General features: G+C 37.9%; 2 protein-coding genes across 3 annotated transcripts; both read left to right on the top strand.

Annotated features, from left to right (window-relative positions):
- Positions 1-20,902: 20,902 nt before the first annotated feature.
- LOC127650971 (transmembrane protein 196-like) lies at positions 20,903-38,776 on the top strand. 2 transcript variants are annotated; one of them, XM_052136655.1, is made up of 4 exons: positions 20,903-21,331; positions 21,890-21,946; positions 31,816-32,070; positions 38,134-38,776. In XM_052136655.1, exons 1-4 carry the CDS (start codon positions 21,167-21,169, stop codon positions 38,200-38,202), a joined length of 546 nt encoding a protein of 181 aa, XP_051992615.1. In that variant the 5' UTR covers positions 20,903-21,166; the 3' UTR covers positions 38,203-38,776. The 2 variants fall into 2 exon arrangements, with proteins under 2 accessions (XP_051992615.1, XP_051992614.1); XM_052136654.1 differs by having other exon boundaries at positions 31,816-32,085.
- A 989-nt stretch (positions 38,777-39,765) lies between these two features.
- On the top strand, positions 39,766-49,280 carry LOC127650746 (DNA-directed RNA polymerase I subunit RPA43-like). The gene is made up of 4 exons (XM_052136360.1): positions 39,766-40,074; positions 44,482-44,623; positions 44,746-44,954; positions 46,848-49,280. The coding sequence occupies exons 1-4, from the start codon at positions 39,776-39,778 to the stop codon at positions 47,281-47,283; spliced, it is 1,086 nt and encodes a 361-aa protein (XP_051992320.1). The 5' UTR covers positions 39,766-39,775; the 3' UTR covers positions 47,284-49,280.
- The last annotated feature ends 22,809 nt before the right edge of the window (positions 49,281-72,089 follow it).

The raw sequence follows: 72,089 nt of genomic DNA, 5'->3' as shown, positions 1-72,089 counted from the left end.
AGTAGAAACCAGAGTGCGAATTTAGCCATTGTTTGACTGGTTTGCCCCTGCTGGTCGATGCCATAACTGTGGTGCATTCGTTTGAAATAAAAGATAAATCTGATTTTATGTCACAATTGTGACCATTTCTCGATATTATAAAAAATAAACTTGAAATTGCGAGTTTTATCTCGTAATTGCAAATGTATTTCTTGAAATTGTGACTTTATATCACAGTTGTGACTATTTCTATCTACGGTAGATTCGCAATTGCCACTGTTTATTCATAATTGCAAGAGAATTATTTAAAAAAAATACAATAATAATAATAATTATATTACACACCGATCAGCCACAACATTAAAACCACCTGCCTAATATTGTGTAGGTCCCCCTCGTGTCGCCAGAATAGCTCCAACCCGCATCTCAGAGTACCGTTCTGAGATGATCTGGCACCAACAATCATGCCACGCTCCATCACAGAGATCACATTTTTCCCCATTCTGATGATTAATGTGAACACAAACTGAAGCTCCTGACCCGTATCTGCTTGTTTTTATACACTGCTGCCACACGATTGGCTGATTAGATAACCGCATGGATGATTGTTGGGGCTGTTTGAGTATTTCTGGGATTTTCACACACAACAGTCTCAATTAACTCCAAATGTTGCCAAAAACAAAAAATATCCAGTGAGTGTGTAAAGGGATTAATGGAAAGGAGGAGACGAGAACCGGCTTGAGAATATAAATAATATTTGAATTAGAAACTTAAACAAATAGACAAACACACAAAGGTGTCTCTCTGTCCCACTGCAGCTTCCAGTCAGCCTTTATCCCCCTATGAGGCTTGATTAGCCTGATTAGGGGCCGGGTGCGTAATCACGACCAGACCCTGCCCTCCACCCTCTGCCCTGCCACAGAGCAGCAGTTCTGTTGATGGAAATGTCTTGTTGATGAGAGAGATCAACAGTGACTGGCCAGACTGGTTTGACCTGACAAAGTCTACGGTAACTCAGATAACCACTCTGTACAATTGCAGTGAGAATTATATTCTGAGATCCGGGTTGGGGCTGTTTTGGCGGCACGAAAGGGGACCTACACAATATTAGGCAGGTGGTTTTAATGTTGTGGCTGATCGGTGTATATACAGAATATGCATGTGCAGTACTGAATTTGCCATGGAATTGCAACAATTTCTCAAATACCGCTTTACAGTGGTGGATTTAGGCATGGGCGGCATGGGCAGTCGCCCAGGGCGGCACATTACGGGGGGGCGGGACTTTACACCAGTGCCCAATTATTTTTGGAGGGTTCTCAAGTGTAAAATAGCCTAGCTCTGTTCCACTTTTCACAAACAATTCCAGATAGAAAATTATAGATGCTTTAAGACATTTTTATTTAACAGATTATTAAAATGTCAGCACTGTATTTTATGGTTTCTAGCACAAGCACAAGCAATTGGATTGCAATGCTTAGCAAGCAGAAACAAATGAGAAGTGAAGCTCAAAGCAGATGGATAATAGTGTCTGTGCTATTGATGAACAAATTGTGAAGGCAATGAAAGTGACTTAAAGTGTGTTGTGGCACAGAGCTCTCCCTAGAGAGGCATATCGATTGTACAATAATTAGCATGTTTGTTCATCTGCAGCATGTTGGTGTCAATGCCTAAAGTTTATGACTGCAATGTGGATTTGCTTTAATGGATCCCTTACACATCTTTAAAAGTGTTATATCCCTGCCTAGTTTAGCAGGCATTTTTGAATACTCTTCTGTTTTGGGACACACTTTTTCTCTCTGTTCTGAGACTGTTTGCTACGAACAACCAAGAAGCAATCAGTTAGCACTCCCGTTTCAATAGCTATATATTCCGATATGTTATTTTTACATCGTTTGCAAAAAATAAAAAATATCGTGTCACACGTGGCCTTTTTAGATGCTTTTTGATGACAGAATGTTAAAGTTATGGCATCTACCAGAAGCAGCTAATTGCTCATGCTAACCCGTCATGCTAATCACCCAGTCCCCTTTATGTGTACATCTCAGAAATGAGCTAATTAAGGCAGGTTGGACTATAGTAGAGGCGGGTATTTTACATTAATGTAATAATACAAATGTGAGTAAGAAGTCTTAAATGAATTTAAAGACAAGGCAGGCTGGGAGTTGTATGTTTTGACCAACTTCCTTGGCTTTGTCCTATAGACTCATCTTAAGGGTCTTCCATTTGGGACCTTTATAAATTCTGCTAGTCCTTGAAATAATATTTTGACTCCACCACTGTATGTATTTAAGGAAAATAATGCCTGTTTAGACTCTCTAAAGACTCATTTATGTTTATTGTGAGAGATCTCACAAGATTCAAGGGTAAAGTGTGGACGCTCCATGCTTGTAGATTTATTTTAAAGGACAAATACAAAATGGCACACTGCTCATATGGAATGCTGTGCACAGCCGGTGCCAAAATGTACAGAATAAGCCAGTATTCCAGCACTGCGTGGAATACTGTATCCCACAGTGTAATGTGCTCAACTTGACCTTCCATTTCCAGTGAATGAATGAAGTGTGTTACAATAGATTAAAAATGCAACATCCACGTTTAATTTCAAGATAATTGGACTCCGCTTGTTGAACCACACATGCTACGTAATGAGGTCATGTGACATCAATGCGCTTTCTTGCAGCCGATTTAAAATCGGAAAATGTAAACCCTATCAGCACTCTTACTGGCTTATCCAATGTGCACAAGTGTTGTGCGACTGTTTACGTTTTGACGTCAAAGAAGAGAATAATCCGATGATTTAAAATCAAAATTGTTCTTTATTTTTAAGATGATTTGTGGTAATTATCATATTGCTGTAAATGTAAAAAACTCATTGTTACATGCTACTGTTCTAAATGTTTATGGTTTTGTAATGGTCTGTTTCACAATAGTTTTTTGTAGTATGCAGTATATAGTGTGTACACTGTGCAGTATGCAGTATACAGTATGTAGTGTGGAGTAATCACTACACTAGTAGTATTCCATTACGTCCATACTGTTTGAAGTGTTGATCGTTGCACACAGCACAAAGTTTCACATGCTATTTTTTTGTAGTATGCAGTATACAGTGTGTACACTGTGCAGTATGCAGTTAGCAGAATGCTAGTGTTCCATTACAAACATACTGTTGCAATGTTCATTATTGCACATTGCACAACGTTTCTAACACACTGTTAGAAAAGTTTATGGTTGCATACTGCGCAATGTTTCACATATTTAAAAAAGTATGCAGTCTACAGTATATGCTGTGCAGTAAGTATGCCATTCCGAACATAGCCTATGGTATGGACCTCAGGCCAACATAAGGAAACCCTTTAGTCATTACCCATAAATATCTAGAAGATTGCCTTTAATCCATGCATTTAACTACATGTTTGCTAATTAAGTATCTCTATATATGGATCATTTTGAAGTTCTGCAGACAGCTTTAGGTCTATTAGTGAGTCACAGTGGGGCAAAAGCAGTCCTGTTGAGCCACTCAGCAGGGATACGAGCTGAATGGGCCAGTTTGAGCACTGCAATTAGTTCATTATCTGCTGCTGAGAGCTCATACAGAGGTATGCCACGCCACCTTTATGCACACGGTATGAGTGGATCACACTGTGAGAGTGGCAGAGCTGACGTTAGCTTATTCGTGGTATGAACATGGATCTAAATTGTGTGAAAAATGTGAGGCTTGCATAAAATACCCAGCGTATGAGAAGAACAAGTGTGCTGAGAGAAGTAACTGTTGCATTTATAGATGATCTGTCAGACGTCCCATCATGCCTGAGAAATTAACTTGCGGCATGCATATCACTTTTATTCATTAGTGGCTTTACACTTTCACAGAGATTGTATTATGTACAGTCAGAGAAGACAAGTATCACTTTTACTATGGCTCATTCTTGGGGATTAGGGACTTTTAGAAACCAAAGTCCAACAATGTCATAAGCAGGAGTTCAGTTGTTCGTTTAGTCTCAGCTCTTCTACACTGTAGAGTCAGAATGTCCTTGGAAGAGTTTTTTTGTGATTTACTTATAGGAGTTTTGGAGAGAGAGAGAGAGAGAGAGAGAGAGAGAGAGAGAGAGAGAGAGAGAGAGAGAGAGAGAGAGAGAGAGAGAGAGAGAGAGAGAGAGAGAGAGAGAGAGAGAGAGAGAGAGAGAGAGAGAGAGAGAGAGAGAGAGAGAGAGAGAGAGAGAGAGAGAGAGAGAGAGAGAGAGAGAGAGAGAGAGAGAGAGAGAGAGAGAGAGAGATATATATATATCATGGTCACTCGCCCCTATGTGTATATAACAAGGCTCTTCAGTTATTCACTCGTTCACATGGAATCACCCTCACTGCAGTGCCGAATATTAAATCTCAGTCCTGCTGAGAAGATATGACGGGTTTTCACATCTGTTGACCAGGTGTCCTGACTCTTTCTGCTGCCATCACATTATGAAACAGTAAAAAATGAGCTCTGAAGAATTTATTTCTACTGGCCATAATAAGGCAATAAATTCTGTTCTGTTTTCTATATTTGTTCCAGTCCATTATGATTCGTTTTATTCTAAGTATTTTCTACTGTGTTCCAATCTGTTATTTTCTGATATTGATGGTTCGGTTTTTATTCTTTTCTGTTATGTTTTACTTTAATGTATTTCATTTCTATTCCAATCGAATCTGTTTAATTCTATTCTTATATATTTTGTTTAATTCTTTCTAATTATCATCTTGTCCGTTCTGTTCTAGATAACTCTATTATATCTACAGTTCTTATCTATTCTGATCTGTACTATTGTAATCTGTTCTATTCTATTTCAGTCTCCTTCACCAATCTGTTTTTTATGAATTTTCACCCTTTTAATTCTGTTTTATTCTATTCTTGTCCATTTCACTCAATTTTGTTCTATTCTATTCTGAAATGCTCTAATCTATTCTAATCAGTTGTTTACTACTTTTAAATTCTATTCTTTTCTATTTTAGTTTAATTCTTTCTAATTATCATCTTGTCTGTTCTGTTCTAGATAACTCTATTATATCTACAGTTCTTATCTATTCTGATCTGCACTATTGCAATCTGTTCTATTCTATTTTGGTCTCTTCTATTCTGATCCGTTTATTTTTATTCTCTCCTGTTCTATTTTATTCTATTCTAGTCCACTTAATTCTATTTTATTCTATTGCATTCCAATATGCTCTATAATATTCAGATATATTCTGTTTGATTTGTTCTGATCTGATGTATTTAATTCTATTCAATTCAGTTCTAATCGAACCCATTTTCTTCTGTTGCAAGAAATTCTATTCTATTTAATTATTTCAAAACTCTCTTCCAGTCTGTTCTGTTCTACTTGATTCTGTTCGGTTGTAGGTATATCTATTATTTCTACAATTCTTATCTGTTCCTAAGTATTCTATTCTGATCTGTACGATTGCAATCTGTTCTATTCTATTTCTGTCTCCTCTATTTTGATCTGTTGTATTTCATTATATTTTGTTCTAATCTATTCCGATATGCTCTATTCAGATCTATTCTATTTGGAACTGTTGTTTAATTCTATTCCAGCCTATCGCAATATATTGCTATTTCTGATCTATTCTGATCTGATGATCTGCTGTCTTTCTATTCCTAAATAATCTGTTGAATTGATTTCTATTACATTCAATTTTAACATAACACATACATATTCTGTTCTATTTAATTCTTTAATTCTCTTCTAGTCCATTTCAAACTGTCCCGTTCTAGCCCATTTTATTCTATTAGAGATTTCAGTTCTGATCTGTTCTAATCTGAACTGTTGTATTTAATTCTATTCCAGTCAATTCCATTCTATTCTGATTTGCTCTTTTCTAGTCTGATCTGTTCTATTATGATCTGTTGTCATTAATTCTACCTTATCCTTTTTTATATGTTCTATTCTATTCTGTTGAGTTGTGTTCTATTCTTATCCATACTCTGATGTGAATCTCGGCAAATCTTTTCTTTTCTGTGTCATCTAGTGCTACCCCATATAGCCGAATGATTCCCTTCAACTGATCTTCTTTTAAGATCTTCTCTTGATTTCCTGCAGTAATGCAGTGACATGCTAATCGACCCTGGGATAGTAGATTTGTGTCTTTTATATCCACAATTGACCCATTTAGAGGGTGTGTTTAATGTGAGTTGGAGGTTATGGGTGTTACTCTGCCATTGATTTTCAGGCTGTGTGTCTGACCCTCCAGAGGATCTGACCCATTGATCTCCGTCTCTGATGCCTTCATCTCAGCAGCTGGGGCTTCTGTCCTCCACTCGCTGCCTTCTCAGGTTAAGTGAGTTTCTCCAAGTCATCAAACACACAGGCAGGGTAACAGGACACACCTCTTCCTCATCATCTTTTCTTTTAGTCCTCGGTTTGGCTCGCTGAAGTCAGACCTTCAGGGATTTTGTGTTTGGGCAGGACGACGCCAATCAATGGCATTACATCAGATGGAGACGCCATGAGTCTCTCCAGAACTTTACTTTGAAGTCAATGAGAAAAAAGGAGTCAAATCCTCTTGACTTACTGTAAACAATTCAAAAGTGCACATTATATAGAATAAGATTTTAGCTTAATTTGCCTTTGTGACAGAAGCTTCCAGTGCACAGAGAATACAACAATGAGACACCGATAAAACTTTGAGCTTCTCTGTACTGTTCTCTAATCAGCTCTTGTACTTCTGCACAATATTTGAGCTCTTTCATTTCATTTATTCTGATTTAAGAACTCTTGTCTGCAAACGCAGTTGACTTTAATAGTCAAGCTGAATTACATCCAGTCTATAATGGATGGTGAACTTCACATTTTTATAAAGACGAGATTTGCTTTGACGTTGATGACGGCAATATGGGGTCCTTGTGAGGGCAACTAAGAGAGAAGGAAGCAGATGTTTTTGTGCCGGAACATTTAAACTTAAGAGTCTTGATGTTTCTTGGAGTGTTGATTTTGCCTTCACGTTCATTAAAGGGATAGTTCACCAAAAATGTCAATTCTCTCATCATTTGCTCATCCTCATACCATCCCATAAACATATCAGAAGACATTCACTGATCGACTGGAGTCATGTGGATTACTTTTATGCTGCCTAAATATGACTTTTGGACCTTCAAAGTGTTGGCACCCATTAACTTGCATTATAAGGACCTGACAGAGCTCATCTCTTCTAATAATCTTCATTTGTGAGTCATACACATCTGGGATGGCATCAGGGTAAGTGAATCATGAGCGGTTCTTTTGGGGGGTGGACTATTCTTCTAATTTAGCAGACAGTTTTATCCAAAGCAACTTCCCAAAAGCGAATTACCCAAACCCAAATTTGAAATCTGTTAACGTGTGCATGTGTGCATTTCCACTGCTGCAGTGCTGCCTCTATGCATTCATTTCCTTCTAGAAACCTCCAGCATCAGCGTATACTGTATAATACCAGATGTTCAGCCACTGTGAGGAAAAATGGTGCTCAAAGACAATGAGCATACAATGCACATCAAACACTGTCCTCACTGCAGTTCTGTCCATGCAGGAGTCGCCACTGTCTGTTTCTGTCTTTATCATCCTCAGGGGTGTCAAAACGACCCAAGCGTCCTCGCTTTCTGACCATTGCTGTACTTTGCTTTAAAACGTCCTTAGGCATTATAACCATGAAGACGTCTGACAACTAATATCAGTATCTCAGTTTAAGGTTACCAGTGTGATTTTGATTGGATTCATTTGTATTTTCATATAAGAGTATGTTTGATCAAATCAAATATGCAAAATATCCAATCAAATATGTTATACATTTGGTTAAGTTGAAAAATAACCTATAAAGTCAGAATAAAAACCACTCCTCTGGATTAATGAATGTCTTCTGAAGCGGTACGCTACATGTATTTAAGATGTGTTTAAGGAATAGATCACTATTTAAAACTGTTTAACTGTATAATTTCACTTATACTCAGCTCGCTCATGAGGGTCAAATACACAAAGACTCTCAAGTGGCGTAAGTGAGTTGGAAAGTTCAAGAACTGACACATGAAATATGTCAAATACGGAAGTGCTGTGTTATTTACAACAGAGGAGGAGGAATGTTATACACAAGCTGAACTGGTTTTGCTGTAGATTTGTTTTGTATGTGTTTCTTCTTTTAAATGGTGTTTGTGTGTGCTGATCCTTACGGGGCCCGGGAAGTCACCTGTTGGGGAAAAAAAACAATCCGTGGCGACGGTTTTGCAATCCATCCGCTCAGTTTATAAACTGTACTCACGAATTCTCAAACTGTTCCCTCGGTTTAACAAATCGTGCTCACGGATTAATAAACCGTACCCACGAGTTCCTAATCCGCGCTCTCAGATTTGTAAACCGTGCATTCAGTTTTTGCAATCTGTACCCACAAATTCATAAACCGTGCCCACGCTTTCGCAATCCGTTCCCACGGGTTTGTAAACTGTACTCTCGGATTTGTGGCTCCTCCCCAGTCTGTGCCGGCAGATTCAACCAGGCCATCTGTTACGGTGCGGGATATATAGTACGGTGTTTATAAACTATATTTTCTAAAAAGATTTCTCAAATCTCAATTAGCGCGTATGGGGTGGAATATACGATTTAATATGAATGACGTGTATCAAAATCTTTTGTTTATTTGTGATAATCTTAGCACTTTATTATTATTGTCTAACCTGTATTATGACTGATATGACTAATTGCTTTGTTCCTTTTTTGTAAGTTTTTGGACAAAAGCGTCTTCTAAATAGCCTATGTAGCCTAAAATTTAATAATGATTATTATTATTAGAGTTTATAACTATAAATGAGCTCACTTAGTAATACAGTAATATGTTTGTCATAAAATAATTTATCAATGCTTTATTTTTATAGGCTATAACCTAACCTTTACGGGTTTGGATAAAATAGGCCTACATTTATTTTTGCTTAAAAATAAAGCATTCATAAATTATTTTATGATAAACATATTACTGTGTTAAGTGAACTCATTTATAGTTATAAACTAATAATAATAATAATTATTATTATTATTAGCCTACATTTTAGGCTACATATTTAGAAGACGCTTTTGTCCAAAACGCATAAAAAGGAACAAAGCAATTCGTCAAATATCAGTCATAATACAGATGAGACAATAATAATAAAGTGCTAAGATTATCACAAATAAACAAAAGATTTTATGCACGTCATTCATATTAAATCGTATATTCCACTCCATACCCGCTACAATTGAGAATCACTTGAAGCATGCAGACGCAGTTAAGACAATTTTATGTAGGCCTATTACACTTAATACACATATAAAACAATATACAATAAGATTCGTTAACAACGAACGTTAAAAGCTTGTTCTTCGAAAATGAGGGCGAGCCACAAATATGAGAGTACAGTTTACAAACCCGTGGGAACGGATTGCGAAAGCGTGGGCACGGTTTATGAATTTGTGGGTACAGATTGCAAAAACTGAAGGCACGGTTTACAAATCTGAGAGCGCGGATTAGGAACTCGTGGGTACGGTTTATTAATCCGTGAGCACGATTTGTTAAACCGAGGGAACAGTTTGAGAATTCGTGAGTACAGTTTATAAACTGAGCGGACGGATTGCAAAACCGTCGCCACGGATTGTTTTTTTTTTCCCAACAGGTGACTTCCCGGGCTCCGTAGATCCTCAACATGCTGAAAAACATTCGATTACATCTGCGGGTATCATCTCAAGAGGAAAGACTAACTATTCACTATCAATGATCCTGAGCTGCTCGCTGACTCAAAATACACATTGAGTCACACAAAATATTGAGGGAATTTTTTACCCTGCCAAATTCAGACCAGCCGAGAGATCCGACGATATCGACATGCCAATGTGCTTACATCATGTGAGAGGCAGCTTTAACTCGATCCTCTCATGAACCTGCAGCTGGCCGGAAGTGAAGATTTTAAGTAAAACAATTTTTAAATGATCTATTTCTTACACACACACAACATAGACGCACACAGTCAACACACACACACACAGAGAGAGAGAGAGAGAGAGAGAGAGAGACACACCACACACACACAGAGAAACATAACACACACACACAGAGAGAGACACACCACACACACAGAGAAACATAACACACAACACACACACACAGAGAGAGAGACACACCACACACACAGAGACACACACACACACACACACACACACACACACAGAGAGAGAGACACACCACACACACACACAGAGAAACATAACACACAACACACACACACACACACACAGAGAGAAAGAGAGAGACAGACACACCACACACACACACACACACAGAGAGAGAGAGACACACCACACACACAGAGAAACATAACACACACACACACACAGAGAGAGAGAGAGAGACACACCACACACACAGAGAAACATAACACACAACACACACACACACACACACACAGAGAGAGAGAGAGAGAGACACACCACACACAGAGAGACATGCATACATACACACTCAGTCAACATACACATACATACATACACACTCAGTCAACACACAATACACACACACACGCAGAGACAGATGCATAACACAACACACAATACACACACACACGCAGAGACAGATGCACAACACACAATACACACACACACGCAGAGACAGATGCATAACACAACACACACACACACACACACACAGACACATAACACACACACACACACACACACACACACAGACAGACACACACACAGAAGACATTAATTAATCCACTAGAGTCGTTTGAATTACTTTTGTGCTGCCTTTATGTGCATTTTGGAGCTTCAATTCTGGTCACCATTCACTTGCATTGAATGGACCAACAGAGCTGAAATATTCTTCTAAAAATCTGCATTTGTGTTCTGCAGAAGAAAGTAAGTGATACACATCTGGGATGGCATGAGGGTGAGTAAATGATGGGAGAATTTTCATTTTTTGGAGAACTATCCCTTTATGAATCAAAATGATACAATATTAAGTTTATTTTAGAAACATCGAACACATTTTGGTGAGGTTTATGCTCAAACAGTCTCAAAAACAAAAAGGTTTATACTTAAAATAAGAGCTACTGTATTTGTCAACAGGGTAGAAAAAATGTTTTTTTTTTTATTTTAAATATTTGTCTCACCCCATTTGAATGGATTTTCATACCCCAACGGCAAAAGTTTGTTATAAGTATAATATTTACAAAATTATTTTAGATTTCACTGAAAACGAGCCTTTATATATTTTCATTCTCAGTGATTTATTTATTTATATTTTACAGTGTACCCTGTTAACCTCTTAAAAATAAAGATTCTTTAATGGTTTATTTTGGCACTTCAGGTTCAATGAAAAACATTATTAAAGAACAATTCGTGCCTGTATTTGGTTCTTTGTCAATTTAAAGTTCTTGATGTTTCATTTGAAGGGTTCTTGAGATCAGTGAATTGTTTTGGGTTCTTTAAAGCACCAGTACACAGATTTTTTTCTAAACTAATAGGGAAATAAAAAGTACTTTGTGGAACTTAAAGGTTCTCTAATGGAATGTGTTATAATTAAATAAAATATAAATATATATATATATTCTGAGAAAAACCTTAATTCAAAGGGAAAACAGGTTTCTTTTTCTTAACCCATTGGCAAATACCTCATTTCTATCAGGAAGACTTGCAGACTTGAGTGAGGTTTAAGATGACATTTATTTGAATATAAAACAGAAAAGTTATGTCTCTCTTTGGTGTAGTCCCTGTCTGGCGGTCTGAAGAAGTTGTAGTCTGAACCGTCATAACCTGCCAGAGATAGGAGGCAGGGGCGAGGAGCCTACCCCCGTGCGGGACAGGACTCAACTGGTGGTGGTGGTGGTGTGGAGGAGGGTGCCGTGTTAGCACACTAAAACAGCAATGTGATAGATTGTGAGCAGACGTATAAAGCAACGGCTTACATGTGATTGGCTGGGAATTACCCAGCTAATGGTGCGATGATGTACAGCTGCTAGTCTTCCCACTAGAACTACACAGCACTTACATTTCTTGTTTTAAGCATAAACCTCACAAAAAAAAAAAAAATATATATATATATTTGACACAAGAATACATGACACAAGATATATATATATATATATATATTCTACTCCTCAAACTTATATTTTTTTCTTATTTTAAAGGAATATTTTGTAAGCTCTATAACAATACAAGCTTCACATTTCTGCTTTTAAACCCTCCAAAAATTGGCCCCCATTCACTTCCATTGTAAGTGCTTCCCTGTAACCTCAACTTTAGATTTTTGTAAAGAAATGAAGGGATGAGTTGAAATAATTTGTGTTACATTATGCCACAAATGCTGTCGACTGAGCTTAACTTGTATAGAACCCCGAGTGGTGGTGGCGTAGTGGGCTAAAGCACATAACTGGTAATCAGGAGGTTGCTGGTTCGAGCCCCACAGCCACCACCATTGTGTTCTTGAGCAAGGCACTTAACTCCAGGTTGCTCCGGTGGGGGATTGTCCCTGTAATAAGTGCACTGTAAGTCACTTTGGGTGAAAGCATCTGCCAAATGCATAAATGTAATGTAAATCTAATATTCCTTTAAGAATTACGGATTGTAAGATGAACACACAACAACAAGGATACCGATCCATTTTTCACAAAAAATATATTATTATAAGTCTAAAATACACGAGACATGGTTGTTCGTGGTGACTATCATTATAACTGAGTTCCCACGTGTTCACACGTGGCGATGTTCTCCGTATGTGCCAATAAAATGGCACATTGGTAGAACCCCTTTGGATTCAAGCGCTCTCTCGTGGACCATTAAACAAGGCTCCAGGGCGATCCGTGACGTGGGCACATTTCTAGTGTGACAAAACTGACAGAGTTATTGCTGGGGAAATGAGCACTGGTATAAAGCCCAAAAATCATGGGGTCAAATAATGCAACAGATATGTCCTGTACTGTGGCCCCAAAAGGTATTTGGACACTTAAGACATGCTTACAAATGTCTGAATGTCATTAAAAGTCATCTCAATGACTTTTAATCAACTGTTGTCATGGTGATTGTGAGTGGACATATGAAGTCAGTTTCATTTAAACACACACAAGTGTCCTAGCAGAGTAACCACAGGTGAAGTTCAGCACATAGCTACACATGTTCCACTAACGTTATATTATGATGTCATAATGACATTCATACACTTTAAATATGACCTGTGTGATTTGTGCATTCATGCTTGATGAATGTAACACTGCTGTATATTTACAGTATCCCAGTGTTGTTTTGTGCCTGTCTGAGCTGAGTTACAGTTATCTGGTGGACAGGAACACAATGAATCACTTCTGTATGAGATCCTCAACCTTACAAGAGGAGAAAGGAGGATGAACAGACACAAACAGACTGCAGTGGTTATAAATAGATGGGGAGGATATGTGTGTGTATGAGGAAGCAGCTCTTCTATCCCGCTGTAGTGATGTTAATAGAATTTAATATGGTGCAAAGGAGCATTCTGACACACAGGAGGAAGAACAACAGGACAGATTTTGCCAGAGGAGACAAAATTACACTCACACACACACACACACACACACATTTCAAAAGCATTCGTGCTGCATTCTGGTCATGTTGGAATGATCATATTTTCAGATGCTGTCATTACCAGTGGTCATTACTGGGTTGCTGGCGTGCCAATTACAGCAACATGGTGGAATCTAATTGGTTTGGGTCATAATTACATGTTAAGAGTGAATGTTTCTTGTACAGTGTTGTTTGTATGCGTTCTGTGTAAAGTTGATGAATGGTATTGTTAATGGAAAGCTCTCTCCAGGTAGGGAAATCAGAGTGGGTCGGATCACTTTTCATTCTTTGAATATCTTCATTTACATTTACATTTATGCATTTGGCAGAGGCTTTTATCCAAAGTGACTTACAGAGCACATATTACAGGGACAATCCCCCCGGAGCAACCTGGAGTTAAGTGCCTTGCTCAAGGACACAATGGTGGTGGCTGTGGGGATCAAACCAGCAACCTTCTGATTACCAGATTACCAGTTATGTGCATTAGACCACTACACCACCACCACTCCTTCGTGTAGGTCCAAATGAAAGCTTCATTTCTTGGGTAAAATAAATAAATAAATAAATTGTTGTCTCAAAATATTCTACTTTTTGTTATTAATGACTATGAAATGACGCTGTGTATTTGGTGTTTGTTACTGTGTTGAGCGAGTGTAGTTTGATGAGGGAGGGAACACACAGACATTATGAAAATGTTCATTTTACGCCAAAGTATCTGTTTTTTTATGCTAAATTTTAGGGTCATTGACAAATAAGGTTCCCGAAGTGATACAAATGAGATCTTTTAAAATCTAGTTTAAAACACGTGTAATAATTATTTTTTTTTTTTATCCATTTGGTTTTAGAATTTTTTGAAAAACATTTACAGCTTTAATTTTTTTTTAATTTTTCATTTTTTTGTGAAGACTTTAAAAATGTCAAGGAGTGTAACCATCAAAATGTATTACAATACTTTCCTTGCACCTTGAATAACTTAAAGATTCATTTCAAAAAGTTTTCAAAGATATGTTTTAAGGTAAAAAATGTTTTGTGTGTGAGTGAGTGTGTGTGTGTGTGTGCGCGCGCAGACACAGAGTGACTCAGAGTGACTTAATTAATATGGCCTGTAGAAAATGATCCTTTTATGTGTCACAATATGTTCTATTGTTTAAATACCACATTGGTTTGGTTTGGTGGACACATTTGTTCAATTATGAAGTTTTGAACAAACATATTTCACTGGTTATCTTTTCAAAGAAAAAATAAGATATTTTTCTGCACTACTCATTCCAAACCATTTCAATTTTTTTTAAGAATGTAGCTTTTAATGAAAAGTTTTTGAATTTCTTATTTGCTTTTTTTAATGGTCACACCACATGACATGTTTTACTTTAAACTCCAGATGAAAACAAAAACATGAACATGGCTTTAACATGTTCTTTATAGAAGAGGCGTATTCAAGTAATTGTTTTGTGTGAATTCCACTTTTTTTTATGGCCCATATTTAAATACTAACATCACTGCAATGTGTTTATTGTGTTTATTTGAGTCCCACAGACACACTACATTAACCCCAACCCATAAACCTAACCTCAACCTTCCCTTAGAAAACATAACCTTGGTTTTACATCAGTAACCGTGGTTTCACCATTCTATGTTTTTTTTTTTTATTTACAGTAACCACAAAAGTAACCATGGTTACTCTATATTCAAAAACATATTACATGTTACCGTAAATGCTAGAGTGGTGAATTTTGTTTTGATATAGAAAAATTGGAAAGTTGTCCTCACCTCGACATGATTTCATCTTATTAATGCCTTTCAAGTTTCAACAGATGTGGCTTACATTCAGATGTCAAAGTGTTTTTGAGACAGTACCCAAATTTGACCCAGAAATGAACCCTGATTCAATCAACCCCAGCCTCCCCTAGTCTAGACCTTCTTGGTAGTAAGTAATCCTTTGCAAACATTGCCATTCACTAAACACTGAACAGTCTTTTAGAGTTGTTTTCAATCCCAGCTTAAATAGCAGTATACATGCTGTCTTTCTCTACACATCTACAGCTTCTAAAAATATCTCCCACCCGTCCACCCTATGTCTAGAGTGCCGGTCACAACTGGGTCTCAAATCTGACAATCAATCACACAAACCCTGTAGAGAGAGAGAGAGAGAGAGATGTGGCCACACTTTGTGTAGAATGAATTCCGGATGGGAACGCACAAGATTTTGATGACTCAGCAGACGGGGGGGATCTCGTTAACCAATCAATGCTGAGATTACAAATATCTCACATTCCCAGGCAGATCAGCAGACAGTGGAGGCAGTGACGAATGGTGAATTACTACCAAACAAGACATACATGCTGAAATGCTCTGCTGTTCTGAGTACTTACACATACATTGACAGCATATCTTTGGAATCAGCACCGGCCAATAGAAATCATTATCCTATATATTAGTTGTGTTTGCTATTACTAGTCATACTGAGCCTAAATATGAACTTTGGGTGTGTATCAACTTTACGTGCTTGATGAATAAAGTGTGTGTCTAATGCATCTTTTTTTTCTTCTTTTTTTAAACAAAGCAACTTCAATATTCTCATTTGAGGTTATCACATTAAAAAGAGCTGTGCTATTACCTTTCTAGTGATCAGACAATTTATGTGGCAGACAATAATATGGGCAAAAAAATTCCACCACACAACGGCAATCCCAGAATACCCTACTAGCAACCATATATTAATGAGCTAAAAACACTCCACTTACAACTTAACCGCATAGCAACGTCGCAGCCACCAAAACTATTTAAAAATGTATTTGTCACTTGAATTGTTGATCAAATTGATTAGTCTTCAAAGGAAACCCTTATTATCAACCATTCACAAAAAAAGTGATTAATGCTTTAAATTCATTCAAATGTGATTGATTATTGAAAATCAGAGTGAGATGACAGACCTTTCCATTGTTTGCACTAATTGGTATCACTTTTCTCTTGTCGAAATGCCAAATAATAAATAAATAAAATATTCTATATTTATTTAAATTCCCAGATCTACCTTTGGTAAATTATTGTGCAGAACTTCAAATGTAAATACAATATAAACTGATACAAATAGTGTATAACTATAGATAATAATGTTTTCTCCACTGCAGTGGAATTGCAATAGAACCAGCTCTACTGTTTGTTCAGTGTAGGACTGCTGTTGTTATGGTAACTCAAACATCCGAAAGTTCCTGTATTAGGTTTTGGAATGAAGTGTCTGTGATGTGCTGCAGATGCACTGAAAACACTGAAGTTCTCACCCACCTTCACTCATACTGCAGTAGATAAGGAAAGGACAGTTTGCCTGAGGCTATTTTCCCCCATAAAAAAAGACCTGTGGTTTTGTTTTTGTAATGTTTTGCCGTTTTTTATCCTATAATGAGAGGCTGATGTGTTGATACACAATACAGGCATGTTTCACAGATGTTTCTAGAATAATAGTACTGCTCAATTCTAAAATAACACTATAATGTCAGATCAAAAATGATTCTCTAGTTTACACTGTGCAAGGCACAACTCTGAAATGATGCTCTAGATAATGCTCAATAATACTCAGCCCTCTGTTCTAGAAAACACTCTTGCACAGGTCTAGAATAATGGTCCAATTTATATTCAATAATGCTCCATTTTAGAATAACTGTCTTACTCAGCTCTAGAATAACACTCAAAATTATATTAAATAATTCTCAGCTCTAGAAAAACACTCAAAATTATATTCAATAATTCTCAGCTCTAGAAAAACCCTCAAAATTATATTCAATAATTCTCAGCACTACAATAACACTCAAAATGATATTCAGTAATGCTCAGCTCTAGAATAACACTCAAAATTATATTCAATAATGCTCAGCTCTAGAAAAACACTCAAAATTATATTCAATAATGCTCAGCTCTAGAAAAAACCCTCACAATTATATTCAATAATGCTCAGCTCTAGAATAACACTCACAATTATATTCAGTAATGCTCAGCTCTAGAAAAACACTCCAAATGATATTCAATAATGCTCAGCTCTAGAATAACACTCAAAATTATATTCAATAATGCTCAGCTCTAGAATAACACTCAAAATTATATTCAATAATGCTCAGCTCTAGAATAACACTCACAATTATATTCAATAATGCTCAGCTCTAGAATAACACTCAAAATTATATTCAATAATGCTCAGCTCTAGAATAACACTCACAATTATATTCAATAATGCTCAGCTCTAGAATAACAATCAAAATTATATTCAATAATGCTCAGCTCTAGAATAACACTCACAATTATATTCAATAATGCTCAGCTCTAGAATAACACTCAAAATTATATTCAATAATGCTCAGCTCTAGAATAACACTCACAATTATATTCAATAATGCTCAGCTCTAGAATAACACTCACAATTATATTCAATAATGCTCAGCTCTAGAATAACACTCAAAATTATATTCAATAATGCTCAGCTCTAGAATAACACTCAAAATTATATTCAGTAATGCTCAGCTCTAGAATAACACTCAAAATTATATTCAATAATGCTCAGCTCTAGAATAACACTCACAATTATATTCAATAATGCTCAGCTCTAGAATAACAATCAAAATTATATTCAATAATGCTCAGCTCTAGAATAACACTCACAATTATATTCAATAATGCTCAGCTCTAGAATAACACTCACAATTATATTCAATAATGCTCAGCTCTAGAATAACACTCAAAATTATATTCAATAATGCTCAGCTCTAGAATAACACTCAAAATTATATTCAATAATGCTCAGCTCTAGAATAACACTCAAAATTATATTCAATAATGCTCAGCTCTAGAATAACACTCAAAATTATATTCAATAATGCTCAGCTCTAGAATAACACAAAATTATATTCAATAATGCTCTAAATAACACTCAAAATTACATTCAGTAATGCTCAGCTCTAGAATAACAATCAAAATTATATTCAATAATGCTCAGCTCTAGAATAACACTCAAAATTATATTCAATAATGCTCAGCTCTAGAATAACACTCACAATTATATTCAATAATGCTCAGCTCTAGAATAACACTCAAAATTATATTCAATAATTCTCAGCTCTAGAATAACAATCAAAATTATATTCAATAATGCTCAGCTCTAGAATAACACTCAAAATTATATTCAGTAATGCTCAGCTCTAGAATAACACTCAAAATTATATTCAATAATGCTCAGCTCTAGAATAACACTCACAATGATATTCAATAATGCTCAGCTCTAGAATAACACTCACAATGATATTCAATAATGCTCAGCTCTAGAATAACACTCACAATTATATTCAATAATGCTCAGCTCTAGAATAACACTCACAATTATATTCAATAATGCTCAGCTCTAGAATAACAATCAAAATTATATTCAATAATGCTCAGCTCTAGAATAACACTCACAATTATATTCAATAATGCTCAGCTCTAGAATAACACTCACAATTATATTCAATAATGCTCAGCTCTAGAATAACACTCAAAATTACATTCAATAATGCTCAGCTCTAGAATAACACTCACAATTATATTCAGTAATGCTCAGCTCTAGAATAACACTCAAAATTATATTCAATAATGCTCAGCTCTAGAATAACACTCACAATTATATTCAATAATGCTCAGCTCTAGAAAAACACTCAAAATTATATTCAATAATGCTCAGCTCTAGAATAACACTCAAAATTATATTCAATAATGCTCAGCTCTAGAATAACACTCAAAATTATATTCAATAATGCTCAGCTCTAGAATAACAATCAAAATTATATTCAATAATTCTCAGCTCTTGAATAACACTCAAAATGATATTCAATAATGCTCAGCTCTTGAATAACACTCAAAATGATATTCAATAATGCTCAGCTCTAGAATAACACCCAAAATGATATTCAATAATGCTCAGCTCTTGAATAACACTCAAAATTATATTCAATAATGCTCAGCTCTAGAATAACACTCACAATTATATTCAATAATGCTCAGCTCTAGAATAACACTCAACATTATTTTCAATAATGCTCAGCTCTTGAATAACACTCAAAATGATATTCAATAATGCTCAGCTCTTGAATAACAATCAAAATGATATTCAATAATGCTCAGCTCTAGAATAACACCCAAAATGATATTCAATAATGCTCAGCTCTTGAATAACACTCAAAATTATATTCAATAATGCTCAGCTCTAGAATAACACTCAAAATTATATTCAATAATGCTCAGCTCTAGAATAACACTCAACATTATTTTCAATAATGCTCAGCTCTTGAATAACACTCACAATTATATTCAATAATGCTCAGCTCTAGAATAACACTCAAAATTATATTCAATAATGCACAGCTCAAGAATAACACTCACAATTATATTCAATAATGCTCAGCTCTAGAATAACACTTCAAATTAAACTGAATTATGCTCCATACTACAATAACACTCTATAATGCTCAGCTCTAGATCAATGTTCTTTATCATGTTCTAAGTCACAGCTAATAGAATAATGTTCTTATACGCTGTAATATATTTATTATCAGAACTCTGCTCAGCTCTTCATAGTTTGCTTGACATCTTTATCGCTTAGCCATTAAGCAAGATCCTGATAGTAATTTCCAGGCAGCAAAATGTCATAGCTTTTGAAACAAATCACTGCCAGATCTAAAGAATGTTTCCTCTCTTTTAATTGTCTCTGGAAACGTATTAGTCCATATTCAGGGATCCTACTGCACACTGATGGTGTGTGGAGACTTTTTCAAACCATTCCCCAGAATCAAATGTTCCAGGGTAACTAGTGGTTTTAAAACTAGCGAATTGCTTTTTGTTTCATTATAGCCTATATGAAGCTCTCCAAGAGGACTTATTTGAAAGACTATTGATTTAGTCTAGTCAAAACATATCTAATATAAATGCAATGGCAGGCCGTCATGTGCTGTGATGACATGCGCTGTTAAGTGTTAAACTCATTACTTTTATGCAATAAACTGCCCGGGACAGATTTACTATGATCAGCGTTTTCACGCACCGTTGCGCATAAACGCGTCGGATGCTTGTGCGCGCACACGTCAGGACATCTGCCCCGCCGTTTGACTGTGTTTTACACTTCACAACATCTCCTGCGCGATCGAACAGCAAGATCAGATCTAGAACATTTAGAATATCACTGTTCCAAAGCTTCGCGTCAAATACGTCCCGTCAAATTATACAGCGATTATATTATTTGTATAACTTATTGCAGTAGAAGCTGATATAGGAGAAGTGCCGACTGGCTGAGGGAGGTGCTTTAACTCCAAACTTAGGGTAAATCACATGGGGCAGGATGACAAACATGGTAAACGGAGTGAGGAGGAGGGTAAAGTTTAACTGGTGGCGTTTACGCACCATGGAGAGCGTCTTTGAGCACTGATACATGTCCATCTAAAAGGCCCATATCCTCACGTCTGAAGATCTGTTCTGGAAGAACTAGTTTGTTATGCTCATCTGCACACTTCGGGATCTAAATCTGTTGAGTTCATCTCTGAAGATGGAATGAAGCGTTGAAAAGAGCTCCCGTGTCTTTTTGCGCACCGCTCAGGAAGGATGACCGAGCGACGATGTGCAGCAACCGGAAGATCATCTGGAGTTTGTTGGTTCTGTCGGTGCTGGAGATAGGGCTCGGGGTGTCCAGCATTGTCCTGGGCGCGGTGGGAATCATCCGGGCGAAAGCGGAGCGCAAAACCCAACAGGGCGACGCATCGCCGGTATGGAGCGGTGTGTGTGTAAGTCTTCTTACTGCGTAAATAATTGATCAAAACAGCAGTCATTGACATTAAGGGAAAACATTGCCTAAATATTCGTGCATTTGCAATAATACATACATATAAAACACCTCGAAGGATGTACAGTAACCTATAATCAACCAAATCTATTAATCTGAGATAAATGCCATCTTTGTCATCTGTCGTGACTTTACAAGTCTTTAAATGTGAGCTGATATGACTTTGTTGTATTGAAGTTAGGCTATCTACTCTGTCTCGTCACTGACAAAACTCATAATGTCTCATGAGATTCATTGCCCTGTGTTTTCACAGTGATTCTGGCATGTTGTGACATTTTCATAGTGTTATGTGACATAATTCCATCATTATCTCATATGTTCATATCTAGTTCTACTTTTATCTCTGAATCAAGTCCACTGATTCCACTGTAATCTAATCCCAGTATGCTTATTTATGTCCCACACCCTTCTGTATTATTTTCTATTGGTTTATATTCAGTGTGCTTACGAGATAGTTCTGATCAAATGTGACTGATCACTCTGTTGCTTTCTCTCCTAGTTTCTCATCTGTGGAATGTGTGGCATCCTGTGTGCACGGAAAAGAACGGGACTGATCGTGAGTACACACACTCTACGCACTCTGTAATATTCAATCTAAAACAGTACTGTACTAGTGAACACACTTTACTCTACTAGTGAACACACTCAACTGTACTAGTGAACACACTCAACTGTACTAGTGAAGACCCTTGACTGTACTAGTGAATACACTTTACTCTACTAGTGAACACACTCAACTGTACTAGTGAACACACTCAACTGTACTAGTGAAGACCCTTGACTGTACTAGTGAAGACCCTTGACTGTACTAGTGAATACACTTTACTCTACTAGTGAACACACTCAACTGTACTAGTGAACACACTTTACTGTACTAGTGAAGACCCTTGACTGTACTAGTGAATACACTTTACTCTACTAGTGAACACACTCGACTGTACTAGTGAACACACTTTACTGTACTAGTGAAAACACTCGACTGTACTAGTGAATGTATTTTACTGTACTAGTGAACACACTAGACTGTACTAGTGAACACACTAGACTGTACTAGTGAACACATTTGACTGTACTAGTGAACACATTTGACTGTACTAGTGAACACATTTTACTCTACTAGTGAACACACTTTACTCTACTAGTGAAAACACTCGACTGTACTAGTGAACACACATGACTGTACTAGTGAACACACATGACTGTACTAGAGAACACACATGACTGTACTAGTGAACACACTTTACTGTACTAGTGAACACACTTTACTGTACTAGTGAACACACTTGACTGTACTAGTGAATACTACTTTACTGTACTAGTGAACACACATGACTGTACTAGTGAACACACATGACTGTGCTAGAGAACACACATTACTGTACTAGTGAACACACATTACTGTACTAGTGAACACACTTTACTGTACTAGTGAACACACATGACTGTACTAGAGAACACACATTACTGTACTAGTGAACACACATTACTGTACTAGTGAACACACTTTACTGTACTAGTGAACACACTTGACTGTACTAGTGAACACACTTTACTCTACTAGTGAAAACACTCGACTGTACTAGTGAACACACATGACTGTACTAGTGAACACACATGACTGTACTAGTGAACACACATTACTGTACTAGTGAACACACTTTACTGTACTAGTGAACACACATGACTGTACTAGTGAACACACATGACTGTACTAGAGAACACACATTACTGTACTAGTGAACACACATTACTGTACTAGTGAACACACTTTACTGTACTAGTGAACACACTTGACTGTACTAGTGAACACACTAGAATGTACTAATGAACACATTTTATTGTACTAATGAACACACTAGAATGTACTAATGAACACTCTTGATTGTACTAGTGTACACACTTTAATGTACTATGAACACACTTGACTGTAATAGTGAATTAACTTTATTGTACTAGCGAACACACTTGACTGTACTAGTGAACACACATGACTATACTAGTGAATGTATTTTACTGTACTAGTGAACACACTTGACTGTACTAGTGAACGCACTGTACTGTACTAGTGAACACATTTTACTGTACTAGTGAACACACTAGACTGTACTAGTGAACACACTTTACTGTACTAGTAAACACACATGACTATACTAGTGAATGTATTTTACTGTACTAATGAACACACTAGACTGTACTAGTGAACACACTCGACTGTACTAGTGAACACACTTTACTCTACTAGTGAACACACATGACTATACTAGTGAATGTATTTTACTGTACTAGTGAACACACTTTACTGTACTAGTGAATGTATTTTACTGTACTAGTGAACACACTTTACTGTACTAATGAACACACTAGACTGTACTAGTGAACACACTCGACTGTACTAGTGAACACACTTTACTAGTGAACACACATGACTATACTAGTGAATGTATTTTACTGTACTAGTGAACACACTTTACTGTACTAGTGAATGTATTTTACTGTACTAGTGAACACACATGACTATACTAGTGAATGTATTTTACTGTACTAGTGAACACACTTTACTGTACTAGTGAACACACATGACTGTACTAGTGAACACACATGACTATACTAGTGAATGTATTTTACTGTACTAGTGAACACATTTTACTGTACTAGTGAACGCACTAGACTGTACTAGTGAATACACATTACTATACTAGTGAATGTATTTTACTGTACTAGTGAACACATTTTACTGTACTAGTGAACACACTAGACTGTACTAGTGAACACACATTACTATACTAGTGAATGTATTTTACTGTACTAGTGAACACACTCCACTGTACTAGTGAACACATTTTACTGTACTAGTGAACACACATGGCTGTACTAGTGAACACATTTTACTGTACTAGTGAACACACATGGCTGTACTAGTGAACACACATGGCTGTACTAGTGAACACATTTTACTGTACTAGTGAACACACATGGCTGTACTAGTGAACACATTTTACTGTACTAGTGAACACACATGGCTGTACTAGTGAACACACATGGCTGTACTAGTGAACACATTTTACTGTACTAGTGAACACACATGGCTGTACTAGTGAACACACATGGCTGTACTAGTGAACACATTTTACTGTACTAGTGAACACACATGGCTGTACTAGTGAACACACATTACTGTACTAGTGAACACACATTACTGTACTAGTGAACACACATTACTATACTAGTGAATGTATTTTACTGTACTAGTGAACACATTTTACTGTACTAGTGAACACACTAGACTGTACTAGTGAACACACATTACTATACTAGTGAATGTATTTTACTGTACTAGTGAACACACTCCACTGTACTAGTGAACACATTTTACTGTACTAGTGAACACACATGGCTGTACTAGTGAACACACATGGCTGTACTAGTGAACACATTTTACTGTACTAGTGAACACATTTTACTGTACTAGTGAACACACATGGCTGTACTAGTGAACACACATGGCTGTACTAGTGAACACATTTTACTGTACTAGTGAACACACATGGCTGTACTAGTGAACACACATGGCTGTACTAGTGAACACATTTTACTGTACTAGTGAACACACATGGCTGTACTAGTGAACACACATTACTGTACTAGTGAACACACATTACTGTACTAGTGAACACACATTACTATACTAGTGAATGTATTTTACTGTACTAGTGAACACATTTTACTGTACTAGTGAACACACTAGACTGTACTAGTGAACACACATTACTATACTAGTGAATGTATTTTACTGTACTAGTGAACACACTCCACTGTACTAGTGAACACATTTTACTGTACTAGTGAACACACATGGCTGTACTAGTGAACACATTTTACTGTACTAGTGAACACACATTACTGTACTAGTGAACACACATGGCTGTACTAGTGAACACATTTTACTGTACTAGTGAACACACATGGCTGTACTAGTGAACACACATGGCTGTACTAGTGAACACATTTTACTGTACTAGTGAACACACATGGCTGTACTAGTGAACACATTTTACTGTACTAGTGAACACACATGGCTGTACTAGTGAACACATTTTACTGTACTAATGAACACACTAGACTGTACTAGTGAACACACATTACTATACTAGTGAACACACTCCACTGTACTAGTGAACACACTCCACTGTACTAGTGAACACATTTTACTGTACTAGTGAACACATTTTACTGTACTAGTGAACACACATGGCTGTACTAGTGAACACATTTTACTGTACTAGTGAACACACATTACTGTACTAGTGAACACACATGGCTGTACTAGTGAACACATTTTACTGTACTAGTGAACACACATTACTGTACTAGTGAATGTATTTTACTGTACTAGTGAACACACTCCACTGTACTAGTGAACACACATGACTATACTAGTGAATGTATTTTACTGTACTAGTGAACACATTTTACTGTACTAGTGAACACACTTTACTGTACTAGTGAACACACATGGCTGTACTAGTGAACACATTTTACTGTACTAGTGAACACACATGGCTGTACTAGTGAACACACTTTACTGTACTAGTGAATGTATTTTACTGTACTAGTGAACACACTAGACTGTACTAGTGAACACACTTTACTGTACTAGTGAATGTATTTTACTGTACTAGTGAACACATTTTACTGTACTAGTGAACACACTTGACTGTACTAGTGAACACACTTTACTGTACTAGTGAATGTATTTTACTGTACTAGTGAACACACTAGACTGTACTAGTGAACACACTTTACTGTACTAGTGAATGTAATTTTACTGTACTAGTGAACACACTGTACTGTACTAGTGAACACATGCATGTATTTCTATCATGGTGGGGACTTTTCATTTGCTTCTGTTGCTTTTATACTGAGCTAATGATATTTACTATCCTCTACCCCTAAACACAACCCTCACAGAAACTGTTCTGCATTTTTACATTTTCATTAAGACATTATTTGATTATGTTTACTATGCCTTTTAACTCGTGGGGACAGTTGCCGATGCACAGTGTAGCTGATTTCAGGTTGTTGTGTCATTGCTGGGACATTTGGTCCTCACATAACCTGATCTGTGCTTTAGTATTCTAGAACACACATTCTACTGTACAGTCACACACGCTACTGTAGTAAAAATTATACCCTGCTGTTGTAGAATACACACACTACTGTACAAATACACACTTTCTACTGCACTAAAACACAAATTCTGTAATAATCTGATTACAAAGTAGTAATTTAATGTAATGTAATTTCTCTTTTATAACAAAAAGATGTGTAAGGCATGATATTGTATATCTTGTATCCATATTACAGTAACCAAATTTCAATTAAGTTAATATTATACAATATACAAGTTAAGCTCAATCGACGGCATTTGTTATATAGTGGTGATTACCAATAAAATATAATAACATAAAATAAAGACAGAAACTGGTTCCTCCTTTTCCTCAAAAAAAAAAAAAAAAAAGAGTAAAAATGTAGCTTACAGTGAGGCACATATAATGGGAGTGAATGGGGCCAATTTTTGTAGGGTTCAAATCAGGGTGCTAATATGTGATCTTTGGGGGGGGGGGGCATATTTTGGGTGGACAAGTGGATGTCTCTTCATTGGAACAGGGGGGCGGTGTCCAGAAGGTTCTAATGGGGCACAATGAAAATCTAGGGGAGCAATTAAAATTTATGGAGCACAAAAACAAAAACATTTCTGTGAAAAGTGTTTTAGCAAGTAACTTAAAAGTAATCTGGAATCCGACATACTTTTCCGTAATCAGTAAAATTTGTAATCAGATTACAATTTCAGAGAAGTAATTGGTGATTTGTAATGGACTACTTTTTTGTATAACTTACGCAACACTGTGTAGAACACAGTCTACTGTACTAAAACACATGTCGATTTCTGTGATCTTTAGAACGAAAGTCTCAAATTTCCATCTTAATCAAATCTAGAGCAGAGATTGTTTGTTTTGGGATACAGTATCAAAATGCACGTGGCCACATCAGGTGCCTGAGAGACGAACTCCACCGTGCAGTGAGTGTGTGTAAATATCCCTGTATACTTCCCTTGTGACAGGAGATTCAGTTAGCAACCTCGGAGTGGAGAGAGCCGCCCCAGTGGAGAGTGTTAATAAAAAATCAATACTTTAATCTGAGAGAATCCAGATGTCTCCTATTCCACTGTACAGTTCCCTCCTATTTAGTGTCTTTTCATATCATACCTCATATTTATATACTTGCTGTTGATTCTACAGATTGTCATTTACAGCTTTCAGCTTTTTCCTTGTGCATGCTTCAGCAGCTCTCTCCTGTCGATTAAATTTGTTTCCTGGGCTTTTATGATCTGGAAAGCTTGTACTGCTTCCATACAGTATTGTATGGCTAATAGGAAACTCTCTCCATCAGCCCATGATAATTCAGAGTTCCCGGCATTAACGGCAGGAACAACTCGAGCATCTTGTCTGCAAATCCTATTATTGAACTCTTCAGTAGCCTCTGTGGATATTCTCAAGCAAGCAGAGTTTAGGTAGTTTAGCTTAAAACAACAACAACAACAACGGTGTTGTCAGTTTGAATACACACATCAACGTTGTGCATATACAGTAAAATTGTGTTTGGCAATTCCTCAACAGCATGTAATGTGATGTGGACTATGTTAAGCATGGGATACTTGCAAAATGCTTGCTGCATACTACTTAATACACACTGCAGAATATTTCTTCTGGTGTTATGCAGAGTAAATATTATATACTGCCAGTGTTGGGAGGGTTACTTTTGAAATGTATTACACTACAGATTACAGATTACATGCTGTAAAATGTAATTTGTAACATATTCCGTTAGATTACTCAAGGTCAGTAATGTACTCTAAATACTTTGGGATTACTTCTTCAGCACTGGTAGAGTTTTTCACTTGTTTTGACTATAAAAACTCTGTCAGTGCAGTAAGACAACATACACATGTTAAAAATACATTCTCTGAAAAACCCAAATATCTTATGCAGTGTTGTTTCTAAAACAAGATCAATCAAGTTAATCTTGTTTTAAGGATTTTTAGATATTTTTACAGGAAAACAATACAAAAATGATTATAAAGGATATGATTTTTGCCCTAATATCAAAGATCTTAGTAGAATAAAAGAAATTATGATCTAACGTGAATTTTCTTGATAATAAATATGATCGTGTCTGGTAACATGTGCATGTAAAATGGCTAGAAATAGCATTTTAGCTTAGCATAAAGCTAACAATTTACACAAGGTTTATTTCTATTTCTTCTGCTCCAAACTTACTTCAAACGTACTTCTCTGTCTGCTCGTATGAATGTAACATCATAAGAAAGTGTTTCACCGCTGTTCAAATGCACTTTGGATCGCATCATTTATATGTATAAATGTTTTCCATCTGAAAGGACTAAATATTAAATGACACAAAAGACAATAAAATGCAAAGTAATCTCTTCAGTAATCAAAATACTTTTTGAATGTAACTATATTCTAATTACCAATGATATCAACTGTAACTGAAATGGAATGTATTTTAAATATGTAATCCCGTTACATGTATTCCGTTACTCCCCAACACTGTAATCTGCCTTCTGTTTTCCAAAAATAGAATGTGAGACATTATGATAAACGATTCAAAGTAGCTGCAAGTTTAATGCCCCAATCCTGGGTGACCTCCTCGTGTTCGCTATTATGTGGTTCTCGCTCTCGGTGGGGTGCGTGGTGAGTTGAGCGTGGATGCTGCTGAGAATAGCGTGAAGCCTCCACACACGCTATGTCTCCGTGGTAACACGCTCAACGTCACGTGATAAAATGCATGGATTGACAGTCTCAGACGTGACATTCCAAACTAGGAAAAATAAAATAAATTTTCTAGGCTATTTTTTTCATTTCAATTTCATAAAAAAATTCTATCAAATTGAATTGCGGAATTTTTTACAAAATGTAATAAATATAACTTTCATTCATTTTATTTTGCTATAAATTGCTCTTTAATAAGTAATCATGTGATTTGATGGAATTTTGCTTTTTACAGTATATACTGTAAATGGAAAACTGTTTTCAGAAAATATAATGAAAAACAGTATGCAACGACAAACATTTAAAAGATGTTGCATTTTGAATTAGAAAGCAGCATCCAATCTCAGAAATAATAATTAAAAACACAGTTATATCACATTTGTCTTCCAATTTGGGAAACCCAATCAAATAATAAGTAAAGAAAGACGTTACAAATCACAGTTGATATTTTGAATGATTCTGGAATCACATTGGAAAAGTTGAGGACATTTTATTGGTGGATACAGTGTTGTGAGTCTTCACACTTCACTAAGAGTGAGCGTTAACACTTTACATTAAGGTACCCTATGTTGAGGGTTTATAAAGGGTTTATTAATGACTAATAACTCATCTACAAATGCATTATAAATCATTGATATGCATTTTAAACAACATGATGCAATGCTTTAAAATAAGTTTCTATTTGTTAACATGCATTAGTATAAACGATTAACAATATATTTATTAATCTTGGTTAATAATGTTAGCTAATAAAAAATACAAGTGTTCATTGTTAGTTCATGTTAGTTCATAGTGCATTAATTAATGTTAGCAAATACATATTTTGATTAAAAAAAACTATTTGTTTATGTTGGAATTAACATTAACTATGATTAATAAATGCTTAATAATTATTGTTCATTGTTAGTTCATGTTAACTAATGTAAATAAACATAACCTAATTGTAAAGTGTTCCCCAACACCAATTAAAAGTTTGACTTTCGTGCAATACCTGCCAAATAGTGAGCCCATTTTAACTTGCCTGTTATAAATGCTTAATGAAGAGGCGTATTCATCCTTATTTCATTCAAAACCTTGAAATGCCATAATTCATGATTTATGTCACGGTATAGCAAAAGTAGACTATTATAGAGAGATTAAACAACATTTTTATCATATTCTTTATTTCCTGTCATTTTATGGGTAATTTATGAATTAAGTCAGCATATCTGTACCCTGTAATACATGTTTTAATGTAAGGTGGATTTACAAACTTATTTAGCAACCTCAAAAAAGGTACCATAATGCAAGCCGTACAACTAAAATCCTGTTTATTGTGTTACCCATGAACCATTTACTCTATTAATCACTTAACAACATTAAGAAGCTGTGAAAGTGCACCTAAATGTAAAGTGGCCATAATTCATGATTCATGGCCACTTTACATTAAATTAGACTTTTTTTCCTCTGTAATAGACTTTGTTTTACTCCACTGGGACATAAATCATGATTTTGACTACTGAAGTCATTATCTTTATTAAGGATTTAATACATGAGAGTTTAAAATTGGCTTACTATTTGGTAGGTATTGTATGAAAGTCACTCTTTCTATTAATGTTGTTATAACGGCATATAAATGATTTATAATGCATTTATAGATGTGTTATTACCCTTTTATAAACCATAACAAAGGGAAACCTCATGTAAGTCACGCATGCAGTGCAGATTATTTATACTGCATACTATACAAACTAATAAGTTAATATGCTATCCCGAAAATACCCGTGGCAGACTGGTGTCTACCATTGACTGCATTAGTATGTGGCCTCTGGACTGTAGATTCAGAAGCTCTTTTTGTAAATTGAGGTAAAATCTGTCCTTGAGTGTTGAATCAGCAGTTTTCTGTTGGCAGATGCAGTAGTGCTACTGTCTGGATGCAGTCTGACCGCATACAAAATCACAGAGCAGCACAATTCATTCTACTGGTACACAATAGTCTTCCCCCATCTACAGTAACTCTGCAGTGCTGCACTCTTCACATTTAATATCATTTGACCTTTATAAGCATGCTCAGTATGCTGTTGCAATTCATGCACAAAGATCACAACTTTCTCTTTCTCCTCTCTCTCTTAGTTCAGTTCAATGTGTTTTATTAGCATGACTTTTTAGCTACAATTGCCTGAGCATCATCATTTAATCGATGAACAGCAAGGGTAGGAACAATAATAACAACAAGCATTAGTGGACATTATGAAGAACAAAAGCAGTTCATATAGTGCTTACCTGCTATTGTAATTGGACAGTTCCAGCCTTAAAATGTGCTTTTTGAGATTATACATTATGTATACCACTACGTGGTGGCGTAGTGGGCTAAAGCACATAACTGGTAATCAGAAGGTTGCTGGTTCGATCCCCACAGCCACCACCATTGTGTCCTTGAGCAAGGCACTTAACTCCAGGTTGCTCCGGGGGGGACTGTCCCTGTAATAAGGGCTCTGTAAGTCGCTTTGGATAAAAGCGTCTGCCAAATGCATAAAATGTCAAAAACATTTATATGCATAAAACTAACATTTATCTAACTTTGTTTCTCTCTCAGATGATCTTATTTTCCTCCTGCTGTATTTGCGGGTTAATCGGTGGAATCCTGAACTTCCAGTTTGTCCGTGCACTGGTCAAGCGTCCAGATACCATGCGCTCTCTTCATCTGGCCGTCATGTCACTAGCGTGTCTCGGTATCAGCAGCTGCACTCTGTCCACCTGGTTGACCTGCAGGCTGGCCAGCAGCGAGCAGCAGCGCATGTTCCTGGAGCGAGAGCATTCACTACATCACTCGCACGAAATGGCAGAGAAGGTACGCCACGAGCTGGTATGTTTGTGCCGATATGTGAGGCAGTATCTTGTATACGTAAAGTCAAAATGCAATTAAAATGTACCTAATTTACTGTGAAGTTCTTAAACGTATGGTGTATAATTCATGCATGCATTTTATTCCACAGAAAAAATAATCATGTTTAATTAAAATGCATTTACTTGCTCTGCCACTAAAACGACAAATTTTCATATATAAATAAACAATTGGGCCTGGTAGCTCAGCGAGTTGATGTTGACTATCACCTCTGGAGTCGTGAGTTTGAATCCAGGGTGTGCTGAGTGACTCCAGCCAGGTCTCCTAAGCAACCAAATTTGCCCGGTTGCTAGGGAGGGTAGAGTCACATGGGGTAACCTCCTCGTGGTCACTAATAATGTGGTTCTCGCTCTCGGTGGGGCGTGTGGTGAGTTGTGTTTGGATGCTGCGGAGAATAGCATGAAGCCTCCACATGCACTAGGTTTCAGCGGTAACACGGTCAACAAGCCACGTGCTAAAATGCACGGATTGACGTCTCAGATGTGGAGGCAACTGAGATTCGTCCTCCGCCACCCGGATTGAGGCGAGTCACTACGCCACCATGAGGATTTAGAGCGCATTGGGAATTGGGAATTCCAAACTAGGGGAAAAGGGGAGATATTTTTAATGTATTTATTTTGTGATGAAGTAAATATAGCAGAAAAGATTAAGTACTTTCTACATTGAATAAGTTACTTTAAGCGCAAACTTAAATACTACATTTGTACTCAATTCAAACATGTACAAATGTAAAATTCTGTAATTTTAACGGTAAGAGACAAAATATGCTACAGTAAACAAACGTAAATTGTTTAACAAGTAGTTACCGTAAAATATACTTAATTATTTTGTACAAATATATTTAAAAAGACAAAACATGTAAAATGATGTAAAACTTTACATTTTTGGATTTAAAAAGTAGGATTGTCCAGTATAATTAACAGGTAAAATGCAAGAGAGTATATGCACTTTTTACGGTAAATGATTGTTAAAATTACAGTAAAAAACAGTAATCGGGCGTTCCCAGAATTCCCAGCATGACCCATTACATTGCATTATATTTTATGGGAATAGTTCTGTTTCATCTCATTTTTAACATCAGTTACGTACACTGGGGTGTTCTGAGTTATATTTGATGTAGTTTAGTTCATGGATCCTCCATTATTTAAATCTCACACGTGTTACTCTGATCGTGTTTAAATCTCACACGTGTTACTCTGATGGTGTTTAAATCTCACACATGTTACTCTGATGGTGTTTAAATCTCACACATGTTACTCTGATGGTGTTTTAATCTCACAGGTGTTACTCTGATGGTGTTTTAATCTCACAGGTGTTACTCTGATGGTGTTTTAATCTCACACGTGTTACTCTGATGGTGTTTAAATCTCACACGTGTTACTCTGATGGTGTTTAAATCTCACACATGTTACTCTGATGGTGTTTAAATCTCACACATGTTACTCTGATGGTGTTTTAATCTCACAGGTGTTACTCTGATGGTGTTTTAATCTCACAGGTGTTACTCTGATGGTGTTTTAATCTCACAGGTGTTACTCTAATCTCACACATGTTACTCTGATTGTGTTTTAATCTCACAGGTGTTACTCTAATCTCACACATGTTACTCTGATTGTGTTTAAATCTCACATGTGTTACTCTGATGGTGTTTAAATCTCACATGTGTTACTCTGATGGTGTTTTAATCTCACAGGTGTTACTCTGATTGTGTTTAAATCTCACATGTGTTACTCTGATGGTGTTTAAATCTCACACGTGTTATTCTGATGGTGTTTAAATCTCACATGTGTTACTCTGATGGTGTTTAAATCTCACAGGTGTTACTCTGATGGTGTTTAAATCTCACATGTGTTACTCTGATGGTGTTTAAATCTCACAGGTGTTACTCTGATTGTGTTTAAATCTCACATGTGTTACTCTGATGGTGTTTAAATCTCACACGTGTTATTCTGATGGTGTTTAAATCTCACATGTGTTACTCTGATGGTGTTTAAATCTCACATGTGTTACTCTGATGGTGTTTAAATCTCACACGTGTTATTCTGATGGTGTTTAAATCTCACATGTGTTACTCTGATGGTGTTTAAATCTCACAGGTTTTACTCTGATGGTGTTTAAATCTCACACGTGTTACTCTGATGGTGTTTAAATCTCACAGGTGTTACTCTGATGCTGTTTAAATGTCACATGTGTTACTCTGATGGTGTTTAAATCTCACAGGTTTTACTCTGATGGTGTTTAAATCTCACAGGTGTTACTCTGATGGTGTTTTAATCTCACAGGTGTTACTCTGATGGTGTTTAAATCTCACAGGTGTTACTCTGATGGTGTTTAAATCTCACACGTGTTACTCTGATGCTGTTTAAATCTCACAGGTGTTACTCTGATGGTGTTTAAATCTCACACGTGTTACTCTGATAGTGTTTAAATCTCACAGGTGTTACTCTGATGGTGTTTAGTGTTTGTGTGTCTCTACATGATTATTGATCATTACTCCTGGAAGAGCTGCTATTGATGAACATCATGTCATCATGTGCCCTTCTGTTGTTTTAAATATCACAGGTTTTACTCTGATGGTGTTTAAATCTCACATGTGTTACTCTGATGGTGTTTAAATCTCACAAGTTTTACTCTGATGGTTTTTAAATCTCACATCTGTTACTCTGATGTTGTTTAAATCTCACAGGTGTTACTCTGATGGTGTTTAAATCTCACAGGTTTTACTCTGATGGTGTTTAAATCTCACACATGTTACTCTGATGGTTTTTAAACCTCACATCTGTTACTCTGATGTTGTTTTAATCTCACAGGTGTAACTCTGATGGTGTTTAAATCTCACATCTGTTACTCTGATGTTGTTTAAATCTCACAGGTGTTACTCTGATGGTGTTTAAATCTCACAGGCGTTACTCTGATGGTGTTTAAATCTCACATGCGTTACTCTGATGGTGTTTAAATCTCACTCGTGTTACTCTGATGGTGTTTAAATCTCACACGTGTTACTCTGATGGTGTTTAAATCTCACATCTGTTACTCTGATGTTGTTTAAATCTCACACATGTTACTCTGATGGTGTTTAAATCTCACAGGTGTTACTCTGATGGTGTTTAAATCTCACAGGCGTTACTCTGATGGTGTTTAAATCTCACACGTGTTACTCTGATGGTGTTTAAATCTCACACGTGTTACTCTGATGGTGTTTAAATCTCACAGGTGTTACTCTGATGGTGTTTTAATCTCACAGGTGTTACTCTGATGGTGTTTAAATCTCACAGGTGTTACTCTGATGGTGTTTAAATCTCACAGGTGTTACTCTGATGGTGTTTAAATCTCACAGGTGTTACTCTGATGGTGTTTAAATCTCACAGGTGTTACTCTGATGGTGTTTAAATCTCACAGGTGTTACTCTGATGGTGTTTAAATCTCACAGGTGTTACTCTTATGGTGTTTAAATCTCACAGGTGTTACTCTGATGGTGTTTAAATCTCACACGTGCTACTCTGATGCTGTTTAAATCTCACACGTGTTACTCTGATGGTGTTTAAATCTCACAGGTGTTACTCTGATGGTGTTTAAATCTCACACGTGTTACTCTGATGGTGTTTAAATCTCACAGGTGTTACTCTAATCTCACATGTGTTACTCTGATGGTGTTTAATCTCACAGGTGTTACTCTTATGGTGTTTAAATCTCACAGGTGTTACTCTTATGGTGTTTAAATCTCACACGTGCTACTCTGATGGTGTTTAAATCTCACAGGTGTTACTCTTATGGTGTTTAAATCTCACAGGTGTTACTCTGATGGTGTTTAATCTCACACGTGTTACTCTGATAGTGTTTAAATCTCACAGGTGTTACTCTGATGGTGTTTAGTGTTTGTGTGTCTCTACATGTTTATTAATCATTACTCCTGGAAGAGCTGTTATTGATGAACATCATGTCATCATGTGCCCTTCTGTTGTTACTACGGTGATTAACAAATACATTCTAAAGTAAAAAGCTATTTCAGAAGGTTGATATATTAAGTTGATCATTTAATAATATAAATGATGGTTCTGCATAGAAACAACAGTTTTAAACTGTAAAATCTGCAGGTTGTTCTGTAAAGCTGTTTAAATGTTTACTGTATTTTTTACATAATTATTCTTGCAACTACAGCTGTCAGTTTTTTTTAAACAACAGAACAGCATAGCTTATAAGTAAATTATATTAATGATTGTTTATTATCTTTACAATACATCTTCTTGTATCAGTCCATACGTTTAAAACTTTGTCATATATATTTGCTAATGTACGTCAATTTCACAGGTAAATCAAATAAGCACATTTTACAGGAGTTCCCGGCATGAATAATTGATGAGCTTGCATGTTGATTTAGTTATTATGTTTGGTAACTTGTGAAATCTGAAGTTCATTTTCTACTCAAAATTACCCATTCATGATAAAATAAATAAATAAATAAATAAAGATCTGTTGATTGTTATTGTTATTACCGAGGTCTGCATGTGCTGCTCCGGATATTGTTTATTTCGCCAGTAAAGCAAGATGATGTTGTCTAATAGACTAAATACTGTCGTATGCAACAAACTTCCCTGTATCATTTGGTACATTACTAATTACTTTACAAAAGTGTTGAAATTCAAGTACATTTTAAAGCATGTCTCAAAGGGATAGTTCACCTAAAAAATGCAAATTCATTCATTATTTCCTCACCCTCATGCCATCCCAGATGTGTATGACTTTCTTTCTTCAGCAGAATGCAAATTAAGATTTTTAAAAGAATGTTTCAGCTCTGTATGTCCTCACAATGCAAGTGAATGGTGACCAGACCTTTGAAGCTCCAAACATCCCATAAAGGCAGCATAAAAGTAATCCATAATACTCCAGTGGTGTAATCCATGTCTGCAGAAGCGATGTAATAGATGTGGGTGAGAAACAGATCAATATTTAAGTCCTTTTTTACTCTAAATCTCCACTTTAACTTTCACTTTCAGATGTGAAAATGAATATTTGGAGTAAAAAAAAAGACTTAAAGTTTGATCTGTTTCTCACCCACATCTATTATATCGCTTCTGAAGACAATGGATTACACCACTGGAGTATTATGGATTACTTTTATGCTGCCTTTATGGGATTTTTGAGCTTCAAAGTTCTGGTCACCATTCACTTGCATTGTGAGGACCTACAGAGCTGAAATATTCTTCTAAAATCACCACTTGTGTTCAGCAGAAGAAAGAAAGGCATACATACTGTCTCTGTGATGGCATGAGGGTGAGTACATCATTTCGAGTGAACTTTCCCTTGAATTCTGCGCTACATTGCTTGAATAATAAGTGCAATCAAAGAAAGAGTCAAATTTACTTGAAAAAGAGTACAGCAACATAAACTTTACTTGAGGATTTCTAATTAAAGCCACTCAGAATTGTGTGCAGCCTTCACTTGAAAATATGGTCTGTTAAATTTACGAGCAATTTCTGCATGGAAAATGTTTCCTAGTTTGTTCGTTTGATTGTTTGTTTGTTTTTGTCTTTTGTAAGTAACACTCCACATTTTTTAGTGCTGTTATTGCCGCTCTGATGGATTTGTTACGCCTTTTATCTTGACCTGTGTGACTTTTAAAATCTTTATCATGTGCCTTTAATAATGAAACATAAAGATACCAATATAATTATGTTTCATTTTCAAGTCATCAGATTGTATGAAAGACCCAGAGACTCTAATATCATAGAGGCCTTTAGGGGTGAACATTGAGCAAAAGCCTAGCAACCACCTAGAACACCCTAGCAACCATATTGCAACCACTCAGAACACTTTAGCAACCAAACTGCAGCACTTTGGCAATAACCCCCTGACATTGTGGCAGCAGAAGCAAGTGCCACACATTTCCTTCAGAGGATCTAGTTAAATGAACTTGTCTCTCTCCTGTCTGTTTGAATGTACATTTCAATCCAATGTGTTTAGAATAGCCTCCTTATCACTAACTCGGCTGTTATTTCTCTGTGTTGGCAGGAGGTTTTGGACAACACCAGCAACGGCATTTCTCAAATCTCCTACAGCGGACGGAGCGCCTCGCCATGACAGCTCGCCAACGGTGCCATGCCCACACACTGACAAAAGCACAGTTCTTTCATGTAATTGGCTGAGACAGGCTGACAAATCTACATTCGGTTTGGCTAAATCCGCTTGACAGTTTTTCAGACCGATTGGCGGTGCCAGGCTGACACTTCTACATTCAGATTTTCTGAGTCAGTGACATCCAGTAGAAGTCCATTCAGAGAGCAGACGCAGAGTCAGATAACAGTATCGAATCAGTGTCCGGTTACCTGACGTCCTCAGGAGAAGTCAGTGCCGAAGACCTTGATAACCAGCATACAGGAAACTTTCCATTGAGCATGAAATAAGCATGCAAAATAATCTCTTGCTTTCTCTTTCTTCATCTCTTTCTCTCTCTCCCTGTATCTACATAAAGGGAATGTTGAATCTGAAATTGTAATCCTGAAATTGTATGGTATACTGAATGCTCTTATTCAGATTGATCAAAAATGCACAATGTACAATGCCTGTAAAGATATTTATTCACTTACAGTATTTTTATATAGAAGATTCATATGAAAAAGAAATAAAGATGTCAAGCCAAAGAGACTCCATTGGCCACCCCATTCGCAATTGCTGTTTTGGTCATTTTTTTGGTCATTTTTTGGCACAATTTAGTTCTTTAGAGGTGAAATCATCTCTGTAATGTAATGAAATCATCAACTTAACATGTGTGCACACCAAGGTCACCAAACCTCTCCGTCCAGGGTGTCATTGTATCCACTCAAAATCCGACCCCCATGATATAAAAATGCTGTCCGAACATTTCTGTGCCACCACAGACTGATTGCTTGCCCCTGCCTGGCCACCCCTTTGAAAAACTCCTGGCTCCGCCCCTCTAAATACTAGAGCACCGAAAAGAATGGACAATGTATGTATTATGTAAGTATGACGTGCATTTCGAACAGCCCTCCTATGTGCATTCACAAGAGGACCGAGTTCTTCTTGTCCTGTTTTCGGCGATTCACATTATGTTTGCATGTCTCCGCCTACTGGGTAGAAAGGAGACTGAAAAAAGGGAAGAAAAAAGAAATCATATTGCACAACAGCCCAGTAGGTGGTGATATGCATGACGAATGTGACCTCTCGTGAACGTGCGTAGAAGGGCTGTTTGAAAGTGGACACTTAAAGTAAAAAATTTAACCACTGGAACGACTTGTATGCTGCCTTTATGTGCTTTTTGGGGCTTCAAAGTTCTACAGATCATTTACTTGCATTGAATGGACCATATTCTTCAAAAATCTTAGCTTGTGTTCAGCAGAAGAAAGTCATGCACATCTGGGATGGCATGAGGATGAACTATTCCTTTACTGTTGCACATCACAATTGCTATCAATGAACTGATATTAAAGTTAAATTCCTCATAAGAGCAGTCAATAGCTGTTCTGTTTCTCAAACTGTATGATTATTCCTTCATGTTATCAATCATTCTCGTCCGAGTAAAATGGTTTCGATCATGTAGTTCCCCACCTCACCGCTGGGTGTCGCACAAACGCCGCACATCTTCAATGCAAACACACGAGCAAACGTACCACGTGTTCCTACACATGCGCGTGACATGGCGAACTGGACACAAGAGGACGGAGATACAAAACCATTCACAAACACCGCAGAAGTGTCAGCCAAAGCGCAGATATCAGGTAGAGATGTGACAGGCGGACCAGGCGGAGACGTCGCGGTGGTTCAGTGTCTAATCCCGTCATTCGCGGACGCGGTGAAACTGCTGAACACGCGTTACTCGTGTCTAGTGCTGGACACTCCGCGCAAACACATCGCGCTGCCGCCCGTCTACCTGTGCAAGAAACGCACCGGAATACAGGAGGAACTGAATGCCGATCTGCTCAAATACTCCACAAGGTAAAACAACAGACAACTAAGAAAATACCATGTTACCGAAGTGTATATCATGGAACAAAATGGTAACCATGGTCATGGGCGTAGAAAACGCGAGGGGTGCAGGAGACACGTCCCCCTCACTTTTAATAAAAACCAAAGTACCTTTTCATAGGGCAAATGTTTAGGCTGTTTCTTTCATACAGCAAATGTCTAAAAGTGTTGGGAAAAGTTAAAATTCTCTGTTCAATCATGTAATTAATTTAATAAAAAAATGTAATCGATTGAGAGCCTTAAGCTGCGTTCACACTGCCAGCTACTTTGTTGCCGATTGTCGCACGTGGCTGGCGGTTAGTTCGCTAGTGGTGTGTCTGGAGAGTCTAAACAGCACTGTTTCTTCACAATTAATATTATTATTAACATATTAGGATTGCATGAGCTCTACCATCTTCTCTCGTATTGGCTGTCGCTCCCGAAAGTCACTCTACATTTACATAAAGTTAAACATTTCTCAACTTTGTCGCATTGCTGGACACGCCCACATATGGTCGGCAAGGGTCGCCGGAATTCGCCAGCTCTCATTGAAAATTAATGAGATGAGGGCGTTTTGTCGATGCGTGTCGCTGGCAATATGAGCGTAGCTTTAAAAATATATCTTATATATTTATGTTCGTCTTGCGATAATCGTTCTGTCCCCCTAATTTTTTTAAGCGATTGCTATGCCCCTGACCATGGTACTGAATAGGGTTGTGCAGATAGACGCTGATCGCGGCAATCAACGATGGTCAGAGTGATCGCCAATAGCTAATGCATTTGATGATGTCAAGATGATATTTGGCTAGTTTTCCATTAATGTATTAAATTATTATTATTAGGCTATTATTATTATTATTATCAAATTAATATTACAATTAATTTGACCCGTGGCACACAGACACGTGCTTGAAGGAACACACTTTATTTTATTATTAAGAACATGACAGCAAAGCCGTGTATGCGCATGTATGACACACTGTTTGTACGGAGGCGTGCAGTCTCGTGGAACACACGCATGTAGAAAGTTCTCACACTTTCTTTGTTTCTGTCTTCAGAATGTTTTTTATTTTTATTTTGCAAGAGTTTTATCATCTATGAATGCTGTAAATGACCTCCGATATCTCAGCTCAGGAGGTGCTTTTAGTTCAGCTCGCTTTATTTCCACGGAGCAGTTTATTGCTTTTTTGTTTCGTTTGGAGTCCAATTTAAATTTAGAAATGTATTTTTTTTTTAGGTTTTTTGTTCTTAAAGATATGTATTTATTTTTCAATGCAAAATCACTAAAGCAAGAATATTCACCACTCAGCCCTGGGGTTGCTGATGTAATTGGATATTGCGATATAGGCTATATATATATATTGTGAAGGAGGGAACAAATAAAACATTTTCACACACATGATGTACTTTCCTGCACAACAAAATACATAACAGGTAGAGAATGCACAGATGAAGAAGGTTAGTTTCCAAAGAGATGTTGCCCTTCACAACTTTAAATCCATCTTTCAAAACATTTAACATTTTAAATGCACTTAATTTTTTTCCAATTTTATTTGAATTTTTAGTTAAAATAAAAAAATTAAGTTCAAAGTTTGAAATCAAGGTGTCTTGCTTTATTGTGCAGGCCTAACCCTGCTTAAGGAAAATGACCCCGTAGTGCCACCTAGCGTGCAACCAGCGGTTGATCGCGGTGTTCATCGGTTTTAATGTGAACACCGCGATCGTATCGGGTATTGGCAATCTCACAGACTGACGATAGGACGATCTGACTAGGGAGAAGATCACCCAACCCTAGTACTCACCCAAAGTTCCCAAACCTTTCTTTGTCATGGCTCCATGGTGGAATTCATTGGGATGGAATTCCAATGGTAGGCTGTAAAACCATAGAATGGTACCATGTCCAAAATCATGGGAATGCCACGGGAATGAATTACCTTTTTATTTATTTATTTTACATGCCATGTGATTTTCATGGTATTCCATTCATATCATGGTATTGCCATGACACTTAATGATTAATTTTGTATTCATGTCATTGTATTTTCAATGTAGAGTCCAGAAGACAATTACATTGTATCAAAAACATGGTAATACCATGTTTTTTATTTATATGGTTTTGTATTATAAAGTAGTACTAGAGATCATAAAACTATGACAACACCGTGGTATAGGCCTACATGGTTTTATAAATGTCAAATATTTGATTAAGTTGGTTGAATTTAATACAGTTGCTATCAACTTTTGTGGTCAAATAGTGTAGAATCATTACTTGGTTATGTCACACTAGTTTTATTTACATTTTGCACAAGAACACTTTGGTGAAAGAGCACAAATTAGGGGTCGCACCTTCCTAAGATTAACCCAGTGAGTTTATTCATATCCTTACATTTACTGGTCAAATGTAGCCTAACATGTACAAAAGCCAAAGTTACTCTGAAAGCACAAGTGAATGACAAACGCATACAAAGTCAAAGTTAGGAATAGGATATGTCTGTAATCATAGATCTGTCTGAATTGGCAGCTTTTAGAAGCAGACTAATATTGGGTCTAATATAAACTCTTTTTAAATCTCTTTCCCTGTGTTTACGTCTGTAAGATTTGTTACATTGTTTGCTCATCTGCAATATGTCTATAAGACATTTCCTCTCGGATGTCAATAAGACATTCAGCAGATCTAACATAAAACGAAGGCAATCTGAGTAAACACAAAATACTGTTTTTAAATGATGCTTTTATTGAAGCAAAAAAGTTATCTAAAACCAACTGTGCCTGTGTGAAAAAGTATTTGCCCCTTACTAAATCCCCAAATCTATGAAAGTGCATTCATAATGGGGTTCAGCTGGACTAGACACACCCAGACCTGATTACTGCCAGCCCAGTTCAATCAAATCAACACCTAAATATAATTTCAGCAGCATGAAGTCGGCTAAACGGTCTCACACTGTAGCATTATCTCAGTCTGGGAAGGGTTACAAAGCTGTTTCAAAGTCTCTGGGACTCCAAAGAATCACAGTGAGAGTCATTAAATCACAATGGAGAAATCTTGACACAGTAGTGACCCTTCCCAGAAGTGGCCGACATTACAAATTTCCTCCAAGAGCTCAGCGACGACTCAAAGTCACAAAAAAGCCAAGGAACTGCAGGCCTCTCTCGCATCAATAAAGATCACTGTTCATGACTATCAGAAACACACTGGACAAAAATGGCATCCATGGAAGAGTGGCGAGGTGCAAACCACTGCTAACCCAGAGGAACATTAAGGCTTGTCTGAATTTTGCCAAAACACACCTTGATGATCCTCAAACCTTTTGGGAGAATGTTCTGTGGACCGATGAGTCAAAAGTGGAACTGTTTGGAAGACGGGGGTCCCGTTACATCTGGCGTAAATCAAACACAGAATACCACTTAAAGATCATCATACCTCCGGTCAGCATGATGGTGTTAGTGTGATGGTGTGGGGATGCTTTGCTGCTTCAGGGCGACTTGCAATAATTGAGGGAAACATGAATTCTGCTCTCTACCATAGAATCCTAAATTTGAACGTCTGGTCATCAGTCCATGAGTATAATGTGAGACGCTCAAGCGTAACTGGATTATGCAAAAAGACGATGATCAAAAGCATAGGAGTAAGTCCATCTCTGAATGACTCAAAAGAATCACAATGAAAGATTTGGAGTGGCCTAGTCGAAGTCCTGACTAGAACTGAGAATTGAGATGCTGTGGCAGGACCTTAAACGGGCAGTTCATGCTCGAAAACCCTCCAATTTGGCTGAACCAAAGCAGATCTGCACAGAAGAGTGGGACAAAATTCCCCCACGGCGTTGTGAAAGACGGATCTCCAGTTATCAGAAGTGTTTGGTCTGCAGTTGTTGCTGCTAAATGTGGCACAACCAGCTATTAAGTTTAAGGGGGCAGTTAGTTTTTCACATGGGTGATATAGGTGTTGGATAACCGTGACGAGAAGTGGGGCTTGGCCGGGCCATGATGGAGTGCGTCTGGCACTGAATCAGCTGATCAGCAGGAGAGTGAGATAAAGGGCAGCCGGAGATGTCTGTTTGTTTTATGTTGAGTTTTATCATTAAACATTGTTTACTGTTCAGCCGGTTCCCACCTCCTCCGTCCTTTACCTGTTACAATAATAGTATTTTGTGTTACTCAAGTTGCCTTTGTTATATGTTATATCTCGTTTTATGAAAATACAGAAGAACAGAAGAAATCAGGCAAATTATTTTTCCTAGCACTGTAATTGACATCTGCTAAACATCTTAAAATCATCAGATTTACAAAAATTGGTTGCATTAACCTTGTAGTTTTGGCCTTAATGGTCCTTTTCCATTAGGCCTACATTTAACATGCCTTAAACGCCCATTTGTTCGTCTTTGTTGTGTTCTGTTGCAGTCTGAACGGCGTTCCTTTGGCGTATGATAATATTAAAGTTGTAGGACAGTATGGAGATATTTATGATGATCAAGGATTCATTCACGTCAACATCGAGGCGTCATTTGTGATTTTCAGACCGAAGAAAGGATCTAAGCTTGTGGTATGTCTTTTTAACCAATGAATACTCTGTGTACGATTATAGAAGGATTCGTACATTTGCATTGCCTGAAGATGTTTAATGTTACATCTGTGTTCTCAGTATGTTTTCTGTTTATCTCTCAGGGTGTAATTAATAAAATCGGAGTGAGTCACGTCGGATGTCTGGTGCATGGATGCTTTAACGCATCGATAGTGAAGCCCAATCTGCTGACCCCAGAGCAGTGGAGGGACTCTGGACTGCATGTTGGCGGCAGTCTGGAGTTTGAGGTCTTTCAGCTGGATGCTGATGTTGCTGGTGTGATGCTCATCAGAGGAAGGCTGGAGAGATCCAGGTATGAAGTTCCTGAGAATTCATATTTTGTTGGAGTATTAACCTGCCCATGTTGTTCTAAACCTGTGTGACTTTCGTTCCTCCTTGGAGCACAAACGGTGCTTTTAAGAATATTCTGCTCCTTTTTTAATAATACTGCAATGAATGGTGATTGTGTTTTCAAGCTTCAAATATTCTGCAGAAGTGGCATAAAAGTAGCCTATTAAATGCATACAACAGGTTTTGTTGTGAAACAACCCGAAATGTTAGTCAAGCACATTCATGATTGAAGCACATTCACTCTAGCTTGTGTGTTCCTGCGAGAACGTGAGCTTTTATTTTCACATATTACTGCTAAAAAATATAAGTAGCAAGGCTCCAGACTGCAACTAAATGGTGATATTTTACAAACATTTGTCACAATCTGTAGAACTTGGGCCAGTGTTACTGCTTTTAAATATGGATTTACAGATACCATTTTTTGGAGACCAAACATAAGAACCGATACTTCCTTTTCACTACTCGCCAAAAGCAATAAAAGCAAAAAAAGTTTTATTATAGTGTAATGTTGCAGTTTTTTTAAATGCAATACTGTGATGCTGATGATTTGAGGGAAACTTGTTTTTTTAAGCAAATGTTTAAGCATTTAAGCATTTTTAGCTGTCACAAAATTATAAAAAAGAATCTGCATAAAAATAATAACTATATAAATAATTTTATATTTGTATTTATTACTTCTTATTTGATAACAAATAAGAATTATTTAGCAAATTTAAAGGGCAGCTTATTTTTCAAAGCATCTTTGCGTGATTATATGTATGAGGGCCTTATGAAATCCGTTTTATTCATTTATTCACATTTTGTTTTCTGCTTTATTTTTTTAATCCTGTATTCAATAGTTTAATTCAGTTTTATAATCAGAAGGGTGCTTACTGAATTTATTAACTTGAATCAAATGAAAATCAAACAATTTGTTTTCAAAATACAAATGTATTATTTTTTCAAAGTGTTTTAATACAGATCCTCACAACACAATTTAAAATGTAACATTGGGGTTATTTTTGTCAAATAAAGTTCTGCACACCAGAGCAGATTTGAGAGATTGCTTAAATATATTACAATGATTAGTTTATTATAGTAATCATTATTATTACATTGAATATTATATAACTAGATGGTAGTGATATATTTCTGCCATGTATAAGGAGCTGTGACTCATTCACCCATTCACACACCAATGATGGGAGAGCTGCCATGCAAGGCGCTAGCCTGCCATTGGGAGCAACTTGGGGTTCAGTGTCTTGCCCAAGGACACTTCGGCATGTGGAGTCGTGGGCCGGGAACCGAACCGGCAACCCTGCGGCCGACCCGCTCTACCACCAAAAATTAGTGGCCGACCCGCTCTACCACCTGAGCCACAGCCGCCCCAGTAAAGCCCTTTCAGTTTGTACGTTTTTGATGGCCGCTTTACACCTCCATATAAGCAGGTCGCTACATGAACCAGTATGATTATTAAATTGCAAAAGGCTACGATTTAATTAAATGACTATATAGTTTGCATGTGCTGTAGAGTGAATGAGCTCTCTGCTCTCTGTCATCTACATCAAGTGTGCGTTACGCTTATGATGAGGTGTTTTCAGTGTATGAGCAACCGGCTTCACACAGATTATAATGCATTAAATTGCAGCCGTAGCAGTTTATTAACCAAACTAGGACATATCGCAATTTTAATTTGTGTGCTGGATTTGTCAGGTATTGGCTTTTGGCTCTTTTCCCTCAAAGGGAATATTTTTGTCTTCGTTGACCAGAATAAACTGCTATGTGGACCAGACTTCATGCTGAAAGTTTGTAAGACTACATGTATACAGTCATTTGTGTTTTACAAATGATTATATTTTTACTTATTCACATTCAGGGTCCAAGAGCTTGTGGCCCAAACTGAACAGAATGAAGCCCTTGTGGAAACAGCTAAAGAACCGGCAACAGAATCCACAGAAGATACAACTGACAATCCAAACCCCAAGAAGAAGAAGAAGAAGAAGAAAGACAAACATGAAAAGGAGTCTGCTGTTGAAGAGTCTTTAAACGGCAGCAACCTACATGAAACATCTGAAAACCATGAAACAACGGTGGACACAATGGAGGTGGACTTCAATTCAAATAGACTTCACAAAGAGAAGAAGAAGAAGAAAGACAAAAGAAAAGAGTCGGATGAGAGATTACCCTTCGATCTTCCGGGCGGGTATGTTAGCGATAAGACCAGCAAGAAGAGACGGGCGCCTGAGAGTGAAGAAACTCTCCAAGAGGACTCTGAAATGCCTGTTGCCAAAAAGAAAAAAAAGAACAAATGATTGTCTTTCAGAAATAGAGGGTTTAAAAGTGGTCTAAAAGAGGCTTGAATGTCAATAGGATACTCGAGGGAATGTGCGATTTATTTATGCAGGGTATCCGTGGGTCATTAACAAGTATTAAAATATATTAAATTAATTTGGTGAAAAATAAGGCTATTGAAATTATGTGTTTGTTGAACATTTCCCTCCTTGGGCCGTAAGGTCGAATGAAAACCTTTCGCAGATAGCAGAGAATAGATATATACATATGCGCTGAGTTCTGATCCGGGGCTCTAGATATTCCCAATTCCGTTTCTCCATTGTCATTTCAACATTAACAGACTGGGTGCACGAGAAGACACATTTCATCCTCAGAGGTTCATTCATGTTTTGTCCATGCTATAAGAGCGCCCTGTGCAGGGGCGGTTCTAGAGGGTACTGACGGGTACCCTGCACGGCCCCCCTGAGAAAAATGACTGACACCGCCCCTGGTGCAGTGCCCCGTTCTATTTGAATGGCCAGCAACCTTAATCTGTCACACGTACCATTAAAGAGTATAAATACAACATTTATTGTGCAAATATAAAAGCTTAAAATACAATACAAATTTTCCAAAAAATTACATCTGATTCAAATGATGGAGAGTGACTCAATTTGTGATTTGTGCATTTGTAGCTGTAATGTGTGTGTGTGTGTGTGTGTGTGTGTGTGTGTGTGTGTGTGTGGAAATTATGAGACTAGAAGCCGGTGACATCGTTTTTCAAATTAAAAGTCCCACATTGAAATGACTAATTTTGAAGTTAATAAAAACATGAATTAGTGTAAAAAGTTAGTACAATATTTTACAACATCGATTATTTTTGGACATCACACGATATGGTGAAATTAACTTTATATTCAAAAGCTTTTTATAAAAATAATTGAAGATGTGTATTAATATCTGATTCACAGATAATGGTAAAACTGAACGGATTAAATGCAGTCTATGTGCAATTTTGAACAATGTTTGTGGTTTTTGGAGAATATATCTGATATCTGGTGGATGCGCTTTCCACCAATGTGGAAGAGAGAATATGAATGATCTGAAAAGTGACTTTGTGACACGTTGCGATGAAATCACCAAGTGTTGCTCATTCTTAGAGTGTAGGGAGTGAGACGGGACATAGACCTGGAGGAGTGAATTTGGTACACCCTCTTACTTGAATAAAGTAAGAGGGTGTTGTTCCATCAGCTGTCCTGTAGGCCAGAGTCAAAGCCAAGTTATTATACAAATCTAAAAACATGACACCGTATCACAGAAATGGAGATGACTGTTTAACCAGATTGGAAATGAGGAACAATGTAAACTGTTAAATAAACAATACCCTTTCTGCCAAAATAAAAGCTCCAAGTCATATACAGTATGTTTGCAAATACTGCTTTTTATTAGGCCATCTGAATTGCAGTATTAGTACAAAAACTTTATTATAAAATGCACCTGATTCATTACAGGCTGAAGTTATGTGGTGTCTCAGACCAGTGGTAAAGCAGCGCTCGTTCAGTTGGAATGAAGTTATTGGCTAGCTTTTCAAACAATGTTCCTCTATAAAAATGTAAAGCTCAGAAAAAGCAAGAAGTTTCACCTGTGGCATGGCAACATATATTATTTGGTCTAGTTCGAGGAGAAGCTTGTTGGTAGTGTCAAGAATACAGGTCCATTTGTGGAGCCTCAGTGAGTGCACTAAAAAACTAAAACAAGTGGATGTTTATGTAAGATTTTATTTGTTTATAGTAATGAACTTTAATAACTACTGTAGATGTCTGCATAAAAATACACACAGTAAACATACAGTATCAAACCAGCCCTTCTTGTGCCTTCTTGTTGCATCTAGTGGTGGGTATATGTATACCTATATGCATAAACCTCCACAGTGATTGAAGTAACGAGCAAGTCTTAAATATTTTTGAAAAGGGTATTAAAAAGCATGAAATTGGATGAGCTGATACCTGCAGATACCCTGTTATAGAATATCATAAATGTTGCCTTGTAAACAAAAGTTTGGAAAATGTGTAATGTTTCTTTATACCTGCAGAGGGCTGTGTGTATTTACATTTCTCTGCACTGTTAAATCAAAAATCTTGAAACATTCTCAAATTCCCCTTATAACTCGATTCCCGGGTTGTAAAAGGAAAGCTCATCAAATGAGATTTTAGAATCAGAACTGTCCGTTTTATAACGATTATGGACTTGCACGTACCCTTCACATCTAATGCCAGCATTTATTGTTAAATCTAAAATGTCTATTTTTACATGCTCAGGAAATGCTCAAGGGGCTCTTCTAAACCTCTGGAATGTTTTTGAACTGAGGCCAAATTTATGTACTGAAAAGTTTAGTTTGGGCAGGGGCTTGGAATATTGCTCTGTTTATCCACCCCCTGTTGGTGAAATACCTTAGGTAGGATATAATATGATAATTTGCCAATAATCAAATAATAGTTTGTTCAAAATTAAGACACATTTTGATACTTTCTGGATGCCAAATATTAATGTGATGAGCTATACCTGTAAGTGACTTCATGCAATCACTAAACATCATGTTGGGGCAAGTAAAAATGTATTGCAAAAATGGCTAAAGTAAGTTTGTTTTGCGAAAAACTCTTATCGTTATTTACATTTATGCATTTGGCAGACGCTTTTATACAAAGTGACTTACAGTGCACTTATTACAGGGACAATCCCCCCGGAGCAACCTGGAGTTAAGTGCCTTGCTCAAGGACAATGGTGGTGGCTGTGGGGATCAAACCAGCAACCTTCTGATTACCAGTTATGTGCTTTAGCCCACTACGCCACCACCACTCCACTCTATTTATTTATAAATACTCAATTGCTTGAGTAATAATCTAATAAGTAATTTATGTGTATAAGACTAATAAAAACTGATTTATTCTACATGGAGAGGGTCCCACTCATGGGGATTGCCATGTTGAGATCACATGAACCAGTCCAACGTTACTTGCTTAATTTAACCTTCCTGTTATTAGACACATCAGTCATGGTGTAAAATAATCCTGGCTCACTGAATAGACCTTATTCACGCCATCTTACATTTTTAATGAAACACAAAAGCAAATTCTGACGGAGAATAATGACTGCTGTCAGACTTTAGTGAGTTTACAGCGGGAAACTCGTGAGCGGAAAGGAAAACGATAAATGTCCTTCGTCTGCCACCGTAGTGCCGAATTATTGCCCACAAGTCACCATCCGATGCGTCCTCGAAATCAAGGACACATCCGGGTAATTTCCGGTGTTCTTGAGTATCGGAATTGAACTTCAGCAGTTGATGATGATGTAGAACGAGTCCACGAGAACGTAATAACACAAAATAACGCACATTGAGATTCGCTCCTCACAGCTTTGATGTCATTTCCATTCAAATCAAAGATGGCGCCAGCGTGCATGCTGCATCCAGGCCTCTAGGTGTCAGTGTAAGTTCACGATTACATAAATACTACAATTAAGAGCGCACCTAAATACTTTTGGGATCACTGCACATGGAAAATATCTAAATTTAGCACAGTTTCGTTTTGTATTCTGAGGTATTGCTACACAACTATGATTTCTTCAGAGGTATATGTGCACTCTGATTCCAGTAATGTGTTGGACTGCCTGGAATTGATCCTGAAGACATGAAGGTGTGTGTGGGAATTCTTTCCTCCTCTTTGAGTAAGTGTGTCAGGGGAACCGTGTATTAACATAAGTACAGAATATAAAAGAGCTTTACTGAAAGAGTATGAGGTCTTCAGCCAGAGTGGCCCGTCAAATACACCAGCAGATTTTCTTTATCGCACGAGAGTCTGCCAAAATCACCTCAAGAACTCGAGACAGTGTTGCATGTCTTCTTATGATGATAAACGGCATTCCTTTGTTTGTGAATATTATATTAAAATGCTTTAACTAGGGTAGGAAATGGAAAATGCAAAATACACATTTGAATTTTCATTTAGCACCAAATCTGCGTGTGTATGAAAAATATTTGCATATTAGCCTACGTGGCTAATTGAATGATGTCAGCCATATTCTTCTATATCATAGCACGTTATTGGTCTCTAAAAGCAGTCGAATGCCACTGTTTTGTAATGCACTGTATGTAATTTTATTGTAGTTATTTTAGAGAATAAGCGTTTTTATAAGCACAGCAATACACTGATTAATATAAAAAAATCAGCTGATTAAAAATAAGTTAAAACATAAGAAACCCACATGAGATGGGAAATCATCTCATTCTCTGCTTTTGGCATTAAAACATAAGCAGGCATGCACACAATATCTGCACACATTGGATAAGTCAGTAAGAAATGCTTGTGAAGGAGTTTACAATCAATGTGAAATCTGGGTATTTTGGGAAAATTACTCTGATAAAGCAACGCAGTATAAGTAACACTTTACTATAAGGCTTTTGTTAACAGTTGATAACTACATTAGTTAACACTTACTAACAAAGAACAATACTTTTACAGCATTTCTTAATCTTGGATTACAAGATTTGTAAATGCTGTAAAAATGGTTCATTATTCCTAATGCATTTGTTAATGTTAAAATATGAAACCATATTGTAACGTGTTATCAGGCGCCTTATACAGGTTAATAAAGGAATGTTCCAGGTTCAATATAAATTAAGCTCAATCAACAGGATTTGTGGCCTAATGTTGATTACCGCATAGATTTATTTAGACTCGTCCCTTCTTTTTCTTTAAAAACAAGCTAAACTCTGTTACAATGAGACACTTACAATGGAAGTGAATGGAGCAATTTTTTGTAGGGTTTAAAGGCTGAAATTTAAAGCTTATAATTTTATAAAAGCACTTACTTTAATCTCTGTTAAAACTTGTGCTATTTTTTGTTGTTTAAATTGACGTTTTAACAGTCATTTTAGTGTTTGTTGATATTACAGTGTTGTAAAATTGGCTATAACTTTACACAGAAAAGGTTAGTAAGAGATTTTATCACACTAAAATCATGTTTACAAGCATTTTGTTTATGTTATGTGTCTATACCTTTGAAAACGTGAATATTTTAATGTTTAACCTGTTGATACATGCCCCCTTTTTTGAGCACAAAGCATGAAAATGACTTACCTGAACTTAAATGGTTGTATTTACGGGACACTTTGGAGTATGGACACAGTTGTAGTATCTTTAGAAAGAAAACACTTTGGGCTTTAATGTGCCAAAACAACCTAGAAACACAATGTTCCCAAAGCCACAAGTCTAAAGAAGTTACATTTCAAATTTGAAGATGATCTCACAATAAATGAGGTAAAATCACTGGAAGCGTACAGAGTAAAATTAAGGCTCCGCCTCTCAAGACGACACTAAATCTGACTGCACTGATCGGCTATTCTGAATAAAACTACTCCACATTTTTAAAAATAGACTTTGCAGACGGCTGGTTTTGTTTATGAGACTCTAATATATCAGATCATACACAGTTTTACAACATGAATGCTGCTCAGATTGCAGTTTGTTGAAGAACGATGATGAAGGGTGATTCATTCAGGTGAGATCTCATGTAAACAATGGAGAATATATCAATATTTCTCAGATTTATCACTTTTATGGACAAAAAGTGCTATTGGATGTTTTACAATGAACACTTGTCATGGACGATTGACCCAAGTGTGTTGAACTGGATTCATCTGGAGATCGTGTTTTCATAATAAATGTATGAAGTCCCGTTTTGATGTTGCATGTAGCAACTGAATTGCTGTTTCTGGAGGATTGCTATCGTGAAACAGAGATCGGATATCAATGTTCAACCCTTAGACCTTTGAAAAGATGTATCATTTGTTAACATTAATGACATTTATAGATGGTATATTATATATTAAATGTAAGCAGAGTGACGTCACCGCAGAGTGACGTCACCACCGAGTGTTGGCGATTGCGTATCAACAGGTTAAAAATGGGCCCCATTCATTTCCATTGTAAGTGCTTCACTGTAACCCAGATTTTTGCTTTTGTTTTTAAAGAAAAGGAGGGACGAGTCTAAAATTACGCCACAAATGCTGTCGACTGATCTCCTTTAAGAATAATCGGTGTAAGAGCATGCTTGTAAAGATGCTCATTATTTTGCAGCAAGTTACAATTCAGTCTAGCTCAATCTATTAGCTTTTTATGTTTTCTATACTGTTCAATGAATTAAGTGATTCTCCTTCTACATAACTTATAAACTATACCCCACGCAGAAAATGTAATAAAAAATAAAAAATGGGTTTGCTTATTTTAATGCGTCAAGACCAGGTTAGATCTGGCAACACTGCTTCGCATCCTCACAATATGTATGTGTGAGGGAGAAACCTTAAACCTGGATGCATTTCAGCAAGTTAGTTGGGATTAGATGCAGACTGATACATTTAGCTTTTCTTTTTCTCCTTTTGTTTGAAAAGACAAAGTGAGTGTTTTTCACAGCTTCAGGGGAGTTTGGATCTCTCATCCTTTAGGATCCAGTGAGCTCCGTAGGAGGTGTTGGGTCGGATCGCGGCCAGCGTGGCTCATACTTTGAATTGTTCTCACTTAGTTTTTCCATTGCTGGGAGTGCTGCGAATGGTGTGGGGGTGAGAACGTGACATTTTGTCAGTTTTATTAGGCTTCTCTTCTGATAAGTGGCCCTCATGCTCATGAGATGAATGATGTCTTTTTGAGGTTATATGGGGTGCGAGACAAATGCTCCTGGAGTGAATCATTTGGAATTAGGGTCTGATATTCTGGGTCTCACTAAAACCAACTGATAATATAGATCATGTGACACTTGCTTTACACTGACCCAGAACTGGTCTGCAAATTATGCTGTAAGACTTGCAAGAAGGTCAGTGTTTTAAAGGAATATCTGTGATGGTAAAATCTGTGGAGGTTCATCTTGTGCAACCCTAATTGTCTTTTGGCGCCTACAAGGCGAGTGAGCCACTGAAGACGGAGACAGAGAGAACCTGAGTCAGCTCAGCAACATAGATTTTTACACAGTTTTCCTTCCCCACAATGGGGAAAATACCAGATAACTCATTAGGTGATGCTTGAAATGGAGAAACGCCAAATTGAAATACAGTAGATGTCTTTAAGGAAAAGACAAAAAGTACAAAAGCACTCTTTTATGTGCTTTTGTACTGTAAAACAAAACAAAATAACAAATTGCAATAGCAAGTATCACGCAAAGTGATAAAGCTGGATTTCCACTGATCATTGGAGCACAACAGGGAAGTAGAAAGCAATCCACTCACTGTGAAGGTGTGCAGTTTCAACAGTGAATCGAAGATTTGGGCATCCAGACTACAAGAGACGATATCGCGACCCTCAAGGAGAAATTCTGACGAAATGACAGCGTGCTGCGGGTTATATGCTCGCTGTCACACGCACATCCATCTAAATTGGCGTGATTGTAAAGAACTTAAGAGATCATTGCTCCTGAGAGGAGGTTCCCATAGCGTCAGCGTGTAGCATCGAAGTGAACGACTTGAAAGGGAACAGTTGTTTCAAAATTAGATTTACAATCTGGGTGGTGCAGAGTAGAATTCTAAATAATGTGACTCAAACTAAATAAGCAATCAGTCATTCTTGCCACAAATCAACAAACATGAATAAAAAAGAAATATGATGATATACTAGTAACAGACGAGGTCACATCCTGTCTTATTCCCAGGGGTGTCTGCACTCGGTAATCCAACATCAAAGACAAGCATAAAGCCACAGTAAGGTTTCTGTCCAATATTCCAACTCTGTAATCATTAAAGCTTGTTTTTGTTAGTGTTTATGAATTAAAACCCTCTAACCCACTCGAGAGGCATTACACATGAGCCCAATCCAAAACAGTGATGTATCCATGGAGATACAAGAGTGCTGACTGTTGCCTCCACGGAATTTGGGCAGTTGCATGGTCGGACGTGAAACCTCAGGCGTTTGGGAATAGGCAGTGAGTTTAGTTTTGTCTGGACCTAACTGATGAATCAGCTGTTCCCGACAGGTACCAAATGTCCTAGAAAGCCCATCCCGAGGGTAAAGCCCGCCCCTGTCTGTAAGTTGGATATGTGATTGGTTATTTTGGCTCACTGTTAGCCATATGCTGTGTTCCGGTGAGGGGAACACTTGAGGACTCAGATTTATGACAGCTAGGGCTTTTTTATATCATTAATACAAACACAAATACAAAGTTAAGACTAGGGAAATATGGATATCTGCCAGGAAATTAAAAAGTTATGATGATATAAAGTGAAAGTTTCAATGAGAATATCGTTTTGGCAAGACTTGATGGCTTTTAATGGTACAAGTGCAATCTCTGAAAGAAAAATAGTGAATATGGCTCGGTTCCAGAGCTGTCTTACTTTATGAGAACATAAAGGTAAACTTCCTTACATAGAATCTAGAGTTCTGGCAAACTAGCTGCAAACTTGCCTCAAATATGCTGCAAATTTGCAACTCATTCATTTCATATGCAAATGAGTTTGCGATTCACTGCAAATATTTGCCAGAAGTTTGCAGCTCTTCACCAGCAGTGGTGAACTTGCAACAAATCTTTGGCAACAATGGACAGTTTTCTGCAAGTTTGCCGCAAAGCTCATTAACCTTGACAACTGTGCTTGACTTGAGGTGCCAAGAGACATTTAGGGTTGCAAAACACTAATTCACAAGGGGGCCTCTTTGTTCTGCATGATCAAGTGTCATGAAGGTTGTCGCGAGCGTTCGCACCGAGTAGGTTTTCACTATCTGATGATGCAGCTCAGGGGAAAATGGCACTGGCTGGCAGGACGTGGTGTCGCTCAGACTGGATAGGAACCTACCCACTCTGAGGGAACCAGGGTAGCAGTAGTAACCATACCGTTTTCACTTTCCAAATATCATAAATTTCCGAAGTATGAAGTTATGGAGGGTGTTTTTGAAATGCTCTGTATTCAGTGTAGGAAAGAGCCATTCTAGTGTAGATGAAATGTAGCGAAATTAATGCATTTACAAATGAAAATGTATTAAGCTATTGTGAAAACAAATAATTTTTGATTTGAAAACTCCATTTTCGTTTTCCTAACGTCATCGCTTTGCAATGTATGCTGTACTGGAGTGTGTTTTTTCTTTTTTTTTTGGTGTAGAAAACACAATTTCGGTGTAGATAAGAATAAACGTAGCAAAATCGATGCTTTTTTTTCTAATAAAAACATATAATTGTAGATGTGGCCTAATACTGCTCTTTTAAATTGGTTTATATTTTAAATTTGAAGTGTATTATAGAGATTTTGAGCTGTTTGTGCGTGAGCGTAGAGCATGAGGGATTTATGTTTTCTATTCTCTCTCCATCTCTCACATAATGAAATGCTTGGTGTTGCCAAATTATGAGCTCTCTCTCTCTCTCTCTCTCTCTCTCTCTCTCTCTCTCTATATATATACATACATACACACTACCAGTCAAAAGTTTTGAAACACTTACTCATTCTTTATTATAATTTTGTTTTTCCCCAAAATTTTAGAATAATTGGAAAGTCATCAAAACTATGGAATAACATAAATGGAATAAAGGGAATTATGTTGTGACTGAACAAAATCCAAAATAAATAAAAACTGTGATATTTCAGCATCTTCACGGTAGTCATGAACATGAAGACATGTACTCTTGACATTGTCTCAATCAACGTCTTGAGGAATCACCCTGGGATGCTTGTTAAACAGTATTGAAGGAGTTCCCATCTATGTTGGGCACTTATTGGCTGCTTTTCTTTATAATTTGGTCCAAGTCATCAATTTCAAAAACATTTTTTTGTAATTAAATTTTAGTTGTATAATGAAATAAATTAATATGGTGGCACAATAATATTTTTGTCTACAAAACTAATTTCAAACATTTAACTGAGCAATGATATTGTTCCTTACAAAGCAGATTACATTATTTTGTCCCTCAGCAAGCATAGATAGATAGGTCCCTGAATGTCCCATTATATTTGATTGAAATATTAAAGTTTGTTCCATGGTAAAATCATTGTTAAACACCCTCACTGTGCTCATTTATTTAATATCTGTTCATTGGAATCCTCAACTTCAAATGAATCTTCTCTGTGGCTGATGTTCTTCAGTTTTATGGCTCTTAAAGATCTCAGTGGCAGATTGCTGCCAAAAGAAGTGACATAATAATACAGATGATAGCCCAGGAGCTGAGATTTATGTCCATCTGTGGAGGAGAGAAATGAGCTGAGATGGGTGGATAGGGTTTGGAGAGATGCTCATTTGGACCGCTGGCACTTTGGTTGGATCCCACTTACAAATTTGCTGCTCGTTATTTTCACATGCATATGAACTTTTGATTCGCCGCAAATGTTTGCCAGATGTTTGCGGCTCTTCGCCGGTAGTGGTGAACCTCCGGCAAAATTATGGCAAGATTGGACAATTTGCCATTTGTTTGCCGCAAAGTTCATTTGCATGTGAAAATGATCAGTGGTGAATTTTCTACAAGTTTGCGGCAAATTTGGCATGTATTCTTGATTTTCATAAGGGCTGTTAAAGGGTTCTGGGGGAGTGTCGCTGGTATCTGGGCCCTGCCGCAGGGATAAAAGTGCTAATTGGCTCTGGCTTTCCTCATATATCCTTTGTCAGAGTTTCCAGACGGAGGGGGCTTTGAACCACACACAAGAAAGCAGCAGGGATTTATGGGAAATGGTTGTGGGTTCTGACGTGCAGGTCCAGACACACCCCTCCTCCCCACCTCACGGGCCCAGAGACCCACTGCTGACTGCTTCCCTCGCTAATTAGTGATTTGTAAGCAGTTCTGCTCTCTCTTTCCAAGCTCACAGCACTGGAAAGTTGTAAAAGTAAAACGACAGAAAAAAGCACTTAAGCGTTCTAACAGCCTGACCTGCCTGCGCGAAACGGGCCTGCACCTTGGCTTAAAAAGTGGGATTGAATCATATCAAAGGCACTTCTCCATGGTCACTGACAAAGGAATTTCTGGGAAATATATTGGTCTATTGGCACTGCTGTTTTTTTTTTTTTTTCCTCTTGCACACTATGACACTTAGATTTTCTCAGATGAGTCCAAAATGGTTTTGTTTATGAAACATCTTATTCTAATTTCAATATTTAAAAATAACTTTTTTGTGTTAATGCATGATCTATTAAACTTAATTAGTGGCGCTTGGAAAACAAAAATCATTATTACTGTTGCTCATACTATGGCAGAGTGAAAATGTGCCCTGCCACTTTAAAGATCCACCCACCCAAGCCATAGTCAGGGTGAGTCATAATAAAATGGCTGCCCATTAAAGTGTGCCAGGTGTGTGTTTTGACTGGTGTGAAGAATTTTGGTGTGCGCAGAGATGATACGAGGAGGTAGTTTGCCACCGTGTACATGTGCTGTGAGTATTGGAATGACATCTGAGGAGTGAGCACAAAACAAAAAGGGACTAATAATCAGTGCTTACCTCAACAAAGGTAGCAGACAGATGACTCGAGTTAAATGTGGAGTGGCATGAGTATGGAGCCTACCGACCCGCTATAGTTCTCTACGACCGAGTTGAACTGGAGCCAGCATCAGGAGCTAAGATGATGTGATCTGCCTGTATTCCCATTTTGACCTCTCCTTCTAAGCTCCTGCAGCAGTACCTCACACACACACACACACACACACTCAAGGTACATGCAAGCATTCCCCTGACCCAGTGCACACTCATTCCCGTACTCTCTCACTTACACCCACGTACACCCTACACATACACCCTGTTTGGCTGTTCGATGTTTAATTTGAATTTAAATTCTTTATTTTATTGAACTTTTTGTTTAAAATAAATGTTCTAAAGAGTTGATTCACATACACTTGTGTTTTCTGGTTTATGGACAATATACTGTATTTCTTTCTAAAAATGTCTATTATCGCTGTGACTGGTGGTTGAAAAAGAGCTAACCTGGGTCAAAGTTTTTTTTGACAGGCCTAATCCTGTCTTGCACCCAAATTTATATAAAATAAATTGTTTAAAAGTGACTAAATTTATGATTTTGGTCAGGTAGATGATAAATCAGTGTGGAAAAAAATCCATAGACTTTCATTGAAGGAGGGACCAGTGTAATATCTAGAGACCAGGATATAATAGACTAGGGGGTGAGATTTCTACTCCAGGTATTTATTTAGTTTATGCTGTTATTGCTGCTAGCATATCTAACTTTACTGTTGATTATTTAGTTGGCATATAGCTCTAAGTTATGGAGAAGATCTTATCTACTGCATGTCCTCATTGGGGTAGTCAGTATTTTAAGTTGAAAACTACGCTCAATGGGGAAATTATGTCTGTGTTCATGGCAATTCACAAGAGGGCGTAAATGTGCTGTAGCGCATGTGTGAAAGCTCTCCTGCTTCGCTCTCAAACAAGAGTTTCAGATCGCAAGATTATTCTAACACTTTTGTCCAATTACAGACAAAACTTTTGCTTAGAAAACAAAAGTAATAAGCTATAGAGCACAACAGTCTGGTTCCGGGAGTAAAAATCCTATTTGTTTTATCTATAGGTGAGTTGATTCTTGCTTAGTGCGGGAACAAAACGTTTTCGATTTATATCATCATCAGTGTCCGGTCAGAAGTAATATGTGTGTTTACTGAAGCGAAATGATAGGTAAGAGTGAGAAACACAAATATTTAAGTCCTTTTTTAGCCCTTTTACAAATCTCCTCCCTTGACCTGACCAAACCAGTAGGTGGCTGAATGTGAAAGTGACAATGTACATTTACAATAAAAAAGACAAATATTTATCTGTGTCTCACCCACACCTATCATATTGCTTCAGAAGATATGGATTTAACCACTGGATTAATATGGCTGCATATACTTTTTGGACCTTCTGAGTTCTGGTCACTGATCACTTGTATTGCTTGGACATACAGAGCTTAAATATTATCTAAAAATCATTGTTTCTGTTCTGCTGAAGAAGGAAAATCATACACATCTGGGATGGCATGAGGGTGAGTAAATGATGAGACAATTTATATTGAATGTCAAAAAAAAAAATGTAATACTTCGAACAAACAGTACCGCTCCCACCCTCCCTGTCCTATGTATCTGTCTGCAAGATAAAAGGGAGAGTGAAGTCAGGAGAGTGCAATAACATCCCGCCGCAAAGTGAAGCTTTCACCCGTGAGTCCCACCTATCTCATCGACTTCAGGACAGCCCTCATCTAGACAGGCAGCTGTGTAAGTGGTGTGAGGTCTGAAGATTCTGTCCATGAGCTGCTGAAATGTAGCCGGTGCCCCAAACAAACTGGTGTAATCCAAACGGTGTTTAAAATGCAGTTTTTTCACAGGACATGGGAGTTAAGGGGATCTGCCAATATCCCTTGTCTAATATAAGCAAGCCGTGCCCAACCAATCGAGCAGTTCATCAATCCGAGGCATCGGGTGCGCATCAAACTTAGACGCATTTTATAGACATTTTATAATCTACACCGAACCGGACAGAGCTGCCTCTCTACTGAACCAACACCACTGGGCTGGTCCAGTCACTGTGGGATTTTTCTTTTACCCCCATATCTAGCATTACCTTTAATTCCTCCTGTACCACTTGTTTTTTGTGTTCGGGTAATCGGTAGAGATTTAGTGCTCAATGAGATTCGTACGACCAAGAAGAGGAGAGAACTCGTCAGAGATTTCTCCTTGCAACCTCTTGTGACAGTGAGTGACTGGTGTGACTTGATCAGTGGCTTTTAAGTTCACCTCCAGTCCGAGTTCCTCCCTCTCCAGAACCACCATCGCCAAAGTCATGGGGACTGCCCCTCTCTCCACGGTTTTAGCAGATTGAGCTGGTAAATCTGATGTGCTCTGCCTCTATCCATTTGTTTAACCTCATAATTGATTTCCCAGACTAGCCGTGTGACCTCAAAGGGCCCTTGACACTTGGCGAATAATTTAGAGCTTGACATGGGGAGCAATACAAGGAATTCCCATTGCCGAGTACCCCAAATATACAGCCGGCTTTGGCATTCTTGAGCCTGGAGCAAATTCTCCTGTGTTAATTGCCAGTGTGTGGAGTATTGCTCTCAGGTCAAGAACGCATTGAATTAAATTTTTGCTGTTGAAGGTCCCTCCACCCAATTTTCATGTAGGACATTGAGCATGCCGTGCGGTTGATGCCCGTACAATCATTCAAATGCGGAGAACCCTGTGAAGGCTCGCAGGACCTCTCGTACTACAAATAATAGTGGCTCAAGCCACTTGTCCCAACTTCATGCACGAACTTACAAATCATATTCTTTAGTGTGATGCATGATATCGCGTTGTATAGTCCACCTGAACCAACACAAAGTGATGGCTCCATGCCGTCCGCTCTATTGGCCCCGTCGAATCCATGCCAAGTCTTTCGAAGGGGACCTCGATCAATGGAAAGGGGTGCAATGGCACTCTTGGGGTGGCCGGCGGATTCAACAGCTGACATTCACGGCATGCCGCACACCACCTGCAAACTTCCCCGTGAATGCCTGGCCAATAGAAACGGGCCATTAGATGGTTCAATGTCTTTTCCTGCCCTAAATGACCAGCTATCTGATTTTAAAGAGCAGTCTGGAATAGCATTTCCCAATGGCTCCGTGGTATTAACAATTGGGTTGTATCCTCCTTTGACTGAGCATCCTGCATCACTTGATAAAACTGATCCTTGATATGCAGATTTAATGTCTGGCTGGAGGCACTGACCATCAATCACTTTCACTTGGTCAAAAGGCGTGCCTAAGGATCTTGTTTCATGTCTGCTCTAAGGGGAGACTGAGCTGAGACTTCCCCCTCCCTTACATCCTCCTGACATGGAGCTGACATAGATGGCTCTGGCTCCGCCTCCTCAGCCAGTGAGTCACACACAAAACACCAATACACTTTGTTGCTGGATCCATCCACACACATTCCCCTAAATAAGGTAGTAAATGCCAGCTAATTCATTTCCAAGATTAGCGGATGGGTGAGGTGGGAATTAACCGCAGCCTCGACACTGTTTTTGTCACCGAAATACTACAGGGTTACTTTGGATATCCCCATGCACACATCTTACCTTCACCTGCCAGCTTGTCTCCAAATCCTCAGATTTAACCAAGCTTTGGTGAATGGAGGTTTGATTACAACCTGAATCCCCCAAGGCTTGATATGATTGATATGTACCTCCCCTTAATACTCACAGGTATCCGGTACGCTCCTGCTCGATCAGGGGCAGCATGTGGCATGTGGAAGACCGGACCAATGTCTCCACCTCTATTGTGGGGCATCAGTCCTGAAATGCCAAGGTTCCCCGCAGCTCCTGAAGACCAGCCCAGACTTCATGCTCACACCCACGGCAGTGGATTCACCAGTCTGTGGGGGAGAGTGGAGAGGGTTAGAGGAAACCAGCAGGATGAACAGCCCATGGGACTGAGGAACCACTTCCATGCCTCGGAACAGCTTGATGTAATTGAAAATTCTGTCATCATTTATTCACCCTCAAGCATCTCAGATGTGTGTGACTTTCTTTTGCAGAACACAAATGAAGATTTTTAGAAGAATATTTTAGCTCTGTAGGTCAGTACAATGCAAGTGTATGAGCTATATGGAGCTCTTGACAGAATTAAGCTTTGTCTAGACATATTTAAAACCAGGGAGTTCCTGTAGATTAGAAGGACCAATTCATCTAGTAAAGCTGGCAGAGGTACAGAAAACTGAGACAACCCTAAAAACTTTTGTTGGAGTAGAAGTGAAACATCAACAAACTCTATGCCAAAAAAGCCAGCTATGATGATCTGAAAAATCAAACATAGTGATGACTGTCCATCATAATATTTTTCTGCCAACAAACTCTAGCTGCTGACAAACAAACAAACTTCTCACATGCTCACAAAATGATGTTTCATTGTATAGTAAAAATGTTCAGATAGTGAACTGGATAATTAATGCATAGCAGAGTGGGTTCAAATATCAGAAATATCCACAGAAAGACAGTCGCTAAAATTATTGAATGAATACAATATAATAGTAATAATATTTTACTCGCAGAACAAAAGCTGTTTATTTATATACAGCGTAGTGGAACATATAAACAGACGTGGCTTATTTGTCACTTTTTTTCATGAAGCATAAACAGAATATGAAAAACTGTTACACACTTAAAGCAAATTCTCCCAATAACAAAACAAGCCCAAATGCACTGATGTACATGCTGAGGTAATCTTTTCAGGGCGTGTCTTGACATCTGATTCTGAGAGGCTAAAGGGAAGTCAGACAACCTCTGTCAGTGCAACTTTTTGAAGACGAGGAGGAGGGTGGGCCGTGCCGTGAATGTGAGGAGAGGGATAAGGCCAAGTTGGATGCAGCAGTTGGAGACCGAGAGAGCCACACTCAGCTGCCATGTGTGTTTATGTTTATGTCTTTTTGTTTCATTAAATATTATTTTGACTGTTCAGCTGGTTCCCGCCTCCTCCTTGCCCATTTTAAACCCTGTTATATTGGTGCAGAGACCCTGGAAGGAGGAGGGATGCGCTGTCCTGGAATCCTCGACACTGCCATCCGCCCAAAAGAGCAGCCACGGCCTTCCGCCAGGGAATGGAAGAGTTGCTGGAGGGGCGAGCCACATGCAGCTGCTGTGTGTGTTTATGTTTGGTCTTCTTGTTTCATTAAATAATATTTTGACTGTTCAGCTGGTTCCCACTGCCTCCTTGACCATTTTAAACCCTGTTACTGACTTATACACTACTCTCTCTCTCTCTCTACAATGATTTTCAAATATATTTTAAATGATTCTACGGACCCCATGCGATTACATCAAGGACCACTAGGGGTCCGCGGATCCCCGGTTGAGAGAGACTGATCTAGACCATCTTGCAAAGCAGCTAAAGCTGGGTTTAGCAGGGATGCTTGCCTCATCTTATCACAATTAAAATCTAATATTTCCCTACTTAAACACAATAGCAGTATTCGTGTAGATACATTTTGGGTCTCTGGGCTCATTTTCCACTCAGGTCCATGGGTGTGGGTGTTTTTCTCTAGAGGTGGACAGAAAACGCATGCAGTTCTGGAGGAGTGGAAGATTTATCCATTCTGCTCGGAGAAGGTTGTGAGCTATCTCTGGAGGAGAACACATGAATTCCTCTGTTCTCCTGGGCTCTGAGATCTACGGCACTCCTCTCGTGGAGATATACGCTGGTCTGAAGGGTGGTTCAACCTTTGTATTCATTAGAGATGATTTACTGCAGCAGTCTGGAATGCTCTGGAAGTTTCCTTCTGTGTTACCCAGCGTGTTGAAGCTGTACAGCTAACTTAATGACAAGCATGTGGGAGTATGCAATCTATGCAAATGTAGGCAGTACAGTTTGTGTAGACTCGTGTTTACATTTAAAACTATTATACAATGTAAAGTTTAAGAACAGGAACATCATTAAGTCTCTGGGCTTATACACAGAGGAGCTATACTGTGTGTGTGTGTGTGTGTGTGTGTGTGTGTGTAGAGAGAGAGAGAGAGAGACTGACTGACTGACTCTGTCTGTTGCTTTGTTAACAGGCTTTGCTAACACATCTCTGTTTTCTCCATCTTTATTTTACTTCCGCAGTGGGGCCCCTAGACAGAGACGTCATGCTGAGAAAGTGGCTCCTGGGAGAACCGTCCCAGTGCTGGTGTCCAATAAACCAACCTTTCAACTTCACCTAATGATTTACACCAATGGCCATTAGATTATTACCAACACTAACCTGCATATTGGGAATAAAAGTCTTTATTGCAAAGAGGGACACTTTTTTGATTAATGATTCGTTGATCTACAAGACTTTCTGTTTATAGACTACATTTTTTTATTATACTGTATATTTACTCTATATATTTTGTTTATTCCCATCCCATATCGTTTGAGCTAAGGACATTCATTTTTGCTTGGCAGATAATAAAACTGTTTAAAACCCCCATAGACTTGTATTCTAGAGACAAGAATATCATAAGTTAAAGTTAAGTTAAACCAGTTAAATATCTTTAAAGGGGTCATGACATACTCTTTTTTGTGTGTGTGTGTGTGTGTGTGTTATATAATTTATTATCTTCCCTAGATAGTCCACTTATAATGTCAGTAAAGTTTTTTGTTTTTTGCACCAAAACAGTCATAATTTAATAATATATGACCTTTTTCCACCCCCATCTCTTGCCCTCTGAAAAGCTCGGTTTAAAGCTATCTGGACCTTTAAGACTTCATTGTAAATGGCCTCTGTTCTGATTGGCTAACTTCGTGCAGTCTCTCAAATACAGCCATATTTGAAACTCAATCGGAAGAAAATTAACAAATCTTACATTATAATTTATAAAACTAGATTTCAGGGTTAACACACAACGTATACCCAACATATTTCATGTGAATGTATCAAAATGTTCACTCAAGCACAACGACTATCAAACAGTCATGACATTTGAAACATTCATGAATGAATCTGTGCACTCATGAGTCTGCTAGTATTTCACTGCCACATCTTTCAGTTCCTTTGCAAAGCATGTATCATATTGTGACTGATTCACAACCAATCCACTCTGATTTGAGCTGAAAACATAAGTCCATGCTGAAATGTTTTGAATACACAAATGTAATACAATCCATGAGATGCTGGGTGCTTCAACAGTCCAAAGCAGAGATGCTGGTCTTCACCGGAGCGACATCACACATCTTCCGTGTTTGTATACACACAGAAAGGCATATGACACGTTTTTAAAAGTTGAGCTTGTACCCCCTTTAAAACTTGGCGGACTTCACCAGAAACGCAATGAAATGATTAAAAACGTCCATCTAGTACATGTTTACAAAAGACCATAAATTAAATATAGCACAGAACAGTCCAGGACGTCTTCAAAACAAAAAGTAAGCGCAGCTGAATGAAATAGAATGGATGACCTGAAACACACACCTTTCGCATGAGTTGTGTATCAGCTATTGCTTTACATGGGCGCTACACCGCTAAACAGCTGGGGAAAGATCAGTAACATTCATTTTCTGTCAAAATCATATAGCATTCGAGTGCATGTTTATTGTTTCCCACCACTGGGATTTTAAAACACCAGTAAACGCCTACTGAGCTGAGATAATTGTCTACTTTTCTTTAAGTGTGATGGAAAGTCATACACATCTGGGATGGCATGAGGGTGAGTAAATGGCGAGAGAATTTTCATTTTTGGGTGAACTATCCCTTTAACTTGGGCCAGTAATTAACCACCTAACAACCACCAAAACACCTTAGCATCCGCCCACAACACTCTGGAATCGACTTGGCTTATATGAAACTTGTATGACTTTTGTTCCCATTCAGAACAAATAACAAGCAGAATTTCTAATCAGTCTAGAAAATATTGGATATGGGAGTAAAAATATTACGTTCTTGTACAAGCCTCTTACAATCTCGTACTAATTATCGGGCAATCACCATACATTTTATTTCCAAAAGAAGCTTGTTAGTTTGAAATATCAATGTTAAAACTAATGTTAAAGACAAAAAGTATTGTGTGAACTTGAGGGGAACTGACTTCATACATCCACTAGAAATCATTGCTACACCAGTTGATTCAAAGTCATTTTAAGAGGTCAGAAAAAAGCTCAAGCAGCATTTCTTTGTAGTTGCTTTTTTGATCTAATGCTACAGAATGAAATACATTTCTAAGTGACTTAAGAGTCCATAAATGTCAACATACTTTTTTGGAGCCACAGTATTTTGATCTCCTGTGTGTTCGTAAGAGTTGAATGTTTGTGTTTGGCAAGCTGTGGTTGCACATGGCATTGCACAGAATTTTCTGGATTTTTGTGGTGTCTTTGGATATTGCAGTTTTTTTGTTTATTCTGCTGTGGTTGTTTTTATATGAACAATTATATCATGCTAAGAGTGAAACGGGGGACATGGACCATTGGTACACTGGCAGCGAGATGCTTTGTGACCTCACAACACCCATAATGACATCAGCAGATGCTCACAGAGCTGCAGGTGCATATGTGTGTGCTAATAGTCTCTCCAGATTTTGCCCTGTGCTTCTGTGAAATGATTCCCTCCATCCTGATTCTCATCCTACTTTTTGACCCCATCACCCCAAATGCATCCATCTACTGCATTATCACTTTACACCCACAAGTCTGTTAGTGCCGCTGGTTTAACCTGGTCTCATAGTGAAAACGTTACTCTATATGCATTTTCAGTTCACTAGAGGCGCTACAACAACTGTGTGTTTTCTTCACTTTCACTCAAATCATGACTTTAATGCCTGATTATGATTTTATAAATTACCTATTTTAGACCCTGCTATTTTATGAAATCGATCCACTTTTACTCTGAAGCATCTTTTGAAAAATGATACATTTTAACACTTGTATTTCAGACCCACCTACATATATACACTTATTCCAAATTAATTTTGTCAGCATGGTAACTCACCTTATAGAGTGTTGGACCTTGAGTCGGAGGAACGCAGTATTTATCATCAAAACGTTCAACTAAAATTCACATTAATAACCTCTTAAAACTATAGAAGGATATAGCTGCAGACAGAGCTCCAAAAAGGGACGGGAGCTCCCAACTGCCAGCAAACATACAAAGTGAGCCCCTTAACTAACCCTTCCCTTACCGTCTGTGGAGGTGTCGCCCCCTTTTGAAGTTGGCACAACCCCCTTTTGGAGTAACCTCAACCATTTCTGGAGACACCACGCCCTATTTTGGAGATTCCACCCCATTTGGAGATCTCCAGCCTGCAGCTATACCTACTTGATATGGGCGGGATCAAGTAGGATACCAAATTTTGAATTGCAAAAATTTTGTCATGTTCAATTAAATTTCATGAGGTCAGACTTCACTGGCAACATACTGACTAAAGTCAACATGAAATCAAAATGTATTCCATACCTGGTCTCATAGAATCACATAACTATACCAGTTTATTATATATACTATTTAGCCAGTTTATTTATACCAGCTGGCTCCTGTTACATTCACCCCCCTAAACCTCACTCCCATCCAGGTCACAGCACCATTGTATCTACCAGCTGGCTCCCGTTACACTCATCCCCCTAAACCTCACTCCCATCCGGGTCACGGCACCATTGTATCTACCAGCTGGCTCCTGTTACACTCACCCCCCTAAACCTCACTCCCATCCAGGTCACGGCACCATTGTAACCAGCCCTGGTCGCCCCGCTCCGAACGGGACTCGGACCGGCATTTCTGGCATTGGAGGCGGGTGCGCTAACAAGGAGGCTAAAGGCTACAGCCTCTAGCACCAGTCGCTAGTGCACCTCTTGAGGTCAGGAGAGTGAAGTTTACAGATGGCTGCTGTTACACAAGCTTGAGTGCAATCAAGTTGCACGATAGTTCAACCGATAGAGCTTTGCACTTGCGATGCAAAGGACCGGGGTACGAGTCCTGAAGGACATACAAGTCGACACGTGAGCCGAAAGTGTCATAGAAGCACCACAAAATGATGTGGTTGCTTCAGCAATTGTGTTTTTAATCTCAGATGTGCTTTTCTTACACTATCGGTTAGGTTTGAGGTTTAGTGTAGGGAGGTCTGTTTCGGGTTAGAGTTACGGTTAAGTTGGGTTTAGAGCACTCTTAGCACCACATTGTGGACATTTCACCTTGTATGTGTAAGAAGCCACATAATATAAATTTACAAAAATGTTGACACAGTCAGCTGTTTTATGAAGTCAGGCTCAAATCAACAAGAAGGCGGACTTGACTTTATTTATCAGCCATCAGAAATGGATTGGATCGTAAAAAGAATAGAGCCAGGTGATTGAAAGGGAGGGGTTGCAAAAAGAATGAGGGATTTATGATGTCAGCCAATCAAGAAAGTCGTTTTAGAGGCAGAGCAAGTTATTATATTTTGATAAACGATTACGATGGCAAATATTTGTTTATTTGGAGTGCATTGACCAAAACTCAGCTCAGAAAGTGTGTGCCAGCTCATTATTATATTTTTCCCCAGCAGAGCTTGTTATCATCAAAAATATTTAGTTTAGTATTTTTAGTAAGAATGAGGTCACAAACACAACTAACACATTTTATAGGTGCACTTATTTAGGTTGTCCTAAAAAATCTTTTAACAGTTGTGTCTGTCGGCTTCTGAGGTTCCTGTCCCAAACACAGCTGATGTTTTTTGCTCTACCGCTCTCACAATCGTCAAATGCTCTGGCCTGAATCGCACCTCAACCCCTTTTAAAATTTACAACGGAAAAACTTTCCTCTGCACTTTTTATACCTTTTTCCAAAGCCTGTTTCTGGTGCTGTTGAAGCACCCAAAGTTTTATGTGTTTTGAAAGCAGATAAAAATGAGGGTCACAGGCAGGTTTCGTACACCTGCGTAGGAAGTTGCGGGGACACCAGCGTGCCAGTAAAATTCCTGCTGCCAACCACCAATCAATGAGCTTTCTGTTCTCAGTAGGAAACGGATACCTGGACAAAAGGGATTGTGATCGTGGTACTTCAAACAAATAAGTCCAAAACACACCGTATGTGCCAGACAGAGAGACACCGTGGCGTTCGCCTCATTTTCTTTACATGTACCAGTGAAAAAAAGTTTTAATGAGAACATTTGCTTGTATCTTATAAAAACAACAGAATGTCAAGTAATAAACTGTTTAATGAGGTGACACCCAAACTTCCACCCGAAGAGCCAAAAGGTAAACAAGTCACTCCTATTGGTGTTATTATGGAAGACAAGTTTTGCTTTAAATATACGCTGCACATTAAGATCTACAGTGCCTATAAAACTGCCAGCAATTTAATGGGGCCTATTTTAAAGTTCCGATATTACCTTGTTTTAGCTGTTTGCCAGTTTCTAACTACCTGAGTTTGGCACATATGATTCATATTGCATTCTAAGACTGCCATTTTTGTAGGTAGGCTAATGATGGTATATGAATTGTGTCGCTCTTATATTAAAGAGGTTTCTCTAGTCCGGCGTACAGAACTCTGGGCCCAGTCTGCGGTCGGCTGCTGTTCACTCACACAAGCTTAGCTCAAACCACAACGTTTCATTTTAGTATTTCAATAAGTTGTGGTGGGCGAGTGGGAGAGACAAGATCATTTCCTGTCAGATGACTCTGTCTGCATTACCACAGCACATTGGAAGGATTTATGGTATGTTCAGGTACAGTAATATAACTCAAAATAATTATTTTTCACCTTAAAATGTAACTTCTGTTATCATTAACTCACCCTTATGTTGTTGTAAACCCGTATGATTTTCATTCTTCTGTGGAACACAAAAGGAGACGCTAGGCAGAATGTAGCCTCAGTCACCATTCACTTTCATTGTGTGAGCTATTGACAATGTATCAGCTGACAATGACAATATAAAACTGATGCTGCAAGATATTAATAATGTACTGTTTTATTTATTTATTTTAAGCTACACTATGCAACTTTTGGCCCTGAAGTGGTTATCTGCAAGTTACTTGCGAAGGAACATTGTTTTGGTAATTACATGAGATGTGCTCCAGCTCTGTTTTTCTGCGTGGATGAATCTGATGGCTTGAGGAGTACCGGTGTAACCACGGTTACAGGCAGGGTTGGGGAGTAACGGAATACATGTAACGGGATTACGTATTTAAAGTATAAGTAACTGTATTCCACTACAGTTACAATTTAAATCATTGGTAATTAGAATATAGTTACATTAAAAAACTATTTTGATTACAGAAGAGACTACTTTGCCATTTATTGTCATTTGTTTCATTTAATATTTAGCCACCCTGCTCTCTGGATATCGGCATCGGCCATTAAAAAAACCATATCAGTCGATCACTAGTTCCAGCTTTCTTTATGTTGAAAATTGGTGATTCCCCAGAGGGTTGCCTTTTTGAATGATCTATGATAAATTTTGCTCATGTGTTGTGGCTACAAGCGTTCAGCTTCTTCAGACTTCTACCACACCTATCACCGCACAGATGCACACGCTGTAGCACCAGACCTTCTTTATTTACGGACATGACGTAAACACGCATGGATGAGTGACGGAAGATTGCAATTTCCTGCCAAATCCATCCCGACAGCTCCAAAATATAAATCATTATTATAGGCTTACCACAGTGAATCGGACTAAGGCAAATACGTGGCTTGGAAGAAAGATTGTTGTTGTACTAGCTCATTAATGAAGTTTTATTCATTTCTAACAAAAACAATCTTACATAATGTAGTTTTAAGGAAAAGTCTAGAAAGTATTGATTCAAATAATCCAGTCACAGTATGTTGGGGTTTTCTGAACACCTGTACAAAGAACTTTACTAAAGGGTTAATTACCTCACTCACACTCATCCTATATATGTAAGGGATAATGTACAGTCAGTCGGTTGTTATCGTACAATAAACTCGAGTCCGAACTTGAGAACCTCAACTCTAGCAAGTAGTCTTGTAATAGGCAGAATATTGAGGAGTTAGATGGATATTTTTACAAAGTAAACACTAACGAAAACTGGAGGTTGATTCCAGCTGTTGGCGATTTCTTTCTTCTCAAATTACATAATTTCGACGCAAGTCAATATTTTATGTCCATCGTGTATTTACTTATTTGGTAAGTAGCCATGTGTGGCAGGGTGGAGGGCGGGGCCAGGTCGTGATTCTGCACACCTGGCCCCTAATCAGGCTAATCAAGCCTCAGAGAGGGAAAGGCCAACACAGAGCAGCAGTGGAAGAGAGAGAGGAGAGAGAGAGAGAAAAAAAAAAACATACTCGCCGGTTCTCCGATAAGCTGTAGCTTTATCCTCTTGGCCACTTCTCCAACATCCAACGGACAACAGCCACGACTTCCCGGACAGATCGGAGGCAGTCTTCCAGCCCCTGGTGGATGGAACGCCCCGCCACGTTCTCGGGAAACAGAAGG

The sequence above is a fragment of the Xyrauchen texanus genome, chromosome 10 (genome assembly GCF_025860055.1).
Source record: "Xyrauchen texanus isolate HMW12.3.18 chromosome 10, RBS_HiC_50CHRs, whole genome shotgun sequence".
Classification (NCBI taxonomy): domain Eukaryota; kingdom Metazoa; phylum Chordata; class Actinopteri; order Cypriniformes; family Catostomidae; genus Xyrauchen; species Xyrauchen texanus.
The sequence above is the reverse complement of the archived record's forward strand: the minus strand, read 5'-3'. Positions and strand labels throughout refer to the sequence as shown.

Bases quoted from the DNA above. Each gene is read 5' to 3' on its own strand.
- LOC127650971 (XM_052136654.1), top strand. From the start codon at position 21,167: ATGTGCAGCAACCGGAAGATCATCTGGAGTTTGTTGGTTCTGTCGGTG. The intron at 21,332-21,889 runs GTAAGTCTTCTT...TTTCTCTCCTAG, and splicing joins CGGTATGGAGCGGTGTGTGT to TTTCTCATCTGTGGAATGTG. The intron at 32,086-38,133 runs GTATGTTTGTGC...CTGTGTTGGCAG, and splicing joins AGAAGGTACGCCACGAGCTG to GAGGTTTTGGACAACACCAG.
- LOC127650746 (XM_052136360.1), top strand. From the start codon at position 39,776: ATGGCGAACTGGACACAAGAGGACGGAGATACAAAACCATTCACAAAC. The intron at 44,624-44,745 runs GTATGTCTTTTT...TTTATCTCTCAG, and splicing joins AGAAAGGATCTAAGCTTGTG to GGTGTAATTAATAAAATCGG. The intron at 44,955-46,847 runs GTATGAAGTTCC...ATTCACATTCAG, and splicing joins GGAAGGCTGGAGAGATCCAG to GGTCCAAGAGCTTGTGGCCC.